Source organism: Musca vetustissima, unplaced genomic scaffold (assembly GCF_032173495.1).
Source record: "Musca vetustissima isolate MV318-11 ecotype Yass unplaced genomic scaffold, APGP_CSIRO_Mvet_v1 utg52245, whole genome shotgun sequence".
In the NCBI taxonomy this organism is placed as follows: domain Eukaryota; kingdom Metazoa; phylum Arthropoda; class Insecta; order Diptera; family Muscidae; genus Musca; species Musca vetustissima.
The window spans coordinates 1-72,089 of NW_026878342.1; the positions used below are offsets into that span (position 1 = coordinate 1).

The 72,089-nt window shown below is 34.0% G+C and overlaps 6 protein-coding genes across 6 annotated transcripts; 3 read left to right on the plus strand and 3 right to left on the minus strand.

Moving 5' to 3' along the window:
• Positions 1 to 5,160: 5,160 nt before the first annotated feature.
• On the minus strand, positions 5,161 to 7,360 carry LOC133323124 (interleukin enhancer-binding factor 2 homolog; the record flags this gene model as incomplete). Its single annotated transcript, XM_061532079.1, has 3 exons — positions 7,171 to 7,360; positions 6,983 to 7,111; positions 5,161 to 6,050 (listed from the first exon to the last, which is right to left on the minus strand). Coding segments are annotated over exons 1-3 (1,178 nt in total), but the record flags the coding sequence as incomplete, so codon positions are not given.
• Positions 7,361 to 15,611: 8,251 nt separating this feature from the next.
• Positions 15,612 to 18,971, plus strand: LOC133323127 (sialic acid synthase). Its single transcript, XM_061532081.1, has 3 exons — positions 15,612 to 15,740; positions 17,886 to 18,101; positions 18,171 to 18,971. The coding sequence occupies exons 1-3, from the start codon at positions 15,612 to 15,614 to the stop codon at positions 18,969 to 18,971; spliced, it is 1,146 nt and encodes a 381-aa protein (XP_061388065.1).
• Positions 18,972 to 19,472: 501 nt separating this feature from the next.
• Positions 19,473 to 20,507, plus strand: LOC133323126 (uncharacterized). The gene has a single exon (XM_061532080.1). The coding sequence runs from the start codon at positions 19,473 to 19,475 to the stop codon at positions 20,505 to 20,507; it is 1,035 nt and encodes a 344-aa protein (XP_061388064.1).
• A 5,100-nt stretch (positions 20,508 to 25,607) lies between these two features.
• Positions 25,608 to 27,081, minus strand: LOC133323133 (serine/threonine-protein phosphatase alpha-1 isoform). The gene has a single exon (XM_061532088.1). The coding sequence runs from the start codon at positions 26,803 to 26,805 to the stop codon at positions 25,897 to 25,899; it is 909 nt and encodes a 302-aa protein (XP_061388072.1). The 5' UTR covers positions 26,806 to 27,081; the 3' UTR covers positions 25,608 to 25,896.
• A 21,075-nt stretch (positions 27,082 to 48,156) lies between these two features.
• LOC133323128 (cuticle protein CP14.6-like) lies at positions 48,157 to 54,587 on the plus strand. Its single transcript, XM_061532082.1, has 4 exons — positions 48,157 to 48,183; positions 50,871 to 51,022; positions 53,169 to 53,247; positions 54,351 to 54,587. The coding sequence occupies exons 1-4, from the start codon at positions 48,157 to 48,159 to the stop codon at positions 54,501 to 54,503; spliced, it is 411 nt and encodes a 136-aa protein (XP_061388066.1). The 3' UTR covers positions 54,504 to 54,587.
• Positions 54,588 to 69,126: 14,539 nt separating this feature from the next.
• Positions 69,127 to 69,564, minus strand: LOC133323129 (keratin-associated protein 19-2-like). The gene has a single exon (XM_061532084.1). The coding sequence runs from the start codon at positions 69,562 to 69,564 to the stop codon at positions 69,127 to 69,129; it is 438 nt and encodes a 145-aa protein (XP_061388068.1).
• Positions 69,565 to 72,089: the final 2,525 nt, after the last annotated feature.

Genomic DNA, 72,089 nt, shown 5'->3' on the forward strand with positions numbered 1-72,089 from the left:
TGTACCGTTTTTTGCGAACACTGCTTAAGAGAGGAGGAATTGCTGTTGGCCATTGGTCTTTACGGGAACCAGGGTTTAATGATTCAATTAAATACACAACGTCATCTTTTGGTAACCGAGTTGATTGAGCATTTCTCTAAACATAAACATCTACTTACAGTACGGATGGTAGTTCTAAGGGATTGGATTTATCTCTCAAATGCCTTCTAATAGATGCCACCCTTACACATCATTTTCATCATCAAAAAATTATTCCACTAAGCTTATCATCACTTAAAATTCGTTTTTCTGAAATAAGCTATTCAATTTTTTGTTTGTTTACAACATTTCTAGTTGGAGAAGTGTCAAAACAGTATTATCGACGGCAACTGAGAAAAGTTGATCCTCATAATGTTAAGTTTTATTTCAGTGGCGTTGCCAGTTGAAATCGCAACTGGAGTGTGGTTGCTTTCCATAATCGACCCATTAGTCTCTCTCGTTTTGAGGAATATAGTAAAGATCTTCCAGGAAAAGGAAGAGGTCGATCTGTGCGCAATGAGGTATTCGTGGAGGCTGTACGGTAGAGTGTAAACGAAGATCCATCTGTCTCTACTCGTCGTCGTTGTACTCAATTGGGAATCTCCAGAACATCCCTGCAAAGAATTTTGAAGCGGGATCTTAAAATGTTTCCGTATAAAATTCAAATGGCACAGCAACTGCTCCCCCAAGACTATCATACACGCCTGCAATATGCTATTCGAATAATTTCCAGAAATTGTGATTTTGCTTAGCCTCCACGTACACCAGATTTGACCGCTCCAGACTTTTTTGTTGGTCTATTTGAAGGGAGTTGTATATATCAATAAACCCCAAACAATTCAAGAGCTTAAGCACAACATTCAAACAGAAGTAAGCAACTTGGAAGCAGAAACTCTACGGGCAGTAATGGAAAATGCGGTTAATTTTTGTTTGCAAGAAAATGAACGTCATTTGACAGACAGTGTCCACGTCATTTGACAGAAAAAACAAACAAATATTTTCGAATCCTCAAAATAAAATTTGAAAAACACGAATGAAAATCTATCAAATGTATATTTCTATTGCTTCCACATCTTTCCTATAATTGAGCCATTGCCACTTATATGTGTAAAACATATGAAAATGCAGGGAGCACATTTAATAAAGAACAATTTCAAATTGTATGCGTTCCCAATTTTCCTGTTGGGTGATTTTTAAAAATATAATTTGTCAAATTCATATTGACACTAGTATTAAGTTGGAATCAAATCAGCTGCGGTATGCTGTTACCTTTTATAATTGTACCATGAATAAATAAATAGAGTTTCAGTCATTGAAAAGTTTGTGTTTCTATAAAAGTAAAAATTTTCGATCAACTAAAAATATGTTTTCATCCATTTTCGGAGTTTTCAATTGGTACAGATGCAAATAAAGTCCTTGTGTATTTGGGTAATACGGACGTCCGTGGTACAATTACGCAAGGTAGAGTAGCTTTTGTCAGAAAGGAGAAAATACACCTCTACCTTATGGACAATAATAGCTGTGTCTGTTTACTCGATATTTGGTAACAATTGTTACCAAATGTTCTCTGTTTACCCAAAAATCCTCTACCTTATGGACAATAGGTGTGTCTGGTTACTTTCCCTGCAGGAATTGTCCAGTAACTTCTTTCTGAGAGAGTAAGGTAGTTTTATTCTCTTTTGCAAGAAAAATGCGAAAAGTAAACAGACGGCATCCCTGCAGAAGCTTGCAACTAATCAGCTGATTTGTCAAAACAAACCAATTTGTCCGCCATTATAAAGAATTAAAAGAAAGAAAACACAACCAGTTTAACAAAAACAAAAACAATTAGTCTTGCTAATTCCAAAAAAAATTATTTTCAAATTGAAAGCACAAAAATAAATAAACAAACAATAGAAAACATCTGATTGAATGTCGATGTATGAGAAGAAGAAGAGTTGCAAGAGATTGCAAGAAGAAATTTTTCCAGCAAGAATTTGCAAACTCTCACTGAAAGAACTGTCAAAATTTCTCTCTCCAACCGCTCTCTTTTGCAGAACTTTTGGGTTAACAGACGACTTCCAGTAACAATTTGTAACAATTGTTACAAACTTTAGGGTAACCAGACACACCTAATAATAGCTGTGTCTGTTTACTCGATATTTGGTAACAATTGTTACCAAATGTTCTCTGTTTACCCAAAAATCCAGTAAAAGAGAGTCAAGTGAGAGAGCAAGGTTGACAGTTCAACAACAACAAACTCACTAGAGTTTACTTAAAGAATTTTGTTCAGTAAGATTTAGCAAACTCAGCCATTTTGAGATCAGCTGTTTTATGACCAAACACAAAAATTACCTTGTATTAGTCAGTAGTCACACGTGCAAAATTTCATGACAAATTTTATTCTCAATTTCTTTAAAAATGGCATTGTTGTTTTGACACGCAAATAACCCTTGCATTAAATTTATGAATTTTCTTATTCTTCCACACACTCATTTTCTCGTTTGACGATTGTTCATGAAAATTAAAAATGGAATTAAAAGAAAAAATCTTAATTATAAAAGGAAGTTTTGAATTACTCGAAGAAGCTATAGCCGTAGAATGAAGACCTGTTATGTAGTTTTTTCTCGCAAAAGGTTTTAATTTTAATAACTGCCTTGATGTTTGTTTGCCGACAGAAAAAATAAAATGAAAGAAAGTGCAAAACTTTTCTGCAGCCAACTTCAGTTGTTTACAACGAATAACCTCTCACCTCTTTCGCCCATAAACTCAATTTACTTTACCACAAAATTTGCCCGTCAGTTCGTCCTCGGACGGCTCACAAGAAAGACGTAAAAATTTTAAATGAGTATTACACGCCCACGGGCTTAAAAATAGATTTTTACAAAATGGCGGTTGTTAAGCGTTCGCTTAACTAACACGTGTGTTTTTAAATACGGATAACCTATAAATTACGAGTCGTTCAACAGAATCCAAACAGCTGCGCATGAAATTTTTAATTTTCGTAAATTTAATAACAAAAGAAGATGCTATTCGCAACTATGTGACTCCTTCACAGTAGAAGAGTTCACTGATACACAAGGCTTAGAAAGTCTGAACATTGTGGTCAAATTCTTAAAGAAGATCGAAGTCAACCTGCAAAACACAAACCACCATCTATGGATAAAGTCAAATTCGTAGCTTAAGCTACATATGGAGACATGGCTCTGAACATTCTAATACCAAATAGGACGTGAGCCAAGGAGGAGAGGAGTTAATTAAATAAAAAAAAAAAATTTGCCCGTGTGACTACTGACTTATTGTGCCATAATCGTATCTAATTTATTGCGCGCCGTAAAAAATACTCACCTCACCTTTATAGGGTTTGTTACAGCCTTACCTAATATTCAACACAAAAATTACCTTGTATTAGGCTGACTTCCAAAATGTATCAATGTAATGTTTGTATACAATAATACTACGGAATTTAAACTTCGTACACATGCAAAGTTACTAAACATCGCAACTAGGAATTTTGCAAACATTTACAATATAAAATGAATGTGATGCAAAGTATCACTAACAAATCAGCTGTTTTATGAAATAAACAAATATACATTTATTTGTTACGCATATTAATACATTTACTAAAGTATTTTACTAAAATTACTTTTGTTAATCTGTCATTAACTTTTTTTCTTTGGATATTTCATTTTGTGCTCATAAACAAATAATGCATCAACAATAAAGCCGATGCCTGATTGCTGTTTAACTGCGTTGCAAATACGAGGCAGCGACATTTTAAAATAGAATGCAGTGTAAATATTTGGTACTTTTGCATTATGAAACATGATGCTTTGTTCGAGTGCAAAGCAATTAACATTTTGGAAGTCAGCCTTATTGTGCCATAATCGTATCTAATTTATTGCGCGCCGTAAAAAATGCTCACCTCACCTTTATAGGGTTTGTTACAGCCTTACCATGGTATAATAATAAAAGGTAACAGCAAGTGTTGTTGTACAAAAAACGATACAACAACCACATGGAAATTTGTTGCTGTAAGTTCTACTAGTGTCAACTCATTTGACAGAAAAATGTAAACAAACAAACAAATTATCATCAAATTATTTTTATTTTGAAAATGGAATATTTTCGAATCCTCAAAATAAAAATTGAAAAACATGAATGAAAATCTATCAAATTTATATTTCTATCGCTTCCACATCTTTCCTTTAATTGAGCCATTGCCATATATATGTGTAACACATATGACAATGCTGGGAATAGCGAGTAATTCCTCCAAGAAAGATTTGCTTCCTCAAACTTTCCCAGCAGGCAGATTGAGTAAATTGAATACGGGAGCACATTAATAAAGAACAATTTCAAATTGATTGCGTTCCTAATTTTCCTGTTGGGTGATTTTTAAAAACATATTTTGTCAAATTCATATTGACACTAGTATTACGCTGGAATCAAATCAGCTGGGATTTTCTGTTACCTTTTATAATTGTACCATGCAGCCTTACCTAAAATTCAACTAGCTCGTTCGACGTTTTTCACAACAAAAGTAGAACACATGTATTTATATGAATGTTACCGAAATACGTCGAACGTACAAAATTTCAAGTTGAACAATTTCAACTTTGACAGAACGTATTTTTCATTTTTTTCTTTTGTTGAAAACAAAACATTCTGGAAATTTGAAATTTTGAATGGAAACTAAAAATATGTGGATTAATTTAATAAATTTTCAATTTTGTTTTGCGGTTTGTATTATTTGCTTGAAGATATGGATTCGACGTATTTGGGTAATACACAACATTTTGCCATAGTGGGGAAGTTGAATATTTTTATTATTTGGACACATTTTGATTTTGATCTGTTGGATGTAATTGGGTAATACGGCTGTACAAAACATTTCGCCATAGTGGGGAAGATGAAATATAGGTAACGTTGTTATACCCAATGCGTATTTGGGCAACATTCATTAAAAAACATGTTTTTAACTTTTGAGGTGAATAAAATCGTACGCATACGCATGAATTTAGGTACGACCCTTGAAAAACCATAATGTCCAACAAAAATTTTAATAGTAAAAAAAAAACATATTATTAATATGATGAATATCTTTATTGCATCTATCGCTATATTTATGAGATACTATTTAATTCTAATGACTCTTACTGTTCAGCAGAATCTTCATCCATTACATTGTCATTTTCAACCGTTTCCATATCTTCGTCTCCATCGCCATCTTTTTTATCGACTGGCTTTTCATAGACACGTTCCAATGGAGAAACAACTACTCCGTTCCACACAGACATTTCTTTGACTATGTTCGAGTTTCCTTCAATGCCCAAAATTTGTTTATATCCACCGTGGGCTAGGACACGCAGTAGAGTCTGAGCCGTCATACAACAAGAATCTTGTTCTTCCAGTGTCATGGCTGTATGAACTCTATTGTGACCAGGTTCACAGGGGTCTGTAATGCCTGCTGAACCGGGAAGAAAGAGACCAGCCGATAAGAGTTGGAATACGCGTCTGAAAGCCAAATTAATTGGCAAAGCCTGCCTGGAAGGGTTGTTCATGATAGTGAGATGGGCCATTAAATCCAACATCCAGGGCGATAAAGGAGAAAATGCTTCAAAGCGTTTTGTAAGATCCTTTAAAATGCGAATAAGCACTTTTATTGATGAATGGTGAGCATTCTCTTCGAACCAACGGGTATGTCTTATAGCAGCCAAATGACCATGCATAACCTTGGCCTCTGGAAACATATTCGCTTCGTTTTTCCTTATGTTGGGCGGAATAGTTGTAATCAGTATACGAACTTTAGCCTGCGAATTATAAATGTCAAAACCACGTTCATGATGAGTGGTGACAATTTTATCTGCCTTGGTTAATACTTCAGTTTTCATTGAATTCTTGAGGTCATTTTCAACTTTTTTGGCCAGCTCTTCGCACGCTTCTTTTGTTGGGACAGATTTCATTATAACGACTATATCAGCAACATTATTGCCGGTTAACATAGTACCCTTCTTGAATGATCCAACTTGACGTACTTCTTCCAGTTGCTATAAAGATAAAATAGATACCAATAAAAAATTTTGGACAAATTACACTAAACAGGAATTGAAAAACCCGCACCTCACAGAAAATTGTAGCATTTGCCCTTTTCATCAAGATTTCACTTATGTACATTTTTAAAATATTCTCACATTTCATGAAATTGTTCTTAGCCCCATCTCTCAAAATATTTGAAAATTTTAAGATGTTGTAGTACATCGTGCTAAAAAACTAAATATTTTTTCGTCCTTTTCTGAAAGCACTTCCAGTGTTTGATTATTTCTATAAAACAATTTAGGTAGGCGACGAGCGGCCTGTGACTGTTTATTGGCCAGCAAGCTCATCGTGTATTACATTCAATAGGGATATGTAAGTTTAAAATTTATAAAAAAAATACGGCTACAAATTGAGATTTGGGCAAGTCATAGAAGATTAGACTGAACGGAGGAACATATTTTAAAATTTTATCTGAGAGGAAATCCATACTTCCGGAGATATGCGCCTCCAGAGTTCCCTGGGACCCTTGAATTTACCCCACTTTTCTATTCTTATCGGCAATACGGGTAAAAGTGATTTTATTCCATTATCGAAGAAATCCATAATTCTGTGATATGAACCTCCGAAGTTCAAAATTAATTTCGAATTTTTTACTGTAATTAAAATCGTGGTAATCTGGTCTAAGGGACTAATTATGCCAAAAATTTCAAAACAGACACTAATACGGCATTTACATTAGAATATTTTACCGGGTTAACCTACACTATGAAGATTTATTTGACATATATACAATGAAATTGATAATTTAAACCCACTGGGTTAGCGAAATCCGATAAAATGTAAACGCCGTATAACAGCCCTTAAATTAGACTCAAGTCTAATGTCCATCAATCAATCAATCAAATTTACACCATCAGACAATTGCCAATTATAAAGCACTTACACATTTGTCAAAGTCTCCTGGAGCCACAATCAAGTTATCCAATACAGCCTGAACCTTAGAAACCAAATTCCCCACCGACGTTTGTTCGGCAGGTGTAGGACTAAGATCCTGATTCCGCTTGAGCAATGCCTTTAAATAAATTAGAAATGAAAAATATCTTTCATTGGTATACACATAAGAATACATACAGCAGTTAAGGCAGCATCATCGACAGCCGGCGAAACTTTCGGGAATACAACTTCAGCTAATGTCAGGTCAAACGGGTGTCTGGGCACGAATGTTTTCTTAAATGGTGGTCGTATTGGACCACGCATAGGACGGCCACCACGAATGCCACCTCGCACCATTGTTTTCTTCTTTAGTTTATTAATTTTTAGACTTTTTTTAGAAATACGACCGCGTCCAATAGCTCGCAAAATATATTGGAAAATTCAGGAACGGTTTTCGAGTAAAAAGTTGCAAAACGACGACTGAAAAAATTGAAAAACGTTCCACCTGCTAACGAATGGGAGGAGAAGACAAAATGGCCGATAAAGATGAACTCAAAATGGTATAACCGAAAGTTTACGAATGAGGTGGGATGAGGGATAAGTAAATCGACTAATCGATTAATCGACTTTTTGTATTGAAAAGTAATGCCATGTTCTGACGGTCATCCGAACAACGTAATTCGCTCTCAGAATTACGTACATGAATTAACCCGTTCATACAACACTATTCATAATTCATGTCATCAGAGTTTTTAATTTCAAACTTTTTGTTTCTTGTTTTACACCAAAAATATAACATATTTTAGTGAATTACATAGGGATCTAAATAGAAAAAATAATTCTCTTTCTCCTGAATATAGTATGAACCCATATCTATTTACTTTTCATTCATGTTTTCCATTTTTTCTGAAAATGTTGTTGTTTTTAATACATTTTTATATTTTCTCAATTCAAATTTCACATACTGTCACATATACAAATTTGGAGAATTTTTTGTTTGAGTTGCCCCACATTTGTTTCTTGTTTTGTACGCTAATTAGAACCAAGGGAAAAGAAATGCATATTGCATTATGTAGAAAACAAAATTTACATCCTGCTGCATATATAAAAACTATAAATTTTTTTACTTTTCATTCATAATTTTCAATTTTACTGAAAAAGTTTGAAAATTTCATAAATATTTTCAAACTGTCAAAATCAGGGTTTAAAATGCTAACGCCGAAATAGCAAAAACACAGAAAATTGGCGCACTGCTAACTAAATTCATCCTCAAACTATGCAGCACAGCCAAGCACAACTGCAACAAATAGCAATACATTACGAATAATTTTAGCAAGCAAAACTAAAGCTTCTTGATCTTGTCAGCAGCTACAAAATAGCAATGAACAACTACAACATAATTGTCAACGCGACTAACAACCAAAGCTTACAATGAAGACTAAGCACCTTGACTGTGGCTGCTTAGCAAGATTTTTAGCAAACAAAACCCGAGCATTTTTCGAGTTCAGTGTTGCCCATTGAAATTTTATAAATTAAATGAGATTATTAAAAATGGGATTACGATAATTTCATTTTTTCGAACAAAGACAATTAGTAATACTTGCTAAAGAGTTTAATTTAATATATTATTTAGTTTTTAGTACTATTATTGACAGTTTTAATTGCGATTTGACAAGCTTAAATTAAATAAAAACGCACAAAATGAAATGCCGTTTTTCTAATTCTGCGTCGGCAACACACAAACATAAAAACAACCCTCGGCTGATTATTCGTCGGCAGCGAAATATGAATATGTAGTCGTACTGCCGATTAGTCATAACAAAAAAAGCTCGCATGTGCAATACGTGCTTAGCACGGATGCTACGGAAAAAAATATGGGAAAGGCGGCAACTCTGAAACTAGTTAGACGTATTTTTCTGACCGGCAAAAATTTTATCAAAAAACAAACCCATAATATTGGAATTATTATTTTTTCAGGCGTCATATTTGCATTTGTGTGAATAATGATGCCTGATACCCTACCGGATATGGATTTTGATGTGGCAGAAGAGGTGGCATCAACTTCCAATACCAAAGTACTTGTTGCTTCAACATCAAAAGCAACTACACAAACAAATGACCGTAAAAGAATGCGAATCGAAAAATCAAATCCATCGATGAACATTGATATTTCAGAGCTTCGAGAGAAGTTGGTAAATCACGATCCAAATGACCAAAACAAATTTGGAATTTTAAGTGTATTATCGGATGTTGACATTCAATGTCCTCCAGTGGCAAAAGAAACTCAAGGTGCTAGCAACAAAATTAAGAATACATCGACCAATAAAACAAAATGGTGTCCACCTATTTTTGTTTTTAATGTTAACATCAAAGCCCTTGTAGAATCTTTGAAAACTACCATCAAGGATTCTGAATTTAAAATCAAGAATATAAATAAAAATAAAAGCAAACTTTATTTTTCTGATCCAGAAGTGCACTCTTCGATGATGGCGATCTTGAGAGCTAAAGAGATTCACTCTTACTCTTTCACTCCGAAAGAAAAGAAACAGGTTGGGTTGGTCTTAAGAGGGCTATATTCGTATAACGACCCCATTGAGGTCAAGGCCGAATTAGACATCGTGGTTCCCAATACAGTGGCTTCGGTAACCAATTTTTCAACGCCAAATTCTATTAAGAATGGTATAGACACAGGATTGTTTTTAGTGTCATTAACGCCTGGCAAAAATACTGGCGATATCTCTCATGTAAAATCATTGTTTCTCCAAGATATCTGCTGGGAAAAACCGAAGATTAAAGCTGGTGAAATTCAATGTCACAGATGTCAAAGGTGGGGCCACATTGCACGCAACTGTAATGCAAAATATAATTGCATGAAATGTGATAAAGTTCACGGACCAAAGATCGCGTTCGGATTCCTCAGAGCCATACTGCGTAAACTGCAAAAAGTTTGGGCACCCAGCAAACTGGAAGGGATGTCTTTCATTTAAGAAATATCATGCTGCTAAACAAAAAAATATTGAAATAAACCGTGAGAATAAAAACATTGCATCGAAAAACGTTAGTAACGCCGTAAACTTTTCCACAGTAACTCCACACAAATCATTTTCAAGCTTATTTAAGCAAAACACTAAACAAAAGCCATCTATTGTTGATGATTTTCTAAAACTCGCCAATTACTTTTTGGAACCGGAGGAAATGACACTGGAAGAAGAAATCTCAATGTTTCTCAATAACTTCAAAGAAATGGAAAAATCTAAAGTCAAAGCTGAATTCCTGAGAATTCTAAATAAAGTACGCGATCAATATGGACCATAGAGTCATAAATTTATTAACGTTCAATGTCAGATCTCTAAATGATAAAAGCAGACAACTTGATCTACATAAAACTCTTATTTACAATAACATTGATGTTGGATTCATACAAGAATGTCATCTGAGGAGAAATCGGAGAATAAGGATCGATGGGTACAATGTCATTTATGATGAGTCAACAATTGGGGTTGCTATTTTCATAAGGAAATCCATACAGTATACTAAAATTACTTTAAATGATGTGGGCATTAATACATGCCTTGTAAGGCTGGACACAATACGCAACGGAGTGCAGGAAAAGTATGTCCTGGGTTCAGTATATATCCCATGTTACTATCCATCATCGCAATTGGAGTCAGATTTGGGAAAAATTCTGCATCTATGCTCTAACTTCGATGGCTTTATTCTCGGCGGAGATTTAAATTCAAGAAGTCCTTCCTGGGGTGATCCTGTGGAAAATACAAATGGAAAAGCTTTGAAGGCTTGGCTGCAAACAAATATCCTGGACGTTAAACGCATTTGTGATGCATCTTCATCTTACCCAAATGGTCCATCATTTTTAGATCACTTCTTAATAAGCACAGGTCTAGTCGACAGTAACTCGACAAACTTTAGAATTTCCTCATTGCCAACATTTTCGGATCATTTTCCATTAAAGTTAGAACTGAAGCTGAAATGTTCAGAGATTTTATTAAATACACCAAAAACCTTCACCTCATATAAAGATACGAACTGGGATAATTTTCGGGCGGATTTTGAAACTGCATTATCGGATTTCATGCCACCTTCAGATGAAAATTTGTCAAATCAAGAAATTGATGCTGTTATCCAGGATTTTAACAGATGTTACAATACTGTCCATGATGCACACTCTCAGAAAATAACGGTCAGCAATGGAAAGTTTCCCCTTTCTGAAAGATCAAAGAGATTATATAGAATTAAATATCAATGGCAAAAAGAACTTAAAAAAATCTTTCATCGAACTGGAAATCGGATCAGTCGTGAGTACAAAATCCTTTCTAAACAAATAAGTCTGTTAAAAATCATTATAAAAGAGTCTATCCAACTCGAACAAGCAAAGCTGTTTAATTCCCGTCTGCAAAACATCAAGCCTGGTCCGTCCGCTTTTAAGGAAATTTATCGCTTCAGCGGCAGGAAAAAATCACCATTTTGTCAACATGTTGTCGTTGATAATAACAGAGTTACTAATTCGTCCGAAATAGCTAATCACTTCCATCAGTATTATTCGTCCGTTTTCCAAGAATCGATTCCAAACTCTCCTGTCGATGATGTTGATTCACGAATTGCATCATTCTCTTCATCATTGCCTCCTCGCATCTACTCGTTTAATAGCCAATTCACGTCCAATAGTAATCCAGATGACTATCACTTCACAAATGCTGAAAAAATTAAATCAATTATTCTCAAAATTAACACTAAAAAATCATCAGGCGTTGATAACGTCTCTAATTTTACATTACGCAAGTTTCCGGATGCTGCCATAAACATTTTAACAAACATCCTTAATAATTCAATCAACAATGGATATTTTCCTACTGAGTGGAAGATAGCAAAAATAATCCCAATTAAGAAAAAACCCAATAGCGAATCGGTCATTGATTTTCGTCCAATTTCACTTCTCTCCAATTTGGGCAAAATTTTTGAACATGTCCTAAAAGAGAAAATAGAGAAAGAATTCATAATCAATCCTATAGCTGATTTCCAATTTGGCTTCCAACAACACCATTCAACACAACACGCGCTTCTCAAGTTTCATAGCGACATCACGACAAACTTGAGGAATCAAATTTGTACTGTAGCCATATCCTTAGATATTGAGAAGGCGTTTGATTCTGTTTGGCACAAAGGAATTATTTATAAGATGATTGATTTAGGTATTGATCCATTCCTGGTCAAGATTATATATAATTACCTTTCTGAGCGAAAATTCTGTGTTCAAATCAACAACGATTCATCAAGATATGGATTGATCAGCAGTGGAGTCCCCCAAGGGAGTGTATTGGCCCCATTCCTGTTTAACATTTTCCTCAATGATTTTCCACATCTTAGAAATCATTCAAAAGCCATCCTTTACGCGGATGATTGTCTTATCTATGCAAACGATACATCTCCAGAACAAGCCCTAAGGTATGCCTTCTAACATCTGGAGATCATACATCAATTTTACATGAAATGGGGAATAAAAATTAATGCTGCGAAATCCGAAGCCATTTGTATCAGAAATGCTTCAGGGAAATGCCCAAGAATGGTGGTCCCTCAAAGTAAGCAACTTCGGATAATGCTGGACGGAATTGAAATCCCTTTTAAATCCAGTATAAAATATCTTGGCATCACATTTGACAAGCTGCATAAATTCAATTCTCACGGACGAACTTCATTGCAGAAGGCGAAACAATATGTTGGATTATTTACGTATTTGTTTAACAGTAAACACTTACCTCAAAAGACCAAAATCCTCCTTTATAAAGTGGCAATAAGATCAGTCCTTGTATATGGTTTCCCAATATGGTTTTCTATCTCTCCAACAGTGGCAAAGGAGATAGAAATTTTCGAACGAAAGATCCTAAGAAGATGTGTGGGTAAAAAATATGAAAATCCAACGAAAATGTATGCAAATAATTATATTTACGATGTCTCGGGAGTGCAGCCGTTCTGCTACAAAAACGCTTTGCCGAAAAACTGTCCACGCACGTAAATTACCTAATGAAAGTGATTTATGAAAGAGAAAAACATATTTCATGGAATAACTCAACTTACCTATCGCCGGTTGGCATTCTTAACGAAAGTTTCGACACTGATCCAGACAGAACTCCACCCGTATTCTACACAAGGTCAACACCTGGATCGCATCGAGGATAAACTAATTTTGTCTCCTTCTGCATACGAAGTACATAGATGTAACAACAATTAACAATTACAAATAATCAACTTACCTGTGATATTTACAATTTAGCTTAATTTATAAGCAATCGTTTAATAAGTGATCTCACTGTGATATTTATAAATTTTATTAGTATTAACCTTTTATTTAATTCAAAATTTTCCTTGTTTACCTTGTAAGCGCTCTGTTTGTTTTGTCTATGCAGACAGATTATTTGTTTTTATTTTGTTTTTGTTATTTTGTTTTATCTTTATTTATATTTGGCAGACGTAAAATGCTCTGCCAGCAAATGTATAGGCCGGGAGCAAGCCTTTTCACTCTCTCTCGTATGTTTTCGCATATATATTATATTATTACTGTTTGCAAAGATGCATGTCACATTCCAATTGTTAGAATAAGACGTATATAGTTCTAACTAGGCTAATCATTCTCAGTACATTTAACTATGTTATCGAAAAGAAGAAGAGTCTCAATAAAATTTTACTTTACTTTACTTTACGGATGCTACGAACTAAAAAAGCTAGCCGTTTGCTGATTTAGTCATAATGTCAATATTTTTTAGCAGTAGCTCTGTAAGACTAATGCTAATATTTTTTGATGCTGCATTTTAAACCCTGGTCAAAATTAATTTATTTTCGATAAATACTCTCAATTGTTAGGGATGGGACAAATTTATTGGTTATTCAGAAAGTGATTCGAATTAAACAACGTACAAAAGTCGGTGTTCGCTCAGACAATTTTGTATGGGGAACTAAGTAATTACTTCATAATTAAGGGTCGAACAACGAATGAGAGAGCGAACAACGCTCGTCTGTACATGACATTAAGGGCTCAGAACATGGCCTATAAATAAGGTCACCAAGATAGCAATCGAAATCGGAAAACAGCTGTTTTTTCTCAAGTCTAATGTGAAAAATTTCGACTTTGTTTACGTTTTCATAATGGACGTCAATTCACAATAATGCATTTTGACAGCAAACTTGAGAGGTATCGATAATCAGCTGGTCTCCCTTGGTGACCTTATTTATAGGCCATGGCTCAGAACAATTATCGCGTTACGCTTTTTTGCATTTCGCGTCAACGTTAAAAATCGCAAAGTCGACTTGTCAAAACTCACTTCCGCTTTTCATTATAATTTTTACTATTTTCTTCGATATCATAAAGAAAAAATTGTTATCATAATAAACACATAATTAGTAGTAATTACAATCCTCATCTTTATTTTAAGCTGTTATGTTATTTTTTAATGCTGGGCTTGATGCTAAGTTTGTAAATTATGTTTTTTTTTGTTGCAATGCCTGTTGATGAGCTATTTCTGCTCGGCAAACCGAGTAGTTATTTAGACTGCTAGCAGAGTTTATGTCATTTTTTCTCTTTACTTTCACTTTTTATCCTTTTGGTTATTTGTGATAAGTAAATGTTGAATTTAATTTTCTTGTTTGAGCTTTGTGTTTTTTGTATTGAGCATCAAGCCAAGCATATATAGATTTAATTTAAATTTTTTTTATTGTTGTTATAAGTATATTCTGTCGATTGTCAATTTCTTAAATGTGGTCTTCGGACTTTGGAATTGTTAAATAAATAAATAAAAAATTTTAGATTCTTGTAGTACGGGAACAGACCATATAATTTGCAAAATAAACAAAATCGATTCTGAGTTAAGGGATAAGCAGAATACTCGCGTTGAGCCTGCCGTCGCGTTATATGTAATCGAAAATACAACAACCACAAGGAAACCTTAACACAAACGCTCGAAGTTTATGTGCGTTACGCTTCGGAGATAAACATATTTTAATTTTTTGCGTACGTTAACGCGATAACAAAAAAGCGCAACGCCAACATTCTGCTTAGCCCTTTATCGCGTTAACGCACACGAAAGATTAAAATATATTTAACTCCGAAGCGCAACGCACATTAAAGGACTAAGCAGAATGTTCGCGTTGAGCGTTTTTTGTTATCGCGTTAACGCACGCAAAAAGTTAAGTTATATTTAAGCGTTTGTGTTATCGTTACGATATTGATGATTTGTGAATGAATCAACATGTAAATGATCGATTCTGAAAACAAAACCTGACATTTCATTCATTTTTCGCGTTTTTGGTAAAATGTTAAAAATATGTCAACAGATTGATTGAGTGATGATAATTATACCATGGTAGCAATGACATTAATTATAAGGAAATAGAGAATTATAGAAATGAATGTGCGTTTGACAATCTGCTTTATAAATAAAGAAAGAAATTAAAACCATATGACTGACATGTGGTTCCCGTACTGCAAGAATCTACTACTTTTTACTGCGATATAACGAATTTTCCTTTATGATATCGATAACTAATTAATCGATTTTGCATTCCTATTAAGTTAATTAATTTATAAAACGAATAGCAACAGTTAAATTAGTGGAGCAGTTTACGTGAGAAAGATGGTGAAGCTACAATTGGGGCAAACATTAATTCAAAGGGATGGTCAGCGGGTTTATGTTATAGCTGAAATTGGACAAAATCATCAGGGCAATTTGGAAACTGCGAAACGTATGATAATGGAAGCATGGGTAAATTAAATATTATATAGATACAAAAATATCATCCTAAAATAATAAATAAATTAGAACAGTACAGTGATAGCTTTCAATATTTAACTTGTATTAACCTTTCGAGTTTTATAAAAACAAACTATAAACATGTTCATTGAATTGCGAATGATACAGATGTGAGTTTTTACATTTAATAAACATTATTGGTTAGAATGTAATATGAGCTCAATTGTATAAATCAAAACTGCTGAATAAAGAAAATATTAGATGATGGAAAAGGTCAATGTATTTTTTAACTCACTTGATACCACAGTCCTTTTTAAAGAACACCAAAACATGACAATGAATTTATTTTTGCCAAATCTAAATTTTCTTCTTAAACACTTATTTAATAATAACATATTTGAGTTTTAAAAATGAATATATGATTTTGAAGAACAAATCTCTGTAGTTATCTGGGTTAATAAAATCCATATGAATAAAATTCATCCCAATTCCATTATACATGGTCTGTTCCATATTATTTGAACACTTTAAAATAAATTTGAATGTATTAACAATAGTGGTTCATCTTATTTTAATTTATTCTCATGTAGTTGAAATAATTAGTTATGTATTGAAAAATGTCAAATAAACCCAACCATTTGCTGTTAAACGCGCTCTAATGCTAGTTTAAGGGCGCGTTTAGATCCACTTGATTGCAAACGTCAATTCCATGTTCACAAATCCAGTGCATTATATTTATATATGAAATCGTAAATCTATACGCACTTTTAGCAGATATGATTTAGTTAATCGATTTACAAATCGAGTCGATTTAGAAGGCATAGCCTAAACTCGCCTTTACACATTAAGAACTCGCCATGGTTAAATATTTCAAGGAAGGGCAGCTTGAGGTGAATAACCAAAAAAAAAAAAAAAAAACAACTGTGTAGGTTGTTGTAGCAGCCCGAGTATAACTCGGGTCGTTTTGGATCGTAGACCCCTCTGTCGTGGAAACGAACTATTTAGGTAGTGCATTCTTCTGTAAAATATAAAATAATTTATACAAATTATTAAAAAAGGTAGTTCATTTACCCAAAAGTTCATTTGTTTTGTTATGCTTTGTAAACAAACAACAAAATTGTTCTCAAGCAAATTGTTTTGTGAATTTTATTTTGAATTTTGGATGAATAAATGTAAGTATTTATAAACAACATAAATTTTCAGTTGTGTCGATACAATCTTTTTACTGGATGTTGTTTGTTTACTTTTTGCAATTTTCTCTCTTAAGAACGAAAAATTCTAATTAAATCTCTGCAAATTCTTACTGAAAAAGTAAGCGAACGAACCTATTATTTTCATTTCCAGCGAAAAAGTTTTCTCGACACAGCAGATTACAACGACAAAAAATTTGGCACAGATAAAAAAACGTAATTTTTATTAGAAACATGAATAGCAAGAAAAAAAATCAGTTATTTGTATTACTTATTTTTATTTGTACTTGGTATTTCTTTTTCCATTTCAATGCAGATACAAAATAAAAATTTCAAACATTCAGGTTGTTTGTAAATTATAACCAAACAGCCGATAAAATATAAGCTGAGGTTAATGGTTTCCCGGTAAGTTTTAACTATTTATTTGGAAATAGATATATTGATGTTGATTGATGTTTACAGAAAATCTTTACTGGGTAAAATTTTCCAATAAGAATTTGCAAATACTCAGTAACACAACTCAAATTTTTTTGATGTAAACACAAAAATAAACCTTAATGAAAATTTGTCTACAATATTTTAATGAATTTCTTCTTTGAACTTCCTGGGATGTTATTAAATTAAATAAATTCCGCAGAATAATTCTGGTTTTTATTTTCACTTAAAAAAATTTTAAGAGCAACAATGGTGGGCAAAAGTTCTCTTAAAAATTTTTTAAGGGAAAATAAAAACCAGAATTATTCTGCGGAATTTATTTAATTTAAAAGTTTTAATTTAATAGTTCGAACAACATTCAGTAAAAAATTGTTACAAATTATTGGGTTATAAAAAATATATATAATATTTAGTAACAAACTATTACAAATTATTGAGTCATTAAATATACCTAATAAGTATTACATATTATAAGTATTATATAACGTCACATATATATTTCTAAACATTTTTAAATTTTCTTTTTTATTAGAAAAGTGGCTGTGATTGCGTTAAATTTCAAAAATCCTGTCTGAGTGCAAAGTTTACAAAATCTGCACTTCAACGCAAGTATGATGGACCCAATTCTTGGGGCAATACTTATGGCGAGCACAAAACTTATTTAGAATTTTCTATCGAACAATATAGAGAAATTCAAGAGTTTTGCAATACTCTAGGGATTGATTTCACGGCCTCAGCAATGGACGAAGTAAGAAACATAACCATGATTTTATTTGTCAAGTGTTAACTACAACTTAAACTATAACTTATATTGTAGGTTTCCCTCGAAGAGATGAGCTCAATGACAGTACCTTTTATAAAAATTGGTTCGGGAGATGCTAACAACTTTCCACTTTTGAAAAAAGCTGCCATGTTGAAAACTCCTCTTATCATCTCCACCGGAATGCAAACCTTAGCGACTGTCGACCGTATCGTTCAGATTATGGAAAATGCTAATAAGAAAAGCTTTGCCCTTATGCACTGCGTATCTTCATATCCAACCGAACCCCAAAATTGTGAATTGGTTAGAATTCTGTGGTTGAAGGAGAAATATCCAAACATAATTATCGGTTATTCAGGTCACGAGATGGGTATAGAAATATCTAAAGCCGCTGTATTGCTGGGGGCAAGAATTTTAGAGAGACATTTTACTTTGGATTGTAATCAGAAGGGCTCGGACCACAAATGTTCACTGGAGCCACTACAAATGAGAAATCTGGTACTTGGAATAAACAATTTAAAACATATAATGAGTTTGCATACATATTTAAAAGTATCAGATATAATATCCTTGCTAGGCGAGACTACCGATATTAAAAATGCTTTAAAGGACTGTTTGCATGATAAAAGTATAATGCCCTGCGAAATGAATTGTCGCAATAAACTAGGAAAATCGTTGGTAGCTGCTAAAAATTTAAATATAGGTGAAACCATTGATGCCAATGATTTATGGGTTAAAGTAAGTGAACCGAACGGTATTTCGGCTGAACATATAGAAGAGGTTATTGGACGACAACTTTCAAAATGTCTAAGTGTTGATGAGCCGCTACAATGGAATTATTTGCATAAAGTAATTTAATAATACTTGTTTTTGTGTCCAATTCATATATAAATGATGTTTAAACATTTTCTAAAATTTATATTTCTATTTTATACATTTTTTAAATATTTTTGCATGGAAAAGTAAATTAAAAAGATTATTGAAAATATATTTTTAAATGGTTAATTTTTATTTATATTCTTAGCTTCCTTAATAAATCCTACATTTTAATACAAATAAAAATGATTACAAAAAATGTTAACATAAATATATTCCTATGTTTACATGTCATGCCATGACACACAGGTTTGCATTACAAACAACCGAGTGCGCATGGCACTGACCTCATGAATATGCTCAAAGTAATATTAATAAAATTATATGTATGAATGAATACATCCAAGTATACTAAAATCTACTCTACAAATAGGACTTGTTTCTATTAAGCTATAAAATAATAGATAGAAAGAAATCGGAAAAAACATCAACGATTCCATCGAGAGAAGGATTCTGCAAGAGAAACTAAGAAAAACATAAAAAATGAAAGCATTCGAAAATACATTTATTCGTGGTCCATCGCCTTCTTATTCGGACGAAGTAAACTCAGAACATGGCACTCTACCAATAGCATCATTCCCTATTGAAGCTGAACAAGATAAACCTGAAAAGGTATTTTCAACTAAAATGGAAACTTATTATGACGATCGACGGGCCAATGTAGGCGTAACAAATAAACAAGTGGCTCACGGACGTAATACATTTGCATTTTGGACTATTGTAGTCATTTTGCTCGTTTTGACTATTGGTAATCTGCTGTTAACATTGTCTATCATTGGTGTTCTACGCTTGGGTAAGGGGATATATGGCATGGAAGTTATACCAGAGGAAGATGTCGTGAAGTTTTATGGCGAAACCGATTTGGATAGAGTATTCTCTAAAAATGTTGGTCTATTTGAGGGATTTTTAGATGATCCCGTGACTATCGAAGGAGACAATGGCCCCGTGTATGTGCGCATGCATCATCGAAATAGTCACAGTTCCAATCGTTTGGCAGTGGAAAAATCTGGAGTGCAGTTTCGGGGAATAAACACATTTGAATTAAAAGATCCCATAAATGGAGAAACGATTTTTACCACCCACCGCCCACATTACTCAATTCCAAATGGTGCTAATGTTCTAATATCTAAGGTGAATAGTGCTAGTCGCATAGTCAGTCCAGTAGATAAACATCTGGTGGTATCCTCCCTGGACAATCGTTTGTCCATACGTGGTTCGGAGGGTATACATGCAGATGCTGCCGATGTATACATGAAAGCAGAGCAAAATATTTTATTCAACTCAACGCAGGGTGCAACATATTTGGAAGGAGGCTCAGAGGGAATATTTCTCGATATGGATAAAATACCAATTGTAAATACAGAAATGGGATTACGAGCTGGTAGTGTACAATATAAAATATGTGTTTGCATGCCGCAGGGAATCGTGTTTCGCATAGAAATACCCCAAGATCATAATGGTTCCAAAATATCATGTATCCACTTCAGCTCAAAGCACGATCCATGCAGCCACAATTAAAGCCAACATATATTCTGAATACGTAAAAACTTTAATAATGCAATAATTCATAATAGGTTTTAAAATTCGTTTGTAATTTATTCTAATAATAAAAAATATGGATTATTAAATAAAGATACAATATTCCTTATTATTAAAAACAATTTGTTTATGTCTGGGGAAAGGTAAGTCTTTGCAAACGAGAATATAGGATTAACAATATTACGATTTCAATAAAATACCAAATCTACTAAAGAAATACATGGCATAAATATATATATATATATATATCAATTGAGATATTGATATGCTTTGATTGCGCACAATGGACCGGACGGCCGCAGAGTGCTGCAGCCACATTAGTGACTGTACATCCCCAAACCTAAACTAATTATCTACCAAATTATGACAGTCGATATCCAGTTGTTTCGATCGATGTTATTCAATTTGATGATATCGTATTCGATATCTAATAAATTTCGTCGAAATGTCCGATAAAAACTATCAATGTTTTGCTCGTATCTAAAATAGGTATCGAAAATGGGAAAACCCAAAAAGAAAACCAACAAGGAGAGGTTCAAAGCCGGAATTGACTGAATATATAACACAATAAATCCACACAATAAGCGACAATAGTCGATAACTGCAAATTTTTATTTGCTTTTAATTTTGTTAATTAATGAAAACGTTTGGTAAGTTAACGACCGAAATAAAGTAGTCGTTAAACCCTACCGATAAATATGTATAAGATGACATAAATGTTATTTATTACATGAAAACATGTGTTTTAATTTTACCGATATTTGTCAGTAATACAAAAAAATTGGTCCAAAAATGGTAGCTGTGGCAAGATCCATTGCTATAAAATAATAAATACAAAATTAAAAATTAGACTCTCCCACTTACAAATAAGTAGGGGAGAGGGGGCACCTTTGAACAGCGCTCACAAAATCTTGGTTTAACATTTTTCCGACCCGCAACCACATTTTTGTATATGTCAATCTTGTTCTCTATATGCGTAAACCACTTTGGTTTGCTTTTTCAGTTGTCGAAAAATGTGCATGGGTGACCATGTTTTCTCAGTGTCATTGTAAACTTTTATTCATTTGGTTGTAAGGGCGCAGGAAGAATTCTGTGATAGTTTTCTTTCGTCAAACAAATTTTTTGCATTCCAACAATCATTTTAAACATATCTAATGTAATTTCTCTCATATATATTTATTACAAAAAAAAGTTATTTTAAATTTCCGTAAAATGCCATGGGTGGGGCACCTTTGAACATGCCCATTAAACTCGAGTAAAAAAGGAGTTTTTAACTTTTGTCTTCGATTTCTCAAAATTTCAAATGGGCTAATAAGATTACGAAATTAACTGTATTTTTCACCATATTATTTTTTGTTTTTAAGCCATTTTATGTTCTAATAACTTTTGATCTAATTTTTTTTTTTTAAATTTTGAACATTTTTATATATTTTTTAATGAATTAATGCATTTCTGATATGTATTAATAAAATACTTACATATTTGAACATAAACACTGTAAAAAACCATGTCGTTCAAAAATGTCAACCCCCGTGGGGGGCAGTTTTAAAGCAGTAATAAAATATATTTATCAAGCTTATAGTATGTCATATGTATATTCATTTTAAAGGTTACATATGTACCTATTAGTTAAAATTTATAAGAAACCAAAAATTATAAAATAAAAAAATGTATAAGGCTTGAAAGCAAAAAGTGTTCAAAGGTGCCCCCCTCTCCCCTAAATTTAGAATTCCTCCGAACAAATCTCATCGAATAAAGGAATTTTAAAAGACAAATTATTACATAAAATCAAAAATCGATGGAAATTTCTTTCTACGTTGTTATAAGCTTCGGTCTGCTTTCTCAGAAAGTAGATCATCTTTTAAAATCGTAGAACAAGAAAGTATGTTTCATCCACTAATTTCGAGAGAATTTTGGCCTGCTAATGCATTTGATATGTTTCATCCACTAATTTCGAGAGAATTTTGGCCTGCTAATGCATTTGATAAGGAATTTCTGGAGAGATCTGAAACTTTAGCTCATTTGCCTCAGAGGGCTGAAATATTGCAAAAAAAAAAAACTAAATATGTTTCACAATGTTTGCTATCAGAATGTAAGAGGGTCAAACACAAAATTAACTCGATTATTCCCTGAAACTTGGATAAAAGCATCCGTGTTAAACAGTGAAATTTTGTGTTCTAAATATCAAATATTTAGAAAAGATAGAGTTGTTAAAAAGGTGGTGGCGTCCTTATTGCAGTTGATGCCAAATATTCCACTAATTTAATTGAATTAAACACTTTTGATATGGACTTGCTCATACATTCCTCCCTTATCACAACTTCATATTTATAATCACCATTCAAAATGATTTAAATATCATTTTTAAATGGTGCGAATTAAACTGTATGGATTTAAACCTAAACAAATGTAAGCATATTTGTTTTTCCAGTTCTTCTACTTTAACAAGGCAATACAATATTAATGGTACTTTTTATCAACTGTAGATTCATTTTTTGATCTTGGGATCCATAATTAAATTTTAATAATCATGTATTTTCTATGGTTAACAAAGCCCACGGTGTCTTAGGATTTATTAAACGGTGGGCTAAATAATTCTCTGATGAACTAAGGGAACTGATGATGATAAGTGGCGAAATCCTAAACTATAGTCTTTACTGTCTTACTCCTTACTCCCAATAATAAATAGTTGTTTTTATAAAAACAACAAACTGGGATTACGCCCAGATTACAAAATATAAAAAAAATTATAATTCATTTATGCATCTGAAGAGTATAATAAAAGTAATAAAATATACTCTTAATATTCAAAAGATTTTAAAAAATAAATAGACTGTTATATTATTTGATTTGTATATCCCACACGAAAATTAAAATCAGAAGCATTTTGTATTTTTTTTCTTGTTTGAGTTAATTTTTGTGGATTTAAAAATGCAACCACACGCGTCTTCTCATTAGTCTCATCATTAATTAGAAATAAATTACGTTGTTATTGCAAAAAAGTCAGGCGTAATACGAGTTTGTTGTTTTTATAAAATATATTTTGCAATAACAAAATACAAATGGCATCCCAAATAACCCGTCAACACTACAGAATTAAATTATTGTAGGCATTTGTGTTATCGTATTTAGTTATGAAACTATGAAGTTTTCTGATCCGAACATTACAGTTCAGACACCAATTATATACAAAATTACATTTGGTACATTCTTATTTTCCTCAAATATTATTCCAAAAAAGCACATTTGATTTAAATAGAATAACACAAAGTTGTATATCGTTAGCTAAAATGCAAAAAAGGCGTAACTAACAAAAGCATAATTGTGTAGGAGAATCAAAAAACTGTTTTGAATGAAAACTATAAACATGTCATGTGAAATGAAAAAGTATGCCCGGCAGGGTGATATTGCATATCGTTAGCTAAAATACAAAAAGGCGTAACTAACAAAAGCATAATTGTGTAGGAGAAGCAAAAAACTGTTTTGAATGAAAACTATAAACATGTCATGTGAAATGAAAAAGTATGCCCGGCAGGGTGATATTGCATATGACGAATAATAGACTATAATTTTTTTTTAACAAATTTAGTTATTTAGTTTAATGGCAGTCATAACAATTAAGTAAAAACGTGAATTTTTTGTTAGTTACGCCTTTTTGCATTTAGCAAATTAACCCACTTGTAGTTACGTCTTTTTGTTTTTTGTTAATAGAAGCTCCTTTTGTGACCCCAGACGTGTAAAACTTTGTCAACACATGTAGTTTATTGACATTCACAATATTCATTCAAAAAGTCAATTTTCAATTTTTTGTAGTTACGCCTTTTTGCATTTTAGCTGACGATATTGCTATATTATTTTTACTGCAATACACTCTCCTTTCTAAGACGAGACGTTTATGTATATACCTTTAGAAATCATTTATTATTTGCTGATTAATGTGAACGTTATAAATTCCCGTACATGCATTTTATTTATAGTCATTGATAATCACTTATGCCTTGGAAGCCATATCGTAGGTAAAAAAAATTGTTTAACTTTTTGATACTAAACTAAAGAACTCAAAAAAATTAATTTCCTATTTAAATAGCACAAAAGATCAAAACATTCAAACAAAAAATATATCGTTAGCTAAAATCCAAAAAGGCGTAACTAACAAAAAATTGAAAATTGACTTTTTGAATGAATATTGTGAATGTCAATAAACTACATGTGTTGACAAAGTCAGTTTCAATTTTTGTTAGTTACGCCTTTTTGCATTTTAGCTAACGATATATAAAATAATAAATATATATAGAAACATAACTTCTGGTCCTTTGGATACTAAAAGTGTACCGCTGAAACTAATTATTTCTAACACGCCAAGACTTTAAACATGTACTTTGTCAAATCTATTTAATAGATACAAAATTTATATTCTACTTTGATTTTGTAATGTGCAATTTCAGGCCTGCGATACAATTGTGTCCTATTCCCTAGCTTATGCATATACAAATCTAACCGAAACAAATTTAAGAGTCTTTCCGGAGTATTGCTGCACCTGTATTCTCGACAATATCTACAAATATGGTCTTTGAAATGTGTGTTGTTTTGTAAACACCTTTCACCACCCCGAATACAATTAATGGCGAGTGATAGTATATTTATTTAATTTACTTTTTATTTTATTCATAATACAAAGGATATTTCTTTTGTGATTTCATATATAGATTAATACATCGAATAATTTGTTTGGATTTTTTTGCTCAAAAAATAAGGTATTTGTATTTATTCTTAGTTTACACATCAACAAAGATACTGGTTAGAGTTTGGGGACATCGTAGTTGTGATCAGAGTGACAGAAACTCAATTTGTTTCATTCAAATACCTTGAATGAGCAATCTACTATAATAATTATGGGGCCATGATAAGTATAAAATAAAACGGTTTGTTCCGGATAGAAAAAAACGGTATAGAAAAAAAAACTGAAAAACATCTTCATAGATATACATTTATATATTTTCTCTTTTTTTAAAATTTGTAAGCACAACAAAATGAGGTGAAGTCCTATGTGTATTTCTTTAGTTTACAATAAGTTATGGATTTGCTTTTTTACTTGGTTCCTACCTTACATGCTTCAATGAATACTTAAAATGAATGTCCAGAACAAAACGCTTGCGGAGCAATATCAAAATATTTAATGTTGGTCAGAAAACGTTTAATAAAAATTAAAAACAAAGTTATGTTAATAAATCAACGCTTTGATCGTGTCTATTGAAGTGAATATGCTCGCGGAGTTAATTGAAAGAATTTGTATGTTTTATTGAATGATGCAGATATGGGGGAGGAGAAGGAGGAAGTATTTTGATGCATTCATGTCTCTGTGGTTAATTTACTTTTTACGTTTGTCGGCTGGCTTCAGGATCTGGAAGGAGCACATAAGAGTGTCGTCAACGGACATCATGGCGCCTGCATTATCGAATTCTCCACAGTAGTTGGGTGCCGAAAACAATGTGACCAGCTGTCGTTTGGCAAAGAACTCGTATCCATCCTCAACCACTTGATGAGCACGACAGATAAGATCGAATTCGTGCTTCTGTAAGAATTTTCCTACAACCTCAGCTCCAAATGTAAAGCTGACACCACGGTCGTTCTCTCCCCAGCCCATAGTGTCTTTGTCGGGATCGGACCATAGCAAATCACACAGCAAACCCTGATCTGGCACGTCGGTGGGACGCATGATTCTTCGGATCTGTTCCATCGAAGAGAGATCGGGGCTCAAACCGCCGTGGCAACAGAATATTTTTTCGTCAACAATGGCCGCCACTGGTAAACAGTTGAAGCAGTCGGTAAAGGTCTTCCACAATTTAATTGTGTACCGACGTTTGCATTCGTCATAGAAGCCATAAATACGATTAATGCTGGCACATTCGTGATTACCACGCAATAAGAAGAAATTTTCCGAATACTTTATCTTGTAGGCCAAGAGCAAACAGATCGTCTCCAATGATTGCTTTCCACGATCGACATAATCGCCCAAAAATAAGTAATTCGATTCGGGTGGAAAACCTCCGTACTCGAACAGGCGCAGCAAGTCGTAGTATTGACCGTGAATGTCACCGCAAATTTTCAATGGGGCCTCTAGCTCTAACAGTATTGGCTGCGACAAGAATATCTCACGCGACTTGAGACATAGTCCTCGTATTTCACTCTCCGACAACTGGACATTTTTGCCAGGCCTAGCCCCACGCACTTCCAAGAGCCGCGATATGATGCTGTCAATATTTATTATGTCAACCATATTTTTTCTTTTGTTCTCTTCGCTGCTGCTGCTTCTATTTTTTATTGTATTTGTATGGAGCGTTGGTCGGTCGTCGTTCGGTTGATTGGTGGGTTTGTTTTTTCAACTTAAAATTTAGCTTTTTTACTTTCCGACTATATCATTCGTTTTGTAAAAAATTTGGCTAAACACTATTATATTTTGCAGAAATGTATTGTGTGAGCCTCGTTTCTATTTTTTACTGTTTTTTGGTAGATTTTTTTCTCACACAGCACACGAAGAAGAACGAACGAACACACTAGGTGTACATAGGTCGACTTTCGAATAATCGATATATACAACAAAAATCGGAAAAAATCGATGTTGATTTTTAGACATTAACATTACGTTTATACACAGCAAGACAATGGAATTAATAATCAGAATCATGGTACAATTATAAAAGGTAACAGCAAAACCCAGCTGATTTGATTTCAACGTAATAATGATTTTAGAAATGACCCGACAGAAGAATTGGGTACGCATAAAATTCGAAATTGTTCTTTCTTAAGTGTCCTCCCGTATTCAATCTGCCTGCTGGGAAAGTTTGCGAAAGCAAATCTTTGTTCATGGAATAACTCGTAGTTTCCACAATTTTTATTTGTGTTACACATATAAGTTAAAGCCACCATATTTATTTGAAAATTTATGGTATAAACATTTTTCATATTTCATATTTTACATACCAATAATAATAAAAATAGTAATCAAAATTTATATTGCTCTATTCACAAACCAGCAAGAATCTTGTACTAATCGAAATTATTTTAGATTTTTAGAAGTTTCTATTTTTCATAAATGGTATAATTATTACAACTATTTCTTGAGAGCATGGCCTATAAATAAGGTCACCAAGGGAGACCAGCTGATTATCGATACCTCTCAAGTTTGCTGTCAAAATGCATTATTGTAAATTGACGTCCATTATGAAAACGTAAACAAAATCGAAATTTTTGACATTAGACTTGAGAAAAAACAGCTGTTTTCCGATTTCGATTGCTATCTTGGTGACCTTATTAATAGATCTTGCTTGAGAGCTAAGAAGAATGTACGCGTTGAGTCATCCGTTCCGTTTCCAACCACAAGGAAACGATAACACAAACGCGCAAATTTGATGTCCGTTGCGCTTCGGAGATAAATATATTTCAACTTTTTACGCTCGTTAACGCGATAATTTATTTACAAAATCGAGTTGGGATTATGATTTAGATCCACAAATCATAAATTTCTTCTTAACAATGTTGCTAAATTCACCCGTAAACAAATAGATTTTAGAATATATTTTTGTATAATTGTCAAAACATTACACACACAGTCACACATTTTGTATACAACTTTGGCATAAGAAGTCACAATATGAAATAAATTGAAAATTATAAGATGCTATAGCCTAACTTGAATAATTATACCATGATTGTAACACCCAAATTTACATCTTTAACTATGTGGAGCTTTAGAAAATATAAAATTTGAGTAGTGTTCGCGGGTTATTTGGGATACCATTCGTATTTTTTTTTTTTTGTAAAATAGTGTTTACTCTTTGAAATAAAACTTACTGGAAATGCATGCAGACGCTGCTATTCATGGCACAATAAATAGGTAGACCATTTAGCACAGCTGATGTCTCGATTTACTGTCAAAGTGCGTAATTTCTACTTGAATTCGATGTGCAATGTTGCCAACCATGTTAAATATTATAAGGAAACATTTTACAGGTGGTCGAAACAAAAACAAATGTTTTTGTTTTGATATATCACCTTATTATTGCATCATGCAGCTATTATTGCAAAAGAAATCGAACTTATAATACGTTTACATTGTACCGGATTTCGTTAGAATTTTCAATTTCATTGTATATATGTCAAATAAATCCTCATAAAGAAGGTTAACCCGGAAAAATGTTCTTATGTAAATGCTGTTATTCTCTATTAGATCAGAAATGCATCAAAACCTGTGTCCTTCTAAATTATAGTAATATTTATTATGAATGCAAACAAAAAATAAATTTTCAGCAGTAGACATATTTGTGTCAGACAGTTAATTTGGATAACTAATTTCAAAGCACACTTTAAGGAGAAACTATTTTTTTCTTTGACTATTTTTTTTTTTTTTTTGTATTTGAAATTATCTCGATTTAGCATAGGATTTAGAGCAAATCGAGATATTGAGTGGATTTTATTTTGTATGGTAAATCTCGATTTAATTACTAAATCGAGCCATGCACTTTATCGCGCTAAAAGCTATAGTCTAAACGCGCCATTAGCAATTAAATCGAGATAATGCACATTATCACGATAAAGACTACAGTCTAAACGCGCCTTTATTTAAAGTAATAAAGGGTACTAGTTCCAACAATTCCGTTCTGTAAGTATATCCTTTGAACTAGTATGTTCCGGAACGTCGTAACTTCTGCTAAGGCTTTTTCAATAATTTAAAGTTTTATTTACTATTCATATGAACATTTATCAATTGTCTTTATTAAAATGTGTAAAAAATCTTTGGTCTTTATTATTGTAATATGCATTATAAGCAATGTGTGTGCTGAAGGATTCCGGAAAAGGAGTTTGGATTCAGTGGTCTACTTTCGACCAGAGCAAATTCATTTATCCTTTGGAGGTAAATAAATATTCGTTGAAATTATTGTAAAATTGCATATTCCTATCTTACAGCTTCGAGTAGAAGCTTGTCTATCAACAATAAAGTTATCAGTTCATATAAAAATGTGTACTTGATCTAAATTATTCAATGAAAGAAAAATTAATAAACTACGCATTTTACGTGGTATAATTTATTATTAATTTAGATATAGGAATAATTTCAATTTATTAATTATCAATTATTTGATTTTACAGTAATTAGATTAAATATATAAATGTATATATGTATGTTTATACATATATTTATATGATATGTTAGACACCTTTTAAATACGTTAGTGAACTTTGAAAGTAAATTTTCCTTCGAAGAATTTTCAATGTAAATCATTTGATAATTAAGAAATTATATAATTAAAAACTATAAAATTTTGTATATGAAATACCTATTTTATTACAGTATTTACTTAAACTAATTTGTTTATACTGCCGATCATTTAGATAGGTTATTAGGTAAGGCTATAATCACTAGTGTTTAGATTAAGGGAACTTCCAGCACCCAATTCATACTTTCCGAGATGTCGACCTTGGAAGTTTAGACAACTAAGTTATAAAAATTCAAACAAATTAGATGCGTGCAAACAAATGCTATCAGTTGAAAAAAACTATATGATATAGGTACATCTCTTTAAACAAATGTACACTTTTCAATTTAATTTCATAAACGAGAATCTAGCCCAAAGGGCCTAGAGCGATTCAAAAAACAACAAAAATAGACTACTCCAAAATCTTAAGACTTACAATGTATTATCTTAATAATATCTTAACTTCTATTTAGTTGGAGGGGTTCAGAACCACTGTACTTCAAAAACATTTTTAATATTATAATTAGTTTATTTGATGTAGCGACCTAGCACATAGGGCCAAGAACTACAGTACACTAATTACAATTTACAGGTTTAAATATCTTATTATATCACAATCATCAATATAAAAGAAATATAATTTATTATAGCTATAATTATTTAAATGTTTAAATCAATTATGCAATAAAAACACAAGTAATTAAACAAAACCCACGAATTTTAAGAGGAATTGAGGTTGAAGTAATCATATAAATGAGTACGATAAAATTTTAAGGAAGAGCTAAATGTTTTAAGAGAAGGCGGTAAAGTGTTGAAAATTACAGAAATTCTCACAAAAAAAGGCTTTTTCCAAAAAAGGGCACAAACGTGGAACAAGTATTTGTATTGTTACGTTCTTGGATTTTACTAAATCCCGTGTAGACGTTGTTTTATTTCCCGATACAATTCGTACCAAATAAAACGCGGGTTCTTTCTGATTACGATTATTACAATGATTTTATTCACACAACTTTACTTTACACGACGGTTTCAATTCGCGATCTGATTCACAACTGACTCACTGCCTTTCCATTCCCTCTATTTATATGAGCCCTGCCTGTCGCTACAGAAGTTTCTAGACGATCTGGTAACACCTAGATCACGAACAATCTACCAATGCAACAAACACATTGAGTAACAATAACAACAACAAACTTACTGAGTGAACAATAACAACAACAAACTTGAGTAAACAAACTTACAATAACAACAACACATATACAGGCGAGGGAATAACAAAGAAAGAGGAATGACGTTTAACAAGAATTGTACGACAATAACAAAATAGAAAATGAAAGAGGAAATGGAAGGATGTAGAAAAATCTATACAGTGGTTGTTGTTGTGAAGTTATTCAAATAAACTGCGTAGTAGAAATTTACGTTACAATTCAAATTCTTAAATTAACGGAATTCATCTAAATTAACTTAAATCTAAAGTTATATTCGTAACATTGCCCCCCGCTTAAGCCTGTTCGTCCCGAATAGGCACAGTTCCCGTTCCGTAGGGGGTCAGCCGCTCCAAATGTACAACTTTCATCTTCGACCTGGGACTGTCGCTCCTCTGGATGCGATAAACGACGTCATTTATTTTCGTGACAATCTTGTAGGGTCCTTCCCAGTGCGTTTGCAATTTGGGGCATAGTCCTTTCTTTCGTTGTGGGTTGAACAATAGTACCAGTTGCCCTTCTTGAAACCCATCGGTATTTGCCGCTCGATCGTACCTTGCCTTCATGCGGTTGCTAACCATTTTTATTCGATGTCGGACTGCATCGTGGACTTTACTAAAAGAGTTTTGGCTGTCTTCATCTTGGTTCACATCGTCGTTTGGGGTAGCGCCGAATATCAAATCGCCAGGTAGCTTTAATTCATTTCCGAACAGAACTTTGGCTGGGGTCCGGGATGTGGAATCATGAATGGCCGATCTATAAGCCAATAAAAACTTTGGAATATGCTCATCCCAGTCTCGTTGGCCACTGTCCACCACTTTCCGTAGATGTTCTTCAAGGGTGCGATTGAATCTTTCCACCATGCCATCTGATTGTGGATGTAGGGGCGTCGTTCTGGTTTTCTTAATTCCGTAGGAGTCACACATTTCCTTGAAGATCGCTGATTCAAAATTCCTACCTTGATCGGAATGAACCTCAGATGGAACACCATAGCGACAAATCCAATTTTTGCTGAACACATCCACAATTGTCCTGGCTTCTTGATTTGGGATAGCATAAACCTCCGGCCATTTACTGAAGTAATCCATGACCACTAAGACATACCGGTTCCCAGAGTCGCTTGTGGGGAACGGTCCAGCTACATCCATTGCGATTCTTTCAAAAGGGGCTCCTGAATTATACTGCTGCATGTAGCCTCGACTCTTCCGTGTTGGACCTTTAGCTTTTATGCACCTTTCACAATTGGCGATCCAGTCGGCAATGGATTTTTGACAGCCGACCCAGTAGAATCTCTGCTTTACCTTTTCAGCGGTCTTTGCTATGCCAAGATGTCCTCCACTTGGCCCATCGTGAAACTCCGACAAGACATCTCTTATTTTGGAGTCTGGGACGACGATCAAGTTCCGGTGAGATTTACCGTCCTCACTTTCCCATTTGCGATATAGGCAGCCATCTTTTATAAGTAGACTGTCCCACTGGGCCCAATAGGATTTTAAAAGAGGGCTTTCGGAGGTAATTTCTTTACGACTAGGTCGCTTGCCCGTTTCAATGGCCGAAATTACTTTGCCCAGAATGGGATCTCTTCGTTGTTCCGTCGACCAATCTTCACCCGACTCAAACTGCAATAGTCGGACATCAACGATATTCTCCTTATTCTCAGCCTTTGAGCAATGCCTGCATTCTACCTTGCATGGCCGACGAGACAGGGCATCAGCATTACCGTGTTTTCCGCCTTTTCTGTGCTCGATTCTGAAATCATAACTCTGGAGCCTCTCGATCCAACGGGCTAGTTGACCTTCCGGATTCTTAAACCGCAGCAACCATTGGAGAGCAGCGTGGTCGGTCCTCAGCAGGAAATGCTGGCCATATAGGTATTTGTGGAAGTGTTTAACGCTCTCAAGGGCAGCAAGCAGCTCTCTCCTCGTCACACAGTAATTCCTCTCAGGCTTCGACAATGTCCGGCTGTAGTACCCGATGACTTTTTCCTGTCCGTCGATTTCCTGGGAAAGGACGCCACCGATGCCGCACGCACTTGCGTCTGTGTCCAGAGCAAACTTTCCGCCAGGTATAGGGTATGCCAAAATGGGGGCTCTGCATAGCATGTCTTTGAGTTTACTGAACGCCTCTTCTTGGTCGTTGCCCCACTGGAACCTCTGGCCTTTTTGCGTTAAGCGGTGTAGACAGGCGGCGATGTTGGCAAAATTTGGGACAAATCGACGGTAGTAGGTGCAGAGACCCAGAAAGCTTCGCAGCTCATGGAGATTTCGGGGCTGCGGCCAATCTCTGACGGCTTGAATTTTCTCCTTATCCGTCGATATGCCCTCCGGCGTCACGTGATGCCCCAGGAACTTCACCTCTCGTTGGAAGAGACTGCACTTCTTTGGGTTCAGCTTGAGGCCTGAAGACGAAAGCTGCTGAAGAACATCCTTTAAATTCTTGATGTGTTCGTCGAAGTTGCGTCCCATGACTATGATGTCATCCAGGTATATGAGGCATGACTTCCACTGCAGCCCTTTTAACACACGCTCCATCAGCCTTTCAAATGTAGCCGGGGCGTTGCAGAGTCCGAATGGCATGACATTGAACTGCCAGAGACCCCCATTAACGCCAAACGCTGTTTTCTCCTTATCTTTCTCGGCGATCTCTACTTGCCAGTACCCACTCTGCAGGTCGAGGGTGGAGAACCATGACGTCCCGGCTAATGTGTCCAATGTGTCGTCGATTCTTGGGAGCGGATAGCTGTCTTTCTTGGTGACATCATTTAACTTTCGGTAGTCCACACAAAACCGGGTGCTTCCGTCTTTCTTCTTGACCAAGACCACTGGGGAGCACCATGGACTTGACGATGGTTCTATTACACCACTCTTTTCCATTTCACTTATCAGCTTCTGGACCTCGTCTCTTTTGGCCAGGGGAACACTTCTTGGAGGCTGTTTAATGGGTCGCGCGTCTGCTGTATTGATTTCATGCTTCACCACTGATGTTCTTCCTTGGTGCTCTTTTGTCAACGCAAAGGTAGAGGCATATTTCCATAATAGCTGCTTAGCCTTGTTCCTCTCGGAAGGTGATAATTGGTGTGTCCACTCTTTTATGTAGCCGTCGAGGTGCTTCTTCTCCATGGCTGCTGGCTTTTCGGTGCTAGTTTCCAAATTAACTACAGCTTCAGCTGGTGTGCATTGTCCAACTTCGGAAAATTGGCAAATTTGCTCTTGCTTGTTTGACAGGTTCAAAACTCTAACAGGAATCAATCCGTCCTCGTTGCTTTTCACCAGGGCATTCGCTATTAGGATGTTACTGTATCTGTTTTCTGCTGGTTCCACCACCCACAACTTCTCGGCTCCACAATCTCCATTCATTGGTACCCATATTATTGCTTCGGCACAGGGCGGTATTATCTCTGGATGGTCGGTAGTCAGACGTCTAATGGGTGTACTTTCATCGTAGCCCACGTTTAACGGAATTTCGACGTTAGACCAGGTCATCACACGCTCTTTCATATCCAGATTGATACCGAAGGCAATCATAAAATCTGCGCCTATTATCACTTCGTCTACGATATCGGCAACTATAAAATCGTAATTCACCGATTTATTGGCAATAGTTAGTCTCAGGGTAATCTTGCCGTGTACGGCCGCGGGCTCCCCCGTTGCTGTGCGCAGTCTGACTCCATTAAGTTGCGTTATGTTTCCCTTTACCAGATCTGATCTTATGATGGACTTTGATGCGCCAGTATCTAACGTCAGAACTCGCTTGTCACCATTGATGTACCCAGTTGTTGTTAGGTTGTGACTTTTCTGTTGTACTATTGCTATGGAGATTGTGGGGCCATCGTCGATGGGAGCCAGTTCATGCCCCGCTGGACTGGCTCGATTTAGTTTAACGGTGACTCATTGGTGGACTGTTGAGCCATTCGTCTACCATCTTTCGTTGGAGGTGGTGACGATGACCTGGATCGTTTGCGCTTAGCTCTGCATTCGCGCGCAATATGACCTGCTTTATCGCAGTTGTAGCATCTAACCCTGGGCTTAGTCATCCCTACTAACTTTGTTTCTTCTATTACCTGCTTCATGGCGTCCTTGATCGAGTTAACGAGAGATTTGGGTTCGCAACCTTCGGTCTCCAGTTGGCGAATCTTGTGGGTCTGGGGCTTAACAATTATTCTTGCCGTCTCTTGGGCAAGGGCAAACGACACAGTTTCGGCAAACGACGCTTTTGGTGACGCATATGTTGCACATTTAATCTCAGGGTCACGTATGCCATTCACAAAGGTTTCGATTTTCATACGGTCCAGCAATGGGTGATTCTCTCCTGGATACGCCATTAGCACCAAACGTTCCACCTCAGCTGCAAAGTCTTGTAACGTCTCGTTTGCCCTCTGTACTTTTCCCCTTAGTTCCATAAGGTAGATGTTTTGTTTATGTTCGCCACCGTACTTACGTTCCAGTGCAGCAATAACATCTTCATAGTTGTTCCTAGAAGCGACAGGAATACTCTGTATAACATCAGCAGCACTGCCCTTCAATGCCAGAAGTAGTGCAACCGCTTTGTCGCTGTCGTTCCACGAATTTCTAGAAGCCACTGTCTCGAACTGTAACTTGAAAACATTGAATGACGTAGAGCCGTCGAATACAGGAGGTTTGATTTTTAGTGTGTTATCAGGAACTCGCACCGGACCACCTTTAATTTCCAGTTCCGACATTTTCTTCTCCAGATTCGTAAACCTGTGGTCGTGGGCCAGAAATTTCTCATCCACAGACAGAATCTTCTCGTCAACCGACTGCACTTTCTTATCCAACTCTTTAATTTGGACCTCCACGGTTTCCACTCTCCTTCCAATAACTTCTGTAATGTTCTCGAGTTTCTCGTTCATTACTCTCGAACAAACATTTACAATTCTCTGCCTTGAGTTCATCTAACTTTCTGGAATTCTCTTCGAACATTCGTCTCGTGTTTTCTTCTAACTTTCTGGAATTCTCTTCGAACATTTTTTTCTTTCTCAAACATTTTAGCCAGCATTTCTCTGAAATCGTCACCCCTGGCAGCTACTGACGAGACTTCCCCACCGTTGGATTCGCCCATTTCCGATAAATCCACTTCATCCTTACTGTCAAACTCATATGTATCGATGTTCATACCACGGCGCTCGAACTCATCCAACAGACGTTTTTGTAGTTCAGCCTTGTTGCCAGTAGAGGACAATTCCAATTTATTGAGCTCCTTCTTCAAGTCTTCCACTCGTAGATCCTTAAACTTCATCGTAGTATTATCGTAATCTCACTTCCGACACCAATTGTTACGTTCTTGGATTTTACTAAATCCCGTGTAGACGTTGTTTTATTTCCCGATACAATTCGTACCAAATAAAACGCGGGTTCTTTCTGATTACGATTATTACAATGATTTTATTCACACAACTTTACTTTGCACTTTACTTTACACGACGGTTTCAATTCGCGATCTGATTCACAACTGACTCACTGCCTTTCCATTCCCTCTATTTATATGAGCCCTGCCTGTCGCTACAGAAGTTTCTAGACGATCTGGTAACACCTAGATCACGAACAATCTACCAATGCAACAAACACATTGAGTAACAATAACAACAACAAACTTACTGAGTGAACAATAACAACAACAAACTTGAGTAAACAAACTTACAATAACAACAACACATATACAGGCGAGGGAATAACAAAGAAAGAGGAATAACAACAACACATATACAGGCGATGAATAACAAAGAAAGAGGAATAACAACAACACATATACAGGCGAGGGAATAACAAAGAAAGAGGAATGACGTTTAACAAGAATTGTACGACAATAACAAAATAGAAAATGAAAGAGGAATTGTTGTTGTGAAGTTATTCAAATAAACTGCGTTTATTGCAACTTTAAGATCTTTGTGATTTTATCCGACGTTATGCCATGAGTAAATCTAATTTTCAAAACACTTTACGGAACCGCACGCATGACTACAAAAAAACAACTGAGAACGAAAAACTCTTCAAAATTATGATTCAGTCATAAAAACAAATAACTATGACCGTAAATATGATTATGAACACATGATAATTTTGTAATTTATGAGCTAGATACTTGCCATCCTCAAAGTGATACCGAAATGCTAACAACGTGTATCTCCTTTTTGCATGTTGTATAAATTACAAGGAATAAAAGAAAATTATTCCACTGTGATTCTCTACGAACACTTTAATATAGAATAATAAGGCGAAGGTCTACAATTTAAAAGTTTATACTGACCATCAAAAGCTGAACCATTATGCATATTTGTAAAAATGGTACTATAAACAAGTCCAAGGTAGCTCACAAGTAGACTTTATGTTAAGGAAGACCACTGGTACTGCATTGGACTGCATTATCTTCAATCATTGCAGAAATTTGGGCTATTTTCCGGTTTCATAGAAAAGGGCAATAACAATAGCTTACTCTCAGGGTTAGGTAAGCTTTTTGAATATTTGGTACTCTCTGAAATTATCATTCGACATCCCATGCCCTGATGGTCTTCGAAGAATATGTGACTCGCGCTCTTAATAACTGACAGTTACCTCAGATTTTGCCAAGGCATTTGATAATGTTTGGCAAAGCACAATCATATATAAAACCAGTAAGGAAAGTAGTAAAGTCGGACGGGGCCGACTATATGATACCCTTCACCACTATGGGTAACAGGACTATTAACATGAAATTTGATGAAAAAATATGTGTAAAATATGTGATATTTATCTAAATGTGAATCTACCTAGATCTATGCATAAAGTTTGTAAATCGACTTCAAACAAATATAAATAGGTCATCCGTTGGGCTATGTCTGTACTTCTAGAAAACACAACTACGTAATTCTATGCTCAATTTTGTACGTTGTGCAAAATTTGATGTCAATCTGACTAACATGAGGAGTTTGATGCCCAATTTACTTGAAATCGGGCGAAAATATAAATGGAAGCTGTATCCAAATATTAAGCGATTTCAAACAAAGTTGTCACAGGTTAGGTTATACTACTTTCAGAACATTTTGTTCCTATTGGTTCCATGGTGCGTCAATTACTTAAAATCAATCTATAATAAAAGGGAGCTATATCTAAATCTGGACCGATTTTCACGAAACAAGGCAGACATCACTCTAGGTTCAATTCAGTTCGTTATGCCAAATTTCGTGCAAATCGAAAGATATATAGCGACTTTGGTGCACCATTTACATGAAATCGGACGAAACTATACGTGGGAGCTATATAGAAATCTGGACCGATTTTCTAGAAACCTGGCAGACATCACTCTAGGCTCAATTCAGTACATTATGCCAAATTTCGTGCAAATCGAAGGATATATAGCGACATTGGTGCACCATTTACATGAAATCGGACGAAACTATATGTGGGAGCTATATAGAAATCTGGACCAATTTTCTAGAAAGTTGGCAGACATCACTCTAGGCTCAATTCAGTACGTTATACCAAATTTCGTTCAAATCGAAGGATATATAGCGACATTGGTGCATCATTCACATGAAATCGGATGAAACTATATATGGGAGCTATATCTAAATCAGGACATATTTTCATGAAACTTGCCGACATCATTCTAGGCTCAATTAAGTACATTATAAGAAATTTCGTGCAAATCGAAGGATATATAGCGACATTGGTGCACCATTTACTTGAAATCGAACGAAACTATATATGGGAGCTATATCTAAATCTGAACCGATTTTCATGAAACAAGGCAGACATCACTCTAGGGTCAATTCAGTACGTTATGCCAAATTTCGTGCAAATTCAAGATATATAGGGACTTTGGGGCACCATTTACATGAAATCGGGCAAAACTATATATGGGATCTATATCTAAATCTGGACCGATTTTCAAGAAACTTGGCAGACATCATTCTAGGCCTAATTCAGTACGTTATGCCAAATTTCGTGCAAATCGAAAGCCGATAGAAGCTTTAAGGTGTAGGTTGAAGAAAATCATTCGTCAGAAAGGGCAGTTATTACCGGGTTTCCACAAGAATGTCTCATTGGACTCGTTCTCTTCAAAATTTTTATTAGTGATATACCACATGCTCCCGAAAGGCAATTACTCCTAACATACAGAGATGACATATATGTCGCTGCAGCGGGAGCTCATGCAGGGAGTACTAATGACCGACTAAATGCATATATGGAGTAACTCTCTAAATAATTCCAAACGTGGAAAATGCACCCAAATGTCAATAAATGTGAGGGGATAATCTTCAAAGGCAAGAAAAAATATTTATACCGCAGCGGCAGGCAGAATGAACTTTTTCTTGCTATGTTATCACCTACAAACAGATAATAAGGTCACTAATTATATGCCTTCCCTGTTTGATTTGGGTTATCTTCCCACCAAATGGAGAGGCTACACATTTGTGAGAGGTGGGTTCTTAGATCCTGTTTGGGCTTAAGGCCAGAACAAGGGATTAATGGAATAAGGCGACTGCCTGCTAATAGAGTAGTGTAAGATTCCACCGTATAATAGAGTAGTGTTTGATTCAGGCGTATAGAAAATTTTCTAATGACCAGCGCTATTTGGTGCCTATACCGAGCATCAACGTTAGATAATAAAATAGTTAGAGATAGCCTTTTCCACGAAACACATGTCGAAAGGTTATTTCGCGCCAACTATAGGCCTCCGAACAGGTTACTCACATTGAATGAAGAAGGTATTCTATGTAGAAATGACCATCCCTTCTGTCATCGTAGGTTTGGGATACTTGATATAGGCAGTACCATTTACAGCACATTTCAGTAGAGGGTAAAGCATCCTTATTTGTATATATTATAAATAAATCCCATTCCAAATCGGGGATCAATATTTATTTGGGGTAGTAAATTAACCATCAGAGATATGGGGGCTACACTCAAACTTAGTTCAATATTAGGTCAATTTCTTTGAAAAACGTAGCCAAAATCCCAAAAATACCGAATATTTGGGGGTACCGTTTTATGGGGGATACCTTATAGTCAATATTAATTAATTTTGGTACAGACATGTGCTATACAATGAGAACCGAAGAAACCTGATTACAGCCAACAGGGTTGAAATAATGTGGAGCTACACCTAAATCTTAACGGATTGAAACGGCGTTTCTGAACTTGACACTTGTCATTTTATTCGTAATTGGGTCGCCAGTAAACATACGTAATTAATTGTTCCATCGAAGTATACGTCGAACATAAACACTTTGTTATTCGTGTTGTTGGTCATTCCATAGCCCTAAGCGGTTCTATGAGGATAATGAGCTAAATCCGATTACTCCGCATTTCCAATTGCCTCCTCTGCATATTTATGTTTTAAGTAATAAAGGATGCACCATCATATTCATCATATTTGAACTTTTGTACAATCTCATTACCCTCAACATAGCTTTGGCGTAATTTTGATTTAATGCGTTATTATTTCTCTTGCATTTCATTCCTTTTTGTTCGTGCCGCTGTGATAATGTCAAGCTGTCAAAACCCAGAGGTGGCAACAATAACATACTATTTTAAATTGTATCTGAATGAAATATTTTTATTTGAAAACGAAAAATTATTGCATTGAACCAACCCCTGGCTAAATGTTGGTTACGTTTCTTTTTTATTTTTGGCTCTTCACTTCTCAGCGGATTATTTTAATTAACATAGACTGTTTCGGCTTGTTGTTGCCATGATTCAAAATAATATCAAAGTATGAACAACAACAAAAAAACGAGCAAGTTATTAGTCATCATTGACATATAATAATAAGCGGCAGAGGTTAGTGGTTACCTCGATCATCCAAGCAACATCACCATCATCTTCATCATCACCATGGTTGCCCGTTGTGCTGTCGTGATGTCTGTGGTCTGTGTTGCCTGCCGTTCCATCATGGATCAGAATTGAAGTGATGTTGTTTCAGTGGCAACAACAGCAGCAACAGAACAATTGAAAACAACAAATCATACAACAATTAATTCAAATGTTACAATAACAAGCAACCAAATTTGTTGCTGTTGTTGTTGCTTCTTCTTCTGTCAATTGTGGTATCATGTACAAGAATAAATATGTTTCATTCTTGTAATAAAAATAATAATAAAAAAGACAACAGCAACAACATTATATACCCACAACAGTTGCAAATATTCATAAATTATTTAAATGATTTATGCTCATCTGTAGTGCGATGTTTAAGCTAGAGTACATCATTACAGTTCTCATAGGTACACATGTGTGTATGTGTGTGATGGATATTATGATTTACTGATCAGAATTTACAATTATATTAATACATGTTGTACATGTACAAAAGCTTATGATACGTTAGGGAGCGAATTTTGTATGCCCTTCCCAAAAATGTCGGCACTGCAGACAATAAAAAATATAAAATTAAGACACATATAGAGTAGCTTCGGATAATGTGGACTATACGTCTAATGTAGGCCACCTTCATATCTAATAGCATAGACAGACGACAGCCTTAATTTGCATTAACAGCCTTAATTCAAATTAACTTGTACATTATCCTCATTTTTATGTGTTGTTAATGCACAAAATCAAACTGAATTTATACTGAATTAAGCAATTTCAATATGGCAATGCTGTAGAAAATAAATTGATTGTTGTCAAATTTGTTTAATACGAAAATAAAAATTAGAAATAAAGGCAAAATTCAACATTTCTTCAAATTTGGAGCTGTTTTAAATTATAGCTGTTACTTTTCCTTCCTGTCATGTATCAATTTCAAAAAGATGTAATCCTAAAAAATATTGTAAACAAATGTCAATATTTTCTTCCTACACACAGACAAACAATAGTTTTGAAAGAAAAAAACTGGTTCATAAATGCAGAAACACTCGTCTGTCAGGGGTAAATTTAAATTCAAATTAAGAACTTTTTAATGCAAATTAAGGCTGTCGTATAAGAAAGTGCTAGTGAAAGCAAACATCAAACATAATATTTAATACATAATTGCAATATTGATAATTTAATTAAGCTCTGATTGTAAATGTGTGATTTGAACATTTTTAGCACAAGAGTTGAATATTTTTTTCTCAAATATAAAGAAGTTATCTGGTTTTTTATTTTCTACAACTCTAATTTTTAAGCGGAAAATAATAAATAAACAAAAGGCGGATAATATGGACCACTATAAAATCGCCTGACATTTTCATGGGAACTAGTTCGAAACATGGGTCCATATTAAAAACATTTGTGCAGACGGATGTCTGCAATATTTAAGATAGCACTCTGAAATTTTTGCATAGATATTGCTAGTACTCCTAGGATGATATCGGTACACGTTTTGGTGTAGCGCCCCCAATTTTTAGTTTTCTTTCACGTTTTTCAACCGAATTTTTTTAATTAAGTATTTTGGCTTCTCATAGTATAGCACATCCCCGTAGTAAACATTATTAATATTGACCCAAGTATCAGGGTAGCCCCCATATAACGGTACCCCCAATATTTGATATTTCGGGGATTTTGGAAATGTTTTTCAACCGAATTGGTTGTAATTGTGTATTTTGGGTTCTCATAGTAAAGCATATCTCCGTAATAAACATTATTTATATTGACCCAAGTTTCAAAATCGCTCCCAGATTTTGGACAGGGTTTCCAACCGAAGAAATATTAATATTGTCCCAAGTCGGTATTTTGAAAATTTTTATTCTCATTGGCTGTCAAATCTCACTACCAAAATATCAATATTGCTCTCCGTTTTATTACAGGCCCATATAACGGTAGCCCCACTATTCGATATTTTGAGAATTTCTATCATCTTTTTTTCACGTATTTTTCGTTATGTTCAAGGTGCTATTATAACATGAATTTTCTGCTAGAAAACTTATAAATTTTATATATTGATTGTAATCTTGATGGGTGAGGGTACAAAAAGTTCGGCCGTGCTTGAATTTATAATTATAATTTCTGGTATTTTTGGCTTAATCCCAAAGAAATTTGACGAATTGAAATTTCCCCATGTTTCACTCGATTACCTGTACTAGAAAATAAGGCGGGGCATTTGTACCGGATGGATGTGAACCTAAGTGACGAATTTTTTTTTTGTTTTTTATTCACTGGCAATCCGTAGTGCCAAATTATAGCCTCGGAATACCGAGAAAGACTCGAGTTCCACCTTATATGAGGGTTATATTAAAAGATGTACCTACAAGGAAATTTTTCGGCAAATATATTTTTTAAATTACAGACACTTTAATGGGGAAAAAGTACTAAAACCTTAAAAGTACGCAAATGGGACGGAACCTATGTAGAAAATTTTCTGCTTAAATATATTTTATCCTACAGGAACCCAGAGATTGCAGCTAATATTGATCTATGTGCACACCTTTACCTAAATTCATAAATTTCAGCATACTTGTATGACAGCCTCCAAAACACCGCAATATGAAATTACAGTTACTTTGGTGAGAAAATGTGGCTGAACCCTGAAAATACAATTTTTATACCCTTCACCACACTGCGGTACAGGGTATTATGTCTTTGGGCATATGTTTGTAAAAGGCAAAAGGAATCGAGATAGGAATCTTTTTGAGAATATGCATAGAATCACTTTCTGAGTCGATTTATGCATGTCCGTCCGTCCGTCTGTTGATGTTAAATTGTAAACAAAGTACAGGTCGCATTTATAATACGATTTGGCTGAAATTTGGCACAGCTCATTTATTTGGCCCAAGAACGAACCCTATTGAAATTGAAAAATTGGTTCAGATTTAGATATAGCTCCCATATATATTTTTGTCCGATTTATGGACTTTAGTCCCTGAAAATCATTCGATTTACATAGCGCACTGAATTAAGTCTAAAATGATGTGTCTAAGTTTCGTGAAAATTGGTTCAGATTTAGATATAGCTCCCATATATAGTTTCGCCCGATTTTTGATAAATGGAGCACCAAAGTCCCTGAAAATCTTTCGATTTGCACGAATTTTGGCATAGCGTACAGAATTAAGTCTAAAATTAAGTGTGCTAAGTTTCGTGAAAATCGGTTCAGATTTATATATACCTTCCACATATAGTTTCGCCCGATTTTGGGTGAATGGAGCACCAAAGTATCTGAAAATCTTTCGATTGCACGAATTTTGGCATAGCGTACTGAATTAAGTCTAGAAAGACGTGTGCAAAGTTTCGTGGAAATCGGTTCGGATTAAGATATAGCTCCCATATATATTTTCGTCCGATTTTATGTAAATAGTGCACCAAAGTCCCCATATATCTTTCGATTTTGGGATAGCGTACTGATTTAAATCTAGAATGATGTGTGTAAAGTTTTGTGAAAATCGGTTCAGATTTACATACACTTATATATATTTCCGTCCGATTTTAAGTAAATGGTGCACTAACGATCCATAGCTAGGCCGATTGACACAACGTACTGAAGTTAATATAAATTAATCTTTGATAAGTTTCCTTGAAATCGGTTCAGATATAGATATAGCATAGCTTCCATATATAATTTTGACTTTAGGATACATATTCTGAATATACCCAAAGTGGTGAAGGGTATCATATAGTCGGCCCAGTCCGACTTTACTACTTTCCTTACTGGTTTTAGGTGGAAGATTTGACTTCCCAAACATTAAATTAGAGTCAATTCGGTTGTGAAACGTGTTTATGAGGGCTGAAATGGAATGATTTTAAAGACCTTTGCAATCCTGTGTTTGTAAATCCATATATTTGGCTATGTAAGAGTGTGTGGTAAATTACATAGCTTTTCTCAGACATTAAACACGATAAAAATATTACAATTCGAGTTGAGGTAAACGTTGTAACACCTTAAATATATTTCCTTATTTAATACTTATCAGCATAGTTGTATTGGGTAAAATTATAAAACAATATTTATAAGAATAATCTGCTCGGGAACAGAATTTAATATAAGTAAGTAGTAATACAAGCTATTAAACTACTCATAATGTACAATGTAACCCAAAATCTATATTTCCACGTAAAACTTTTTACATTTACGAAAAAATTTCAAATTAAATCACGTTGGTTGGAACAGTAATACACTTATGAGAACCTTCAACTCTAATAGTTATGTATCGCATACTAAGATAGAAGAGGAAACATTTAGAATCTTTCTGCGACTACACAGATCAGAAACAATTTTTTTTATAATTAAAATGCCGCTCGGAGTACGTGTTCCAAAAAATATACACAAAAAAAATCAAACCACATATTTTCATTTTTATTCGCTAAACATTGAATGATGAGCATGCGCAACGCCCCATTTTTTTCTCTGTTTGTTGTTGCTGTAATTGTGTATGTGTGTGTGTAAATATTTCTTAAAACCGCCACCTCTAGTGGTGTGGTACGATGGCTATGAGAACTAATAGAACCACTTGTTACGCTACACCATACAAATGTTACGTATACGACACAGTTGCATCAACTGCACTGCACTACACTATGGATACAGAGGTGCATCGAAGCTTTTTCCATTGAATTCTAAAAACAAGCTTTTTTCATTGACTGATTTACAGATCTGCCGGTATAGTTACTCTCCTGAGATGAGCACTCCATGGTTTTGTTTACTCTCCCTTTTTGTGCGATGTGGATGAGTTTTGTTGTCGATGTTTGTTAACTGTTGTTGGATGGATGATTTCGTGTCTAGATGCAACATATGTTGGTAGTGCTGTTGTTGTTATTGTCACTGCTGCCGCTGCTGCTGTTACCATTAGAAACAACAACAGGGCTTTGTTGTATACCTGTTGTAAAGCCTGGCTGCTGCACTTGACGTAATACATAGTTGTATAGCATTTTGCGAGAAGCGTCTCACCACCAACAGCATCGCATCGAAGGTAGTAGATAGGCATTGCAGCATTTTGGCTGCGATCCGTTCGTTGATGGTATAAAAACGTTTGCATTTTGCGAATAAACAACAAAGCATATCTGTCGAGTCTTAAGACGTGGTCGTGTAACTCAGCCAGCCAGTCAAGAAAACGCGTGTGTTCTTTAACATCGAAAATAAAACTAACAGCCAATAGAACACCTGCTGAATATCCTTAATAAGGACGATATAAAATTTCAATTGTTTTTATAGAAACTTTTTAAATAAAAAGTGAGTTACAATAATAACACTCTTAAAAAGAACTGTAAAAAAAATCCAAAAGATAATTACAAAAATCCCTAAACAAATATTCTAGATTTAAAAAGATTATTTAATAGTGTGCAATTGTGAGGGACATATATTGGAAGTGTATCAAGTAAATGCTAATGAGCTTGGTTTTGTACTTACAAAAGTGTTCCAAATATTTATCCACACTAATAACTATACAAATTCGTTTATACGTAGCAAATAAAGTGCATAACAATTTATGAGTTGGTTTACGTCTAAGTGTTTTGATGAAATCTGGCGGCGTGAACTGACACAGACATAAAAATAATTTCATATATAAACGAATCGTAGAAATGAGGCACAGGCTACAAAACATATTTTGAACAAATGGAACCCAATGGAAAATTAAGAAAACTAGAACGGAAACTATTAACCTCCCGAAATTATACTTAGTTAATAAATATCGAAAACATACTCTGAGACAAGTTCTTTTTCCGCTAGTTGGAAACATTTAAAAAATATATTACCACGTATATGCTGGTGCGAAGCAAGATTAAAATCAAGTCTTAAGAAGAATATAAATCCCAAGTTCAGCTTATCTTCAATGTCTATGCCTTTCCATACAAGAGACTTAACAGCATTGGAAAAAATTAACATAAAATCGGACGAAATTGAATAGGTGAACCTATATATAGCAATGTCAATCTGAAATCAAGCAAAATGTCATTGGTGTACCATTTGTAGGAAATCGAATAGCATTATGTATACGAATTATATGTATATCGGAAACGATTTGAAGGAAAATGTAAATTTTCAAGCGGTATTTCGAAGTACAGCAAAATAAAATCGGAAACAGATATATATGGAAGCTATATCTGTATCTTAAATATACTTGACAGCTATATTAAAATCTGAATCGACTTAAAGCGAATTTAACACACGTTATTCCAGACTTATTTCTGTAAACGCGTTAAGTTCGGCCGGGCCGAACATTGGATGCCCTCCACCATAGATATACTGACAGGTATTTGAAATAAAAATATAGGGAACGTACCAAAAAGTGTTATTATACCGACATTTGTACAAACCGATTATGGTCCTAATTATTGGTCGTAGACCCCATGTATCTTTGGACCAAATTTGTTTCAAATATTTTTGATTTCCTCTAAACTTTGCCCATCTTATTATTTCATCCAATATTAGTTCAAGTTCGAACATGGGGAATATCGGTCCACTCCTTCTGCTACCTCCCACGCAGGGGCTGGGCCTAAATGCGGGTTACAATTCATATATATGAATATATATAAGGTTAATTATCAAACCTTATGTTCTAGTTTTTTTCGTATCTTCCGCAGATGAAATGATTACAATAGAGTCTTAGAACCAAACCCAAACACGGAACAAATCATATAACTATTTTAATATAAAAATGGGGTATGGGAACGACCCCAAAAAGGGGGCGAATATTAAAATTTTTTGGTAGGGAGTTTTGTTGCCATATACGATAACAAAATTCCAAATTCCAACGCATTCGGTAGAAAAATGCGCTCAAGAACCCCAAAATACGAAAAAATGACCTATATTTATAATTTTTTGTGGAGAGATTTGGTACCTAATAAAAAATCTAAATACTAAATTACAGCCAATTCGGTGGAAAAGTACGATCAAAACCCCCAAAATACTGTAAATTATGAGGTACCGTTATATGGGGGCAACCAGAAATAGTGGACCTATATTTATAATTTTTTGTGGAGACATTTAGTACCCTATAAGAACTCAATGTACCAAAATTCAGCATACTGGGTTGAAAAACGCGCGCAAGAGCCCCAATATACCGAAAATTGGGGATACTGTTATATGGGAGCTATGTCTAAACGTGGACCGATATATCCCATCTTCGAACATGACTTGCCTGCAGACAAATGCAAAATTTCAGCTCCCTATCTCAATTCCTTCAGAAGATAGCGTGATTACAACAGACGGACGGACTGACATGGCTAGATCATATTAGAATTTTACCCTGATCAAGAATATATATACTTTATAGGGTCGGAAATGAATATTTCGATGAGTTACAAACGGAATGACAAAATGAATATACGCTCCATACTATGCATAGTATGTCAGTTGGTGTTGCCGACATACAATACCCTCAGCCTATAGATAACGGAGGTCTTCGGATTTAGTCCCAATTTGTATACCCCTACCACAGTGTGGTAAAAGGTATAAAAATTGGGGTTGTACATATGTTTGTAACAGGAAGCAGTAAACGAGATCGACACATGGTTCCCTTTGAGAATATGTATAGAATCACTTTCTGAGTCGATTTATGCATCTCCGTCTGTCCATGTTAAATTGTAAAGAAAGTACAGGCCACATTTATGATCCGAATTTGATAAAATTGAGGTCACTTATTTGGACCAAGGGCGAACCCTATTGAAATTGGAGAAAATCGATTCAGATTTAGATATAGCTCCCATATATATTTTCGTCCGATTTTTTGTGAATGATGTACCAAACTCCCAATATTTGTACTATTGAGACACCATTTTACACAACGTACTGAATTAGTTTCAGGTTGATGAGTGCGAAGTTTTGTTGAAATAAGTTCAGATTTAGATATAGCTCCCATATATAGTTTCCTCCAATATTTGTACGATTGAGGGAAAATTTTGCACAGCGTACTGAATTATGTCTGCGAAGTTTTGTTGAAATCGGTTCAGAATTAGTTACAGCTCTCATATATAATTTCGTATTTTTTTTTTTTTTGTAAGTAGTGCACCAAACTCCCAATATTTGCCGATTGAGATAAAATTTTGCATAGCGAATGCAATTGAGGCAAGAATGATGTGTGTTAGTGTTTGTTGAAATCGGGTCAGATTTAAATATAAGTCTCATATATATTTTCGTCTGATTTTATGTAAATGGTTCACCAAAGAGCCTATGTTTGTTCGATTTACACGAAATTTGTCACAGGACAAAACCAAATAGTGCATGCAACGATTACTCAATTAGATCCATGTGTTTATATTCAATTCGCTTAAACTTAAATTTAAAAGTTTAGAAAATATTGACCCTTTCGTGGGGAGGACCATAAGTATTATATGAAATGGATTTGGTCCAAAGAAACATGAGATCTAATTTTGTCGTTTCAAAATGTGTATAGCCTCATTAGCTATAAAGCTGAGGGTATAATAGACGAGCACTACAATCGAACCTTTGAACTTCTTTGCGACCCGTTCCGTCCTCTTACATTAATGGATTTGATATGAGATTAAATATCAGCCACCCCTCTTTCATACAACGACAAATTATCCCAATCACGTCTTCCCGGAGTAAACATATACATCATAAAATTCTCATTTGGTGATTTTTCACACAAAAGTCTTGGTGTATCTGAAACACACAACTAGTTGAGGTATGACGATCGGTATACGACCTTATAATACCCACACAACATACTTGTGTTAGGCATAATAATAAGACAACATGGCACGAGTCAGGCACCTCTGAAATAATTGTTTCCTACAATAATAATAGGAATTAATAACTATTATCTACACCCAACACTTGTACGCAGATATACACAAGAAGGTTTATCCATTTAATGACAGTTTTTTGACCTAATACTTACATTTATTGGAATATATACTTACTTCACTTAAAGATGCTAAAGTTGAATAGGTCAAAATGAATAGAATAGTGAATAATGTTACACATATTATTAGTATTCATTATATTGGATAAAACTTAAACTTGCATTGTCTACAAATACCAATTTTAACAGACCAACAATAATCATCATGTCCTCTAAATATAATAGAAAATCGTAAAACAATGTCATCCGATATATAAATCATATCTATTGGCCGAAGCTTGCTACTGTAACATGCAGGAAATGTTTTCAAGTCCTTCAAATTTCCCCATTAAGCAAATTATGTTCTTATGTTTAGAGACTACTCAAAATCCATAAATCCATTTTTAGCTTGTTGCTATTTCTTTTTTCACAACATGTAGATATCACAAAACAAACAAAAACAACATTGTGACAATTTCCAATAGATTGCGCTTCGTTACGTTACGATTCACTTTCGATTAGTAATGTTGTCAATTCTAATTGTAAACGTTGGCGCTAATAAATGTCATTCACTTAATTAATTCGCATGCAACGTTGGCTTCTTTATAGCCAAATGCAGCATTTGAGATCACATGGTTTCTTTGTGTGAACCACATATACGAATACTATGGAAATTCCGGGAATTTGCATATTTAATAGAATTGTTTTTCGAAATAAATTTCTTGTGACATTGCAGAACATCACTTGTACTTTCTGTTAGCTCTTAATTAATTTGTTTATAAATAACAACCGTTTAATTTATATGCACTCATAACATATTTGAATACAATTCCGAACAATTTGTAACATTTTCACTTTCAATAATTAACACAACCAATTGAAAACTCTGAAAATGTAACATAACGTCATTTGTGAAATTTATATGAAATTATAGTTAAACCTTGTAGAATATTACAAAGAATAATATATTAGATTTGATAAAGTTCATTGTTTTCTTAACTATATCTGAAAATTTCTTCTTATAGGCCATCATTGCCATTTTTGAACTATATCTGAAATTTTCTTATATGTGTAATGAACTTCCACTTCCAATGTATTTGCTTTAAAACTTTTCATCAGTATATGTTGGCGGGTTATTTGGGATACCATTTGTATGTCAATAGTCATTTTGAAATTTCATGATTAATGCAAATAATTTATAATATAAATGTCTTCTATTATCTTACAGATCATGAACTCCATTGTTTTTGTTGCGCTTTGTTGCTTAGCTGTGGTATCAGCACAAAGAGGTCTACCACCACGTCCAACATCATTCGAAGGAAATGCTGTCATTCTCAAGCAGGATTTCAATTTGAACCCCGATGGCTCGTACAATTACAAGTAAGTTATTTAGTGTTGAAAAAATATTTGATAAGTATTCGAATGTGATTCCTGCTATAAATGCCCAATAAAAAGCTAATAATTGGATCCTTAATATTGCATAACAAAATATATAAGATATTACTCACATGGCCTTGGCGAACAGGTTTATAAAAAGTTACATCACAAAATACAGAGCTTCTCAATAAGGGTGTGTAAGAAATACTCATCTGAAGTCTGATATAGCGAACAATTGGGCATCATTAACTCAAATATCGCAATTTTGGTTTATACCGGTCTTGCAGCAAATCAGCAATATGTGGATACTATGGATATTTTTGAATTAATGATGAAAATTCGAAAAATGCTTTTATTATTATTCAAAGTATTATTTAGCAAAAATTATATACTTTAAACCAATTTTCGAAGCACTTTCCACACTTCGATTTAGACACCTCAACAACATGGTTTTTCTACATTTCCATAGCATCTTCTGGTCATGAAAATAGTCTGGACTGTCAAACGGCGATTGTTTGAAGCGATTTTTAGTGGACAATTTTTCGTCTTCTATTGTTAATTTTTCGAATATACCCCAAGACTTCAGACAAACCAATTGTGGTATACCACTCAGTGTTACCACCATATGTTCCTCCATCGGAACAGTCCACCATATTTGACGGAAGAAACAGGCTGTAATTTGTTTGTCTTCAAAATACTGAAAAGTGGTGCTATATTCACACATGGACTTATATTGATAATTTTTCTATTCATACATGCATATAAGTCAGCCTTCCATGAGCCACATCTATGGATAAATGCGGGTTAAGTCTTTTAAATACCGAATGTATAATGGTATCGTTCTATGGGAGCTATACCCAATAGTAAACTGAAATTTTTTAGTAAGAAAATTTGATACGGTATAGGAATTTGAAAAATCAAATTAGAACTAATGAAAAACATGCCCAAACATGGGGCTGCTCGGAAAATTTGGTCAATCTTGATCATTTTTAGTAGAGATATAAAATCATTTTTAGTAGAGATATAAAATATAAAATTACAGCTAATTTGGTCAAGCACGTGTCCAAGCTATCCAAAATTCGGTAAGTGGCGTTATATAGTGGATTCCCTAAAAAATTAACCAATATTGATCATCTTTTGTAGGAAGAAAAATCAAATTGAAACCAATTCGGTAAAAAACGGGTCCATAACCCTCAAAATACTAAAAATGGAGTTTACCATCTTATGGGGTCTACACGAAAACATGGGCCAATGTTGATAATTTATCGTAGGGACATTTTTTAATCAATGACAATCCAAAATATTAAATTGTCCCATATTACTTGAAACACGTACTCAAGCACCCCAAAAATACTGATATTTGGGGTGTATCTTTATATGGCAGCTTCCCTAGAAAGTGGACCTATATTGATCATTTTAAGTAGGAATATTTACTACCATACCGTAACCTCAAAATAACAAATGACAACTAATTAGGTAGACACAAGTGCCCAAATCCATCAGAATACCGAATATTGTGGGAGGCCATTATTGATAATTTATTTTAGGCAGATTTGATAGCCGAACTGTTCAAAAACTCGTCTAAAATCCCCCATATGGGATGAATACTTCCATGTGTTGCAAACGGATGTCAAACTTAATATAGGCTTCATCTTATAGCAGAGGGTATAAAAACATATGAAATTACAGCTAATTCTAGTAAAATATAAAGTTCATCTTTGAACTTGGTCGGCATGCAAATTTAACAATTTCGATGCCAAGAATTTGATGCCAAAAAACATCTTTACCATGATTAAATTAAAAATCTGAATAGAATATTCAAAAATCATCCATCCACTTTAGAATTGTATACTAATTGCGAGGAGGGTCATATATATACTAGCATTCTGCATCCGTTGTATATAACTTTGATAGAGGAGTCGATTCCCAGAGCATAGCACTATCGGTCCACTATCAAAGAAGTTTCTGATATATTTTCTAATATAGTTCTCGTTATTCTCATTAGAGGAGGTCAAAACCCCAAATAGAATCGAACAAACCCTTATATATCAAAATATATATTTTTAATTAATGCTATTCAATAAATGCTAAACATTTTACAAAACTTCCCAATGATTAATATTCTTCATTCCCATTAATTTTTTTCCAGCTATGAAACAAGCAATGGAATTCGTGCTGATGAAGCTGGTTATCTTAAAAACGCGGGCAATCCCCAATTAGAAGCCCAGGTAAGTTGTGATTATTACGATCCTCACATAAAAACCCCACTTTCCCACAACTCAGTTGTAAACAACAACAAACATTTGTTTTGACAGTTTGTTTAAATAATGTATGCCCAAGTTGAATGGTTTATCTTTCGAAAATACCAAATTTGCATAATTATGTCATTTAAATGTCTATTTTATCTATGGGCGGTTACATCAAATGTCAAATAGGATTTATGAAGTTGTGTAAGGTATAAAGTTTGTTCGGTAAATTGGATTTTATTTTGAGCCACAAATCAAGTTTATCAAAGTTCGTTGTGTTAAATTATTTTCTGCAGCATATCTTAAGGCGTTAACTAAAAGGTTACCATTCTTAACGTTGCCACTTTATCATATTATATGAAGCGGCCAAAAAAGTATGGGGAATATTTTTAATATATACATATAATGTAAAGTCGAAATCGGTAATAACGATGGTCAAGAGACTGGCGAAATTGTATTCTTTATAACGATATGTCGTTATAAAGAATATAAAAATAAAGAAAACCGATATGTCGATATAAATGGTGTCGTTAAAAACGATTTCAACTGAGCATTTCTCTCCCATTTGCAATACTTTATTTTGCGATTTTAAACTGTGATGAAAAAAGGAGGCCAGGATTATCAAAATACCTTTATCAAATTATGTACCAATATTGAACTTTTTTATCCACCAAAAATTGAAATGCCAAATTAAATTTACTTCTACTGAAAAATGAGCCTAAGACCACACAAATACCTAAAATGAGGCGGGACCTTTATATGATGGCTATGTCGAAAGTTAGTCCTACACTGAACATTTTGTGAAAATATGTTTTTCATCTTCCAAATACCAGAATTTCCAAACGAATACATGACTATATCAGAACGCAATATCCCATTTTCAATACCAAACATTATTATTCCGATCACGAATTAATATGCTTTATGAGGTCTCCCACGGCCAACAGAAGTTGAAGGGCATAATTATTTTTTTATAGTTTGGTTTAAACTTTAACAATTTATACGTTTAATTCAATTAAAAAATCTACAAATTCCTTTTTAACGCAATTTTTAATTTTTATTCTTCATTATTTAATTATTTTCAGGTCATGCAAGGTTCTTATTCTTACACTGGTCCTGATGGTGTTGTCTATACCATTACCTATATTGCCGATGAGAATGGTTATCGTGCTGAAGGTGCTCACATTCCCACACCACCACCAGTGGCTGCTCCCGGTCCCCGAGGACGATTCTTTTAAGTAAATTTCCCAAATCCCCCAAAAAATCAGCAGAAATTTCTACAAAAGAATACCAATAAAGCCACGGAACATAAATGAGATTAATTCACTACATAAAACAAAATAGTTGTGTCCTACGATGTAAAAAAATAAAACTGCAATTTTCTTCAATTAAATATCACGCGAAGTGGCAACACTTGAGAGTAAAGCAAACACACACAATCATTAATAATACTCTTACTTCTCATCTTTTTTTTTTAATAGAAACCACAAACACAGACGATGCAACAAACATTTGCACAGACATACATACATATGTAATTAATACTCAACACTATAATATTTTAATAATCTATTATCAACACAGTTTTTACTATACTACTATACGATTAGCAGGAAAGGCATTTCCAGGATGTAACTATTCCCATCTCTATCTTTACCAACCACATGCTAAGCACTTGTTTCCACCACATTTAATTCATTAACTTCTTTCAATCTCTGTCTATTCCTCGACTACTCCTTCTATTGTTGACTATTTGCTTTTCAATGCTGAAAGTATTTTTTGTGATCATTTTCACCTGTCTCTATCGTTTCGTCTACTTTTCTCCCCTCCCCTATGTTTGTATATTTGTTTTTAATAATTTAACAATTTGTTTATTTTTCCATTCTCTTTCATAATTTTATTGTATATTTTTGTTTTTGCTATTCTTTTAGTTAATAAACAATTTATGTAAACGAAATCTGTTTTGTTTGTAGAAATTAAAAAAAAAACATTTGTTTAAATTATTTTTCTTGTATAATTTCGAAATAAGTTTGTTTTTTTTACACAAGCAATATGGCAACTACGCAATAAATAAACTTGCGATAAAGAAAAACTTATAAAATGTTTTTTCCATTGAATTTACTTAAATGCAAAAAGCTCTTCTATGATAACTAGAGTTGGGCAGTGGGTGAATACCCAAAGGGTAAATACCCGGTAAATTGGGTAAATACCCATTTGTGGGTATTTATTTCGGTATTTACTGTATTGAATAGGTAATACAACATCTTACACCCTATTTTTGGGTTTCTGTTATCAAATCAATTTAGAATGGACAATTTTACAATATTAAAGTATTGTAAACGTGGGTAAATACCCGAGTTTTTACCCAAAAATTGGGTATAAACTCATTAACTGCGGAACCACTTGCATAGGCGGCCCAAATTTTGCATACATGTTTTTAATGTCAAAGCAAATATAGAAATCCAAAATGGGTGCAAGTTTTGATATAGCCCCCATATAACAGTATCTGTCGATTTAAGGTATTTTTTGTCTATTAGACACATTTTACAACCAAATTGGCTGTAATTTGGCACATAGTGTTCTTTTTGGGTACCAAATGTCCATGCAAAAATTTATGTATGTAGGTCCACGTTTACTGGTAGCCCCCATACAAAGGTACCCTTATTTTGAGTATTTACCCAAAAATTGAGTATAAACTCATTAACTGCCGAACCACTTGACATAGGCGGCCAAAATTTGGCTCAGATGGTTTTAATGTCAAAGCAAATATAGAAATCCAATGAAGACCCCTATAGATTTTGGTAAAGATCGGTTAAGATTTAGAGGATTAAATGGACCAAATACTTAAATTTGAGAAGTTGATAATATATCCAAGAGTAGTGGTTGACCTTTAAATTGAAACCAATTATATCGTCGTATGTTCTCGGATGTGGAAATTACACCTTAATGTTTACAGGAGCTAGAGGTCGGAAATATAGCGCTGATCGATTTGAAATATTTCATGAGGTTCCAGTTATGGTCAAGGACAACGTCTATAATTTTCGGTGATTATCAGATAAAAATATTGGAAATCTAATTTGTTGTGTTTTTTTTTTCGAGCCGATATATAGACCACAATTGAAAGCCGAACATCACAACACAACCCACGGGAATCTGGAAAAGTTATTAGAAGGGTGCAAATATCGCGAAATATTGCCCAAGCTCAGAACATAGAACCACAGAATGTTAGACTTTCGTGGAAGTTGTTTAGGGTATCATATGGCCGGCCCCATCCGACTATACTGCTCCGCTACTGTTTTTTTTTTTCTGCGAAATCTATCAGTACAGACATCTGCCGAAAAAATAATGAATTTCTTTTTCCCCAACCTTATAATATATCATTGTAGGTCACGTAAATTGTACGTTAGGTAAACCCTGGTATTTGTATATGCTCGCATTAACACTACAAAAAAGTGTGAAATGTCCATGTTGTAGTAGTTGTATAGTAATTATTAAATAAATCACTGTTTTCTGTAATGGTTGTAATTTTTGCTTTCTTGAAACACAATTTTTTCGCAAAGTAACAACAATTCAAAAATTGTGTCAATACTTTGTATCAATTTTACACGATCGAATACCTCCATCTGTTACCTCCTCCACAAAATGACATTAAAAAAATAGTGTTGTATCTGAATTTATCCTATCCCAGTTTCTGGCTTTTTCCAGATGATAAAACGATTTATAATAAAAATGCACACTACTCACTTCAAATCATTTCAGAATTTTTAGAGTCTACAAACAAAATATTTTCAAATTTCAATATGCTAATTTTTAAAATGCAGTAAAAAGTGTATTCCCGTTGATCGTACTATGCTCATATTTGTATGGATGGTGTTTATTCACGCCTTTGTTATTCAGGCAAATTTAAAAAAAAACGGTATCTTAAGATAAACGCATATTACATGTTCAGAAATTTTGAGGTATATTTACTATTTATGCTATAAGTCCGCATCCACGCGGAATTTTTAAAGTTTATAGAGCTTATGTTATGTACACCGTATATCGAGACAGGCCCTGAAGTCTCGATATACGGTGTACATCTCTTTAAGATCTGTTCAGCGGTTTTGGCGTCTATAGGCCCTTCGCTCCCCTGATAAAGTAATCAAGCATATACCAATGATCAATTAATACGCAACCTAAATGCTGCAATATATACTAATTTTAATTTTTAAATTAGGAAAACTCTGGACATTTATATGCTCGCATTAACACTACATATTGGCATTTTTTGTTTTCTTTTTTAAAGTCAAACACACCGTTAATAATTTTTATCAATTTTACACAATTGTTATGTCCATGGAAACAGATAATGACACGTAATAACCAAAATTGCTATTTTGCACATCTTATTATCGATCACATCCATCTGTTACTTCCCCACAAAATGGTATTTATTATAATCCATATATTTTTGTAATCCAAGTAACATTTTTTTATATAAATATTAGCTGGACCCGTGGCGCTTCGCTGCCTCTACTAAAGTGATTACCATAGGAAAACTATTTGTATGCAGTTTAATAGCTAATATTTATAAATATGCACGATATAGGTATTTTAGTAGCACCAAATTCGAACATTACTGTTCGACTATAGATAGTGTAATACCAGTAATAATATCGTAACAGCTGGTTAATGTATAATTTATTTGATTCGATTCAATAGAAATATATTTTTAAATAATGATGATATTAATAAAAATTTAGCGTGACTTGTCTCCGTAGGATTATACACTAATATATTTTCTCCAATATTCACATGTTTTTCATTAATCATCAAAAATCATTCATTCCCATTACCACCAACCTTTATGTCTGTATTCTCATATGATTCCCCGTTATATGGCTGGGACCCCTTCCACGCTCCGATTAATTTCCTTTAAATCCCTGCTATATAATCCTTACTATGATTGAATTTGTTATTTTGTTTCATTGCCCAAAAAAGTTTTCAAAGGACTGCATTATCACATTATACATTTTTACAGAACCTAAATTTAGCATTTGTCTTAATTGCACATACCTTAGAAAGATAGAATTTGTGGCAACTGAGATAGTCGTTTCCTTTATATATCATCGAAATATTAGTTTTAGCCATATCCGTTTGATCAACTAAACATAATTTCTCAAGTAATAGGCACATTTTCTTTTATGTCATCTATGATGACAATCCACCACAGATTTCGGATTTTTATAACTTTTAATCCATAGTACTTATCATTCCATTGCATACGTTTGTTCAATTCATAGTCGGTTTTTTTCAATAGTGGTAGAATGTTTGAAATTAAAAATAGTTTCAAAATAGAAATGTTATTTTTTCACAAACTGACAAAATGTAAAAAATTATTATGTCAATAATTTTTCATTTTACACAAATTTTATTCCAATATGTGATAATAATGGAGAGATGAAAAATATCAAACATTAGCGGAATTACTGAACTGGTGGTAATTATCATTGCTGATAATGATAAAAGGAACAAAAGTTATAAATCCAAAATTCCTGGTTTGGAACAATTTTTTACATCCTGGTCATTTAAGATGGATTATCTGAATATCATACATACTTTTATAAATTAATTTATTCAAGATATTCAGATATACATATGTATAGAAAATAGATATTAGTTCAGAGGTATGATTACTTTTGATGCTAAAACTACGCATCAATTCGGAACTTTGGACGTTTATCTAGTTTGTCTACCATGGGATGGCATTACTTACTGCGAAAATTTCAGAAAAATCTGTTCAGCGGTTTTTGTGTCTACAGCAAAAAGAATTTCCATTTTCTATATGTAGATTAATTAAATGCAATGGGGAGTACATTTCTCCCATTGTACCACGCCAAATTGTATAGATATGAAGTTTATTTGCAACCATGTTACTCAGACAAATTCTGAAGTGGGAATCTCTAAACCTTTTTAAGATATAAGCTTAGAAAATGAATGTTACTTCGGAGATACAATTACTTTATATAGCCTATGTTATTTCCCTCGGATGGCATGACATGCGGTGAAAATCTCAGTAAAATCTCTTTAACGGTTTTGAGTCTAGAAACCAAACATTTTTTATTTCCTACATGTAAATTATGTATGTATGTGCAAAGGGGAGTGCGTTTATTCCTAATCGTACCACGCCCATTTTTGTATGAATGATGTGTATTTATACCTACATTATTCAGACAAATTTTGAAGACGGTGCCTCTAGCCGTTCTTAAGATATATGCATATTACATGTTCCGAAATTTTGAGGTATGTTTACTATTGATGCTATAACTCTGTATCCACGCGGAATTTTTGAAGTTTATCTAGCCTATGTTACTTTCAGGACATGACATGACATACTGTGTAAATCTCATTAACATCTGTTCAGCGGTTTTTACGTCTATCGGTAACATACAAATAAATTTTTTTCTATTTTAAATGTTGTATAACATTGACATGTGTCAAAATATATTTACATAAAATGACGGTCAATTAAACAGATGAAACTGGTGATTATAATGAAAGCGGTAATATATTAACATGAATATAATCATGAAAAATTTCGTATATGAATCTCATATCATATCACAAATATAATTTTTTCCAAAAAGTGTGAGTTTCAGAACCTAGTGCCAAGCAGATACTCTGAGGAGCCAGAGGATACTTTGATGGTTATAGCACCAACCGAAGCCTTATTATATTTTCAGGCAGGAATATTGCGACCGTCTGCGACCTTTCTTAAAGTAATTGCAGATAATGTAAAAATAGTCTTTGAAAATTGCATGTAAAAATTTAGTGAAAACCAGTAAGGAAAGTTGTAAAGTCGGACGGGGCCGACTATATTATACCCCTCACCACTTTGAGTATATTCTACAGATGCAGATGCATTCTAACAGACGTCGCATTTTTGAAGAACCATTAACATGAAATTGGATGAACTAAAATATGTTATCTTTGTCTAAATGTGAACCGACTTAGATCAATCCATAAACATGTCATTCTGCAACCTATACTAAATGTTTTATTTGGTCAGAAATATAGTCGTTTGTTACAATGGGACAAAATTATGTAAATTAATTTAAAGCAAATATCAATCGGACACCCGTTGATTATTTGATGCCCAATATACATGAAGTCGGTCCTAGGGGGCCACCACTTTATAACGATAGCAGCACGTACAGCTAATAGTCCGAACCATGGAGGTATATGATGGTATGATAACTACCGGCTACAAACATTTTCAGCCGGTTATACGTGTATTTACTACGAACAAGGACAATACAACAAACGAAGGATTGCCTTTTTTATTGCATCTACAGAGTCGTAAAATGGTATACATTTATAAAGCTTATTATAAACCTCACATATAATTACGCGCGTTACGTGGACACATTTAATTTTATTTCAACAACTAAAAAACTCGAAGTGATATTGCCTCTTAAAAGTTTAGTAATAAAAATTGCTCGGAGCATTAAACGTTTTCTCTCAAGAGTTGAGAGATCTATAAGTTTCAATCTATGTTCATAAGACGGGAGAGATTAATCTGCATTCCATGGTAAACCTCTAAGAGCCAAAAGAAGAAATAGTTTTTGAACTAATTCTAATTTGTCAGAATAACACTTGTAGAATGGGCTTCAAAGTACGCAACAGTATTCCAAGGTAGGTCAAACAAGAGTGACAACGAACTCGAACTCTTTAGACCTACGTTTTATAAAGCCTAACAAATCTCAATAGGTAAGTGTAAGAATAACGCAAATATCAACAAAAGGAGTACGATCCTATTGAGAAATTACAGGACACATGTCGTGTTCTAAAGAAAGATAGTTTTTTCATTTCTTGAGATTCAGAGACATGCATATAAAACTGGATCTCCTAAAATAAGGAAAAAATCCAGAAGACAACGACACTTTAAATATATTAGTAAGGGGTATATATAGAGTCGTGTTTTGTCTGCAGGCAGGTTCGAAGATGGGCTAATTCGGTACACGTTTAGGTATTTCGGGGTTCTTGAGCGCGTTTTTCAACCGAATTCGCTGAAATTTGGTACATTGGGTTCTTATTGAGTACCAAATTTCTCAACTAAAAATTATAAATATAGGTCCATTTTCGTGTAGCCCCTATATAAGGGTACTCTCCAATTTTCGGTATTTTGGGGTTTTTGAGCGAAGGAACATGATGTGGTAACTAGTGGTATTTACAGGTAATTAGTAAAATTTCTAGTTGATAACCAGTTACTCGAACTACTGGTTATATCAGAGTTTTATTCTATCATACGACAATCATAAAAATGAAATAAACATTTGTATGTGGCGAATTTTATTTAATTGTGAAAATCATATAAATGTTAGCGTTCCTTAAAATCTATGTTGTTAGTCGATGTCAATGATCAATGTCTTATTTTTTTACATGTTATCTCACTTTTCGTGGATGTTATAAGACTAAAAAAAGTTAAAATAATAAACGTTATTTTATTCATTAGTAGGAAAATTTCATTTATTCCTGACTTCCCATACATTTTTGCGAAAAAAACATACCCTAAAACGAGAAGTTCAGAAAAATTTTGGAATTCAATTCGATATTTGACAATGAATACCTATCCCCATAAAAATCTTCTGTGTTATTTAAAAATATTTTTCGCATACGAGTCAAATGTATATGGGAATCCATGCAATTAGTACATCAAATGAAATAAATTATATTTTAACATTTTTAGTATATTTTATTTCATATCACCAAAAATAACAACAATAACTTATAGGTTAATACTTTTTTCATAATTATAATCAGCTTTATCTCATAGAAGTACCGAAACATTATTATTAAGACTACTTATAGTATAGTATCATCTGGGCAAGCAGACAATACGATTAGTTTTTATGCCCCTCCATCTGTATGTGAATCAGACGTTGTCCCGGCCGATATAATCCATGGGCGACAATTAATTGTTTCGGGTCATCTGATAATTTAGAGGCTCCATTTCTATAACTATCACTAATAATTTGATTTGGTTTCTGAACTTGATTACAATATCTCCGCAAATAGGCGCAGTTGAAGGCTTCCACCCCATTGCGATTAATTAAATTGCACGCCAAGAATATAATCAGGAGAGCAGCGATTGAATTAGTCTTCATTGTGACTGTTGTGATAAGAAACTGAATGCAAAATACTTGAGGTAGTCTATTTTATATAAAACACATAACATAAAAATGTATTCAATTTATTTGAAATCTATTCCCAGAATGTGCAGAAGATTACACACTGGAAAAGGGGAATTTTTGTCTTCTTGAAAAACGAACAACGAAATTATTTTTAAACAAGACATTTCTTATTGCGTATATTTTCTTCCATCCATTGTGAAATGAAATTTCCTAATCTCATCTACTATAATTGAAAATATTACTAGGACTAACAAATTACGTGTTCGGTATTTCTTGTCGGTATTTTTAATTGTAATTTTGCACTTCAGTTTGAGGGTATATTAAAGTACATCATTTGGTGCATCCGACGGTGCGAAATGAAAAAAGTTAAATTTTGCCTTCCCTAAATATGAGATGAGTAGATAATTAAGTTAAAAAAAATATTATTTTAATATACATCATTTCTACGCGCGTTAAATTTGTATATGTTTAATAGAAAATACATGGAAAAGCATTAGTAATCGAGAAAATGTATTAAAACTAAAGGCAATATTTTATATTCATGAAGCTCACAAAAATATATAACTTCATTACTCTTAAAGTATTGCGTATATATTAAACGTTTTGCATATTAAAAAAATAATGTGTATTTCAATCAAGTCTTCCGTTTTTGGATTTTTTAGTTATGTGATCAGTATTTACTACAGATTTATGCACAGATAGAGGAACGTGGGCTTTGTATTTGATTTTTCAGTTACTTATTTACTCGACGTGGGTTAGAAACCCTTCTTTAAACTGATGCTATGGTTACCGGTATTGCTACTAAAATTTGTAACAATATACTAATATTTGGAAATAGATTTTCGTCAAATACTACAATCGCATCAAGTGGATTAGATCTAATCGCATCTAATCCACTTGATCTTTCGCTTTCCACATAGTGATCCACAGATCCACTTTCAGATATTTTTCATAAAATTGTATGATTTCTTTAAAATCTTTACATTACAATTTTATAATTCGCGATAATGTCTTAACGTTTTTTTTCATTTTCCAGAAATCTGCCTGTCATATTTAAAATTAGTTCTTTCAAACAAATGTAATTCTATAAAATATTCGGAGTTCGAACTTATAACATTTGACCTGAAACTTCTACTTCTTAGAAATAAATCCAAATTAAATCATACCATTTTCCCCTATTTCTTCCAATGATTCCACTATATCTTCTATATTTGTATGCCGTCATGCTGCTATCTATCGTGTTTCACAATATGAATGTAATAATTTCAAAAATATATTTGCTTCAAAAATATATATATATATATAATTCCACATAGCAAAGGAAACATTCTTTGATTTGTTAGATACATTGTCAACAATTTTATACATATATAGTTTAAAGGGCGAATATGGCTCGATATATATGAATATATAAGGTTAATTATCGAACCTTATGTTCCAGTTTTTTTTCGTATCTTCGACAGATAAGTCTTAAAAACAAACCCAACCACGGAAGAAATCATATAACTATTTTAATATAAACAAGTGAAAAAGCATTAAGTTCGGCCGGGCCGAACTTTGGATACCCACCACCATAGATATACTGACAGGTAATAGAAATGAAAATATAGGGAACATACCAAAAAGTGGATTATGTAAACCATAATACAAATTTCAGAAAATTTTAATGGATAATTATACCCTCAGCCTTATGGCTAATGAGGGTGTACACACATTAACACGGTGAAAATGTGCCTTTTAGAAATATTGGTTCTAGACCCCATGTTTCTTTGGACAAAATCCGTTTCAGAAAATTTAGATTTCATCCATCTATTCATTTGCCCATCTTATTATTTCTTCCAAACTTAGTTCAAATTCTAAGATGGGGAATATCGGTTCAATCCTTCTGGAAACTCCACACAGGGGCTAGATCTAAATGCTGTTATAGTTCATTATCAAACCTTACGTTCTAATTTTTAATCTCGCTATCCTCCGCAGGTGAAATGATTACAACAGAGTCTTAGAACCAAATTCAAATCGCGGAAGAAATTAGATAACTATTTTAATATAAAAAGGGGGTTATATGGGGACTACTCCAAAAAGAGGGCGAATATTAATAAATTTTTGGTAGGGAGATTTGTTACCATATACGACTACAAAATACCAAATTGCAGCGAATTCGGTTGAAAAACGTGCTCAAGAACCCCAAAATACCGAAAATTGGGCCTATATTTATAATTTTTTGTGGAGAGATTTTGTACCTATTAAGAACTCAAAATACTAAATTACAGCTAATTCGGCGGAAAAATACGAGCAAAACCCCCCAAAATACTGCGAATTAGGAGGTACCGTTATATGGGGGCTACCAGAAAGAGTGGACCTATATTTATAATTTTTTGTGGAGATATTAAGTATCCAATAAGAAACCAATGTAGCAAATTTCAGCGAATTCGGTTGAAAACCGCGCTCAAGAACCCCAAAATACCGAAAATTTGGGGGTACCCTTACATGGGAGCTATGCCTAAACGTGGACCGATAAAGCCCATGTTCGAACTTGACCTTCCCGCAGACAAAAGACGACTCTATGCAAAATTTTGGCGATCTATGTCCATTCGCTTAGACGCTAGAGTGATTACAACAGACAGACGGACACGGTTACATCGTCATAGAATTTTACGCTGATCAAGAATATATATACTTTATAGGGCCGAAAATAATTATTTCGATGTGTGTAAAGGGAAAAACAAAATTAATATACCCTCCATACTATGGTGGAGGGTATAAAAAGGGGGTTATATGGAGACAACCCCAAAAAGGTTTGCGAATATTAAAAATTTTTGGTAGGGAGATTTGCTACCATATACGACCACAAAATACCACATTGCAGTGAATTTGATTGAAAAACGAGCTCAAGAACCCCCCATATTTATAATTTTTTGTGGAGACATTTAGTACCCAATAAGAAATCAATGTACCAAATTTCAGCGTATTCGGTTGAAAAACGCGTTCAAGAACCCCAAAACACCGAAAATTGGGAGGTTCTGTTATATGGGATCTATGCCTAAACGTGGACCGATATATCCCATATTCGAACTTGACCTGCCTGCAGACAAAAGACAAACCTATGCAAAATTTTAGCACCCTATCTCAATTCCTTCAGAAGATAGCGTGATTACAACAGACGGACGGACATGGCTATGGTGAAGGGTATAAAAACTGTTTTATTGTTGTTTTTTGTGATCAGAGAAACGTCCTTATTTTTGATGGATGACATCAAAACATCGGAATCCGAAAATTCCATCGGTGTTAAAAAGAGTACATGTCTGGCTATCGTATAAACTAGGATTATTGACTTCGCACAACAATTACCAAAATGGCGGAATCTTGAATTTTTTTTTTTTTTTTTTGGAAAATCGACTATTTTTGACCACAAAGTCAGTTAAAAAATAAGGAAGATCTTCACCGATTGGCTTTATCCTAGTCCATACGTGAGCTATACACTCCCAGAGAAACTTGTCAAAATTTGGAACCGATTGAATTATTAGTTTTTGAGTTATAGTGCCCGCCATTCGTAAAACACTGCTTCGAGAAAAATACGTTTAAAGTTTGAGAATCACTCTTGCCTTCACTTGATGCTGACACAATAAATTCGCTATATCTTCAAAAGTTCTTGAGATTTTCACTGGAAATTTTGTAGGGACATTCTAGAATTAGAGTAGATTCGAATTAAATCAAAAAAAAAAATTTGACACCAAGACTGGGGGGATCCCCTTAATTCGCTAAAACCGAAAAGAATACAGCACTTTCCACTTCTTCTACAATAGACTTCTGGATGTATTCTCCCATTAGTTTTATTAACTCGTTCTCTGTTCTGGGACTGAGGTATGTTGCATTTTTGGGTGTATTCTCTAAACATTTTCTAAGTTTACGTCTAACGACAGTATTTTACTTTACTTTCCCTCAAGGCGATGTCTTTCCTTTCACACAATAAAATTGTCTCAATGACCACTTTAACATTATACTTTTGTTTTTTTTTCAATATATCTGAAACTTGTTTGCCCGTAAAATGTTCTATACGTTTTGAAACATCTTTCATTTTCGATATAAAGTCCTGAGTCCTCATTATCGCATCTTTGTGGTATTCCTTTTTGTCGTGGTCGGTGAAGAATTCAAGAGCAACTCTCTAATTTGTAAAATGTGACAGAGGTAATTCTGGGACTTGGTGGTTGTTTCTTCCGCAACCTCCTTTATTTAAAATAAGATGCCGACCTTACAAAAATCGCCTTTTACTAAATCTGAATATGCGATACAAGAAACCCGGGGACGGGTAAAATATACGATACAAGAAACCTTGGGGCCGGACGGGTATAATTAAAGTTTACAAAAAGTACCTTTTGCTAAATCTGAATATGAGATACGAGAAACCCTGGGCCGGGCCGGGTATAATTAAAAATTTACAAATAACACCTTTCTCTAAATCTGCATATTCGAAACAAGAAACCCGAGGGCCGGGACGGGTATAATTAAAATGAAAAACAACTTGATTCGAACACTTTTGCACATGTAAGAATCAAAATATTAAAGGATTTTTAATATTTTATGTACAATTTATGCTCTTCTTTACACTGTTAATGTGGTTTGGTATATTTAATGTGGTATGGCAAATTTATTTATATAAAAAATTTTTGGTGGTGCCCCCCTGCTTACGTTCCTGAATCGAGCAAAATTATATATGGGAGCGATATTAAAATCTGGCCCGATTTTAACAAACGTATCATACACCATTGGGTATGCTGCACCACAGTGGCCTCTCCAAAATTAAATCTCAATCGATGCATAATTTGCATGAACTCAGACGAAACCAGTAAGGAATGTAGTAAAGACGGACGGAGCATATATGATACCTTTCACCACTTTGGGTATATTCGTCATATGCATCCTAACAGACGTCTCATTTTCGAAAGAACATTAACATAAAATTGAACGAACTTAAATATATGATCTTTATCTACATGTGAACCGACTAACATCAAACCAACATGCTATGTTAATCGGATAAAAAAAACTTTTGTGGGAGCTATATGTAGATCTAAACCGATTTTAACAAATCTTGACACGCAAAATTCGGTACATTGCAGTTCAGTGCGCTATGTCAAATTTCGGGCAAAACGAAAGATATATAAATATTTTGATGCACAATTTACATTAAATCGAACGAAAATATATATATGGTACTATATCTAAATCTGAACCGATTTCAACAAGGTTCATCCTTGGGCTGAATAAATGAGCTGTGCCAAATTTCATCCGATTCGGATCATTAATGCGACCTGTACTTTGTTTACAATTTAACATGGACAGACGGGCGGACGGATATGTATAAATCGACTCAGATAGTGAATTGCATATTCTCAAAAGGAAAAAGGTGTCTATCTCGTTTCCTTTTGCCTGTTACAAACAGATGCACAAAGACATAATACCCTGTACCACAGTGTGGTGAAGGATATAAAAATGTGAACCAATTGTTGACCGTATATGTCGAGTAATTCGCTAGTTAATGAGTTTTTACCCAATATTGGGGTAAATAATTGGGTATTTACCCAAGATTCAATATAAATACCCACAAATGTATATTTACCCAATTTACCGGGTATTTACCCAATCGATATACGAAAGCTACATCGGAACCGATTCCTCTCAAATTTGCATGTGTGCTTTTATGCGTGCTATAACAAAATTTGAAAGCCCTAGCTGCTTGTGATGTGAGGACTCAAAAATCTTCCATTGGGCCCATAGTGCAGTGGTCGGAAATTATGCCTGCCGCCGAAAAGAAGGAATTTTCTTTAACTGTAAACACTACAAAACCCTACAAAATTAAATAAAAATAGAAAATTCAATTTTTTGAAACCGAGAATGGTGGCGCTTGAAGCAGACTTTATTTATAGCTCAATTTTACTGTTATAATAAGTTCTTCAATATTTCTAATGATCATTATGCATTAACTGTTATACAATATGACGCCTGAATGTATGCTATAGATAAAGTATTTCATAATTTTATTAAGCTGACTAACAATCAGACTGAAACAAAATTAATACATTGTTGTTAAGAAGCTATTCAAGTTATTCGGAAAGCCAAATAACAGATCAACTTGAGGAAAATATAAAATATTCCTAAAATCAGACTGTTACACAAAATTTGAAACCAAACATTCTCTTGTATAATATGTCTACAGCAGAGGAACATTTTTCTTGTATTCGAAAGTTTTACAAATGGAGTAACAAAATGAAGTTACTTTTTAAGTTATTGACCCTCAAATTTGTTTTTTCGTTAATTTCACACAGTGACGTCTTTTCAAATTTACATGATCCAACTATAATATTTAACTCAGTTTACGCCAAAGATTTTTCTTCAAAATCATAAATTTTTATATGAAATCGACGTGATGAAAGGTATACAGTGTGGTTCACGGCCGATCATTTCATTTTTACTTCTTCCACAATGATTCCACAAAAGAAACGGTAATTGTGAAAATGGACTAAAAGGCATTTCTTCATGATTATTATAAATAGTTATTATTTGTTTTTCATTTGACATATAATCAATTATTCAAAACTTAAATATTAAATTACATCCATTCAAAATTATTTTTTTCCAAAATTGAGTCAAACAAACACACATTTCATTATCATATAAAATATATTTAATATTAATACCAGTGATCATGATGATAATGACCACGACCATATCCTCCATAACCATATCCACGTCTACCATAACCACCTCCCCATCCTCTGTTTCTCCAACCGCCTCCATATCCTCTGTTATTCCAACCTCTATAACCTCCGCCATAACCTACGCCTGCGTGGAATCCAAAGCCGGCACCATAACCACCACCAAAGCCTCCGCCATAACCGCCTCCATAGCCACCACCATAACCACCACGAGCCTTCCGTGCACCATCATTGGAATGGCTATCCCCAATATCCGCGATATCCATAAAATCAGTAGATTTAGTATCCTCTATAATCATCTCCTCCAATGGAGTATCTGCAGGATCTGCGGTATCCTTCTTCATAATTTCCAATGGAACATCTGTGGTATCCTCTATCATCAACGACTCAAATGAATCTACTATTGGTGTCATAGTAGTCATCATAATTTCCTCTGACACATCATGATTATCCGAAGTATCTTCAACAGCCGTTATTATACCCGCGAATAGGGTAAAAAGTAAACCAAAAAATAAAATCCGCATTTCGTTTAGTTGCCTCAGTATATTTCCGATCAACGTATTTCACTCTGAATTCCTTTCTGAAACTGAATTGAATTAACAGGATGTCAGTTATTTATATAATCTTGGGTTAACAAAAAAGAAACAGAACTTATGAATGGCACTCGATTAACTCTCCGATAAGCCCAGTTAAATCACTTTGTGATCTAACCACGCAAATAAAATAAAAACACTGAATATAACCCAAGCGCAAAAACTCCCCCACTTAATTCAAATTCATACTTCGTACAACTAAATTGTTTTCTTGCCCACAAGAATTAAACGGCACCGAGCCAGATAAACATTTTATTACAAAATAAAAACACAAACAAAGTCTGGAAGTGGCTATCTGCATTGGTCATTTCATATTCATATCAATTCCAGGCAGATATTAGGGTAAAATACAAACAAAATAATTAAGATGATTCAGGATGGGAAATTTTTAGGAACTCGGTGAATTTTGTCAAATATCTAAAAATAACTTTTGTTAATATTTTTATGCTCCATGCAACTATGTTGTGAGGATATTAAATGATTGTAGGGAACCCACAGTTTTTTTATCAACATTATTACTTGTACTTGTAATCATTTTAGCGCAGTGCATCTAGAATTAAAGTCATTGGAATAAGGAGGGGACTGGAAAAAAGATATGGGGAAACCCAAATTAGGATAAGACAAAGCAAATCTTAATGATTAACAATAAAGAAAAATACTAGAATAATAATATTCTTACATGACATCTCAGCCTGTAGGTACATTTACATAAGAGAGCGAAACGTTGGAACATTTAATTTGGCAAACCTTCTAACCCAATTCTTGGGTAATGACACTATTCACGAAACAGACCTATGAGTTGTGAATGAAAGACTGAAGGACTTTACTAAGAATAAAGCATTTTTAGAAGCTAGGGGCATATTAAGTTTATTTAATATGGGACAATTGTAAAATTCAGTGTTTAATCCAGTGGTGGTTGTGTAGGGTTTAGCATGGTCGACCCCATCCGAAATATAATGATTTGCTTACTGATGTTTGAATTCTAATAGAGAATAGTTATTTTTAAATACGGTGGGCGTGTAGCGTTTAGACAAATTTATTTCGCATTTAATGTGATTCCACAACAATTTAGGATTAATTGAGATACAATGAATGAATGCATGAAGACGGAATACAAAATTAAGATATGATATGTATGTAAATGATATGTTCTAACACTTCTAGTGAACATAACAATTGCAGCTATGAATCAAATACTATTTGGAGACTGATACGAACGGTAACGAGCCCCTTGTTTTATGATCTATGTTGCCATATAAAATAGTCATAAAACTGTAATAAATGTTGGTGAGAAGTCTGTCAACAATTTTATTAGCCATTTTGTTACGTCAGTATGGATACATATGTGATGTGTTAGAAATAATCTTCGACGATTTTTAATGGACTGGTAAAATAACATAAGTTATGTGTAGGCTTGAATATGTGTCCTCGATAGCAAGCGTACATTTCTGATGTATTATATTTTTATAACAAAACTAAGTATTGAATCTCGATACGAAGTTCATTACTGTGACTACAGTCGAAATCGCTTATAACGACGGACAAGGTACCGATGAAATTGGTCTTAAGCGATATGTCGTTATAATTGATATCAAAAAACAAGTGAAAAAGCGTTAAGTTCGGCCGGGCCGAACTTTAGATACCCTCTACCATAGGTATACTTACTGCTACTTGAAATGAAAACGCCGGTTAATCGAAAAAATCTGTTAATTGAACTAAAAAATTTAAACTAATATTTTGGGTGAATTTTCAAACACTTTACTTCGCTTAAAAGAAAACCCGGTTAACTGAAAATCTGTTAAGAGAAAGACTTTTTGTTACAAGAACACAAATTTATATGAAACGAGCACCGCTTAAGATAAAACCAGTAAGGAAAGTAGTAAAGTCGGACTGGGACGACTATATGATACCCTTTACCACTGGGGATACATATGTAGAATATGTATCCTAACAGACGTCGCCTTTTCTAAAAAAAACATTGACATGAAATTGAACGAACTTAAATATGCGATCTATAAGTAAACCGACTAACATCAATTCCAACACACGCCATTCTGCAACCTATTATAAATTTTGTAAGTAGATTTGGTGTACAGTCAACATGAATAGGTCGAAATTATATATGGAAGCTAATCTGAACCGATTTCAAGGAAACTTGCTAGATTTTTATTAATTTCAAATTTCGTGCAAATCGAAAGATATATAGGGGCTTTGGTACTCCATTTACCTTAAATCGGACAAAAATATATATGGGAGCTATATCTAAATCTGAACCGATTTTTCATTCGTTCATTCATTCCATTTTCAATAGGGTTCGTCCTTGGGCCAATTAAGTGACCTGTGTC

Bases quoted from the DNA above. Each gene is read 5' to 3' on its own strand.
- LOC133323127 (XM_061532081.1), top strand. From the start codon at position 15,612: ATGGTGAAGCTACAATTGGGGCAAACATTAATTCAAAGGGATGGTCAG. The intron at 15,741-17,885 runs GTAAATTAAATA...CTTTTTTATTAG, and splicing joins GTATGATAATGGAAGCATGG to AAAAGTGGCTGTGATTGCGT. The intron at 18,102-18,170 runs GTAAGAAACATA...CTTATATTGTAG, and splicing joins CGGCCTCAGCAATGGACGAA to GTTTCCCTCGAAGAGATGAG.
- LOC133323126 (XM_061532080.1), top strand. From the start codon at position 19,473: ATGAAAGCATTCGAAAATACATTTATTCGTGGTCCATCGCCTTCTTAT.
- LOC133323133 (XM_061532088.1), bottom strand. From the start codon at position 26,805: ATGGTTGACATAATAAATATTGACAGCATCATATCGCGGCTCTTGGAA.
- LOC133323128 (XM_061532082.1), top strand. From the start codon at position 48,157: ATGAATATACGCTCCATACTATGCATA. The intron at 48,184-50,870 runs GTATGTCAGTTG...ATTATCTTACAG, and splicing joins TACGCTCCATACTATGCATA to ATCATGAACTCCATTGTTTT. The intron at 51,023-53,168 runs GTAAGTTATTTA...ATTTTTTTCCAG, and splicing joins GATGGCTCGTACAATTACAA to CTATGAAACAAGCAATGGAA.
- LOC133323129 (XM_061532084.1), bottom strand. From the start codon at position 69,564: ATGACACCAATAGTAGATTCATTTGAGTCGTTGATGATAGAGGATACC.